Source organism: Oncorhynchus keta, chromosome 10, assembly GCF_023373465.1.
Source record: "Oncorhynchus keta strain PuntledgeMale-10-30-2019 chromosome 10, Oket_V2, whole genome shotgun sequence".
Classification (NCBI taxonomy): Eukaryota; Metazoa; Chordata; class Actinopteri; order Salmoniformes; family Salmonidae; genus Oncorhynchus; species Oncorhynchus keta.
This window is the reverse complement of record NC_068430.1, coordinates 34279436-34351524: the sequence shown is the minus strand read 5'-3', so window position 1 is coordinate 34351524 and position 72089 is coordinate 34279436. Positions and strand designations below refer to the sequence as shown.

The following is a 72089-nucleotide window of genomic DNA, read 5'->3' as shown; positions in this document are numbered from 1 at the left end:
ATAATAAATACATTTCAAATGTTATATTATGTCTATATACAGTCTTGTAACAATGTGCAAATAGTTAAAGTAAAAAGGGAAAATAAATGAACTTAAATATCGGTCATAAATCCTGATGCTGTGATTCCGCACTGTGTTATTTCATCCAATGTATATGGGAGTTTATCAAAATTGGATTTGTTTTTGAATTTTGTGGGTCTGTGTAATCTGAGGGAAATATGTGTCTCAAATATGGTCATACATTTGTCAGTAGGTTGAGAAGTGCATCTCCATTTCCACCTCATTTTGAGGGCAGTGTGCACATAGCCTGTCTTCTCTTGTGAACCAGGTCTGCCTACGGCGACCTTTCTCAGTAGCAAGGCTATGCTCACTGAGTCTATACATAGTCAAAGCTTTCCTTAATTTGGGTCAGTCACAGTGGTCAGGTATTCTGCCACTGTGTACTCTCTGATTAGGGCCAAATGGCATTCTAGTTTGCTCTGTTTTTTGTTCATTCTTTTCAATGCGTCAAGTAATTATCTTTTTGTTTTCTCATGATTTGGTTGGGTCGAATTTTGTTGCTATCCTGAGGCTCTGTGGGGTCTGTTTGTGTTTGTGAACAGAGCCCCGGGACCAGCTTGTTTAGGGAACTCTTCTCCAGGTTCATCTCTCTCTCCCTCTCTCTCTCTCTTTGTTATTCAATTCTCTTTTATCTTTTATCTCCTTCAGTCCCCGCTGTATCTTAGCCCTGCGACACCCTGTCCCTCCCATCTCCCTCTGACCAGCCCTCAACAGCTCAGCAATGGCCTGCGCCCCCCTGCCCAGCACATCTTGCAGGTACTCAACCACACTGCAGGGAAATACTACTATCCCCAAGTCCTATTTTGAGATTGACCACAAATTTCTACAGAAATATAATTGATTTACAGTACAGGAAAGTGTGAGTTATTTAACTTAGAACTCACCACCATGAGTAGGATCTCTGTCATTAACCTCCCAATGCTGCCATAAACTATTTCATCACTTCAGATCACAAACAGATCAGCAAATAGTTTAGTTTATAAATAGCTCTTTACTGTTTTATCATATAATCCCCCTGGACATTGGCCTGGGGTTGTCGTGGTTGTCAGTGCTAAAGGGAAATGACTGGGGCAGCCCTCTCATTCTTTCCTAATGGGAGATATCCTGTTGTTGTTCCCAGCCTGGGTTACAATACTAACAGCACCCTGGCAGGCTGTCACACTGATATGTGGTCAGTTCCTATAAAAACACTATAGAACCCATAAAGCAGGGGTAGGCAACTAGACTTAGCTGCAGGCCAATTCTTTGTCAGAGCAGATGGTCGGGAGGCCGGAACATACTTATAATAATGTGTTCTCTGCAAATTGATCACAACTAAGGCGGCAGGTAGCCTAGTGGTTAAGAGTGTTGTGCTATCAACGCTAAGGTCACTGGTTTGAATCCACAACTGCCAAGGCAGAAAAATCTGCTGTTCTGCCGTTGAGCATTAACCCCCAACAACAACTGCTCCATGGGTGCCCATGACGTCGATTAAGGCAGCCCCCCGCACCTCTCTGACTCAGAGGGGTTGTGTTAAATGCGGAAGAGACATTTTGGCTGAATGCATACTAGGTATTCCCTTTCCCTCCCTTCAAGCGAAAAATAGATTATATTGGAAAATAACATGATCACATATCTCTTTTTTGATGTATTTATGGGAATACATGGGAACAGATGTTTCAGTTCCTTGGGATAACTAGCCCAGTGCCCTGGCTGGTAGTTTATTCTATTTAGCCAGACTCTCCCCAGGCTGTATCACAACCGACCGTGATTGGGAGTCCCACAGGGCGGCGCACAATTGGCCCAGCGTCGTCCGAGTTTGGGTTTGGCAGGGGTAGGCCGTCATTGTAAATAAGAGTTTGTTCTTAACTGACTTGCCTTGTTAAATAAAGGTTAAAAAAAATAAATGGGGAGGAAATGGGTTTGATTACAGGACTCCTATCAGAGAGGCTTATCAAGCCTGTTTCCACACTTCATTTTAGTTCCTCCTCTGTCTCCCTTGTAGATAGACAAATAGAGAACCCTTCGGGCCTTTGAAAAAAAGTTTCATGTTGCCCTATCAGTGGGTAGATGGGGGGGTATTTGAAACTCTTCTGGTGTATTTGGAAACCTACAACTGATATAGAGGTGAGAGGACTGATATCATTCCGTATCATTTCCTGCAATAGGTTGATTTAGGGCAGAAGGCTAAGTGAGTTCAGACTGCAACCTTGTACTGCTAGAGTGCAGTAAGGTCACTCTTCCTGTCTCCACCCAGGGTTGATGTAAGGACAGGATCTTGCTTTAGAACCACTCAACATACCACCACGTTTGTCTTTCCTCTTTCCTCTCTGCAAGGCTAGGTAGGGTCTCAATAACATTTTACTGCAGTGGGCTAAATCACACAGTGTTTCTTGGTAGTCTTAAATCTACATTGAAACAAAAGTATAAACACATGGTTATGGGCTTAAAAACAAGAATACACCTGTATCATGTCAGATATAGAGTTGAAATGTTTATTTATTTTACTATAGGCAAGTCAGTTAAGAACAAATTCTTATTTTCAATGACAGCCTAGGAACAGTGGGTTAACTGCCTGTTCACAGGCAGAACGACAGATTTGTACCTTGTCAGCTCAGGGATTTGAACTTGCAACCTTTCGGTTACTAGTCCAACACTCCAACCACTAGGCTACCCTGCCGCCCCAAATGTATTCAACTTTGAGTTTGCATCCCAATATTACACTGTATATACGTCAAAGAAGAGGCAAATATAACAAAACTGTTTGACATGGAAATTAGAATCATTAAAAAAAGTGTATTAATTGTGAAATCATGAAAATGATTAATAACATTCCACCCATGAGGCCACTAGGTCATTTGACTGCAGGAAATGGTTTTAAAGGGTTTGATATAAATGTAATTGACATATTAAGCCTCTTGGCCTTAGTATGACTTCACTATGTGCATGTAACTGAACATGCTGCCTCTGTCTTATCCTGTCTTCTCAGGGGGGTACTGACAGATACCATGGACCCATGCCGGGGGAGGGAGGAGATTATGCATCAAATCACTCTGGCAACCATGATCAGCTGACAGATCTCTCTCTGCATGAGCATGAGTGCTGATGATGTGTGATGACCTTTGGCCTCACATACTGAATGAGGGGGTGTATGGTGAAGCTGCCCCTAGATGCTGATATTAGTTTAGTTTTGCATTATCCCCAGTAATGGCTAAGGTTCGGTTTGGGCGATGGGGAAGCTGATCCTAGATCTGTGCCTAGAGGAGACTTCACCCTGGAGTTAATGAGGGGCAGGCTGAGAGACCCCTGGCTAGCCTGGCTCTACTCCACGGAGGACAGGCAGGGGGCCTGGGGCGGGATCACTCCTTGTGATTACCCTAATATTGCTATATTACTATTACTATGGTATCTCTAGCTTGTAATAAGGATTATTTTGTGTGTATTTCTGTCATTATATTATATTTTCTACTATTTTGAAACCTCTACTTACTATTGTGATGTCAGAAGTGAAGCAGAATTGCAGCCCTCTATGGTGTTTCTGTGAGAGAAATGGAAAAGTAACCAGTGGTCTCTGATGTTGACAGTGTGTTTGTGTGCCCATGTTGGTATGTATGTGTGACTGGTACATTGCATCTGTGATGCGATGGTAGCTGTTCACATTGCAAATGGTTTCTACAGTACAGTACCCCTAAGTTTGTCACGAGTTTATACATGATTGAACTTCATATGGTGACATTTTTAACACAATTTGGTTTCATAAAGAAATGATAGACATTTGGGACCGCTTCTTAAGTCGCCAACTCTTTACTGTTGCTTTAATCTTAAACAGGCGAACCATATTACCATTATGCTACTGCTACGTGTGACAGCTTCTATCACTTTGTACAAGAAGGGAAGCAAAGACTAGTGGGCGATAATGGCATGTCTATTCTCTGTCTCTCTTTTTATATAGCTTACCAGTACGCTCCTATCCTGAGTTCATCCTCATCACTATGTCATGAAGCAGCCTTTGGGTCAAGAGTGTTGACATACAGCAATGACATTGTGGTCCTTGTACAGTTTTGAAATTTGATTGTGGGACGGAATTTGTCTAGGAGTTGAGCAGCTGCAGTCATGATTGTCTACTCTATGCATACCGAGCAGCACAGTAATAATTGATACGTTTTCCTTCATTTTAGCGGCTACTTTAACACCGCCATTGTTCCAACGTTATCTGAAGAAAACACACGGAAACTCACACAAAGCCCACTCATAGCTGAAGGAGAGAGAGGAAAAGGGAACAAAGTTCAAGGGGTCATACATCTGTCAATGTCATTATGAATGTAAATAATATTCTGTGGGACCATATCAATAAAAACAAAATGCAACACTGCGCTGCTGTTTGTCCCCCTGTCATTCTTGTGATCTTGGTCGTTGTCATGTTATAAGACTGTCAAAAAGGAACTGGTAGTGAGAGTTCTTATCCTGAAAAACCCGGAACATCCTTGCCCATTTCCTTCACATAGCTTACACACTAACGGTTGCCTTTGTGAAATGAATACTACCACTCGCAACAATCCCACAAAACAATACAAAAGTGAACAATAGCACCAATAAGCAAGAGTAATTTGATGTATTCCGCATCAAATGGAACAACGTTTCACACATTCGTAGGTGTTTGTTTGCGGTTCGTTTTGCCTACATGACAGTCTTTGAGTGTACTGGAAAAATACTGTAGGTATTTAGCGCCATCAAATGGTGAGTTGAGGGACAACTTTAAATGCTCAATATTGGGCCCCTGGTGGTAGATTGCATATGAGGCTACCTGAGGATAGAAGATGCTCACAAACATGTTCAGATATAGCTTTTCAGGTGGAATGCTGAGGTTTCTGGCAATGTATGTCAGATTTGGCAAGAATGGAAAAAATGTGAACGGGGGAAGGGTGGGATCATAAACTGTCACCACGGCTAAATCAAAGGACACTGGTATCAGCTGGGGGCCAATAAACAAGGAGGTTTCCTTCCTTGTTCGAGCTCTCTGTTGCTATACCTCTACCCATAGAGAGATTATTAACTGGCTAAATAGTAACTGACAACAATTGACAACATCGCAAAACAATCATTTGAACTATTGAAAAGTGTTATCTTTTTTAGTTTTATTTGAATGAAATCAAGCAGTTTTTTACTCTACCTTAGTTTTGCTTATTTGAGTCGAATCACACTACTATTTTAACTTTCTGGCAACCAAATGCCAATGAATTTACAATGTCATTTATCCTATGCATATCAAATTCATTCATAAGACGTTTTATAATTACAATAAAAATGTTTTTTAAAAATACACACTTAAAAATAAGCCAATACTTGTAACTTATCAAAAATAGAAGGCTTAATTAATAGCACAATACATTCTAGTGGTTTTTTTTGTTGGTTAGTTTTATTTGACAATTTAAGATACATGAAAAATGATATACCCGGCAACAGATACACATACCACAAACTGTCTAAAATATAAACACAATAAAGTCAAAAGACCATTGTGGTGTAATTAGTGTTTATTATTGAAAACCGTAACACTGAAAATACTCTGCTGGCAGACTGAATCAAAATAACCATAGTGAACAGCATTATTTCCATGAATCTTTGTACTCTGACTTCCTCTCTGATGTCTTTGGTCATTCTCTGAGACCACTTATCTCCATTAGGGGTCCATGAGAAAGGAATATTCAATCACCTCAGCCCTCCTGCTTTTATTGCGAGTCTCCACACAGGCAGGCAGGCAGGCAGGCATGCTGAACAGAATGGCCTCTGAAGATCACAGGCCTCCTGCTGGTGGTCCCGGGGACAATGCTGGCTACAATGACCATGACAAACACGTTGTCAAGACAATGGTTTGACAGTGTAAAAGTTTGTGTGTTTGCAAGAAGTCGTTTTTTTTTCTCAAGAGAAAGGCCATTGAATCACTGGTCTGCCCTTGACTCTCAGTCTCCACACTGGCCCTCCTGTCTTTCTGCTCTTTCTGAGGGTCTCATCACCTGGACTCCACACACACAGAGACTGGCGCTGGGGGTCTCAGAATACAGCACACTGACTGTGAGTCCCTTGGCTTACCTCTCTTGGTCTTTTCTCTACTCCTTCTTGATGTTCCTGTCTGGTCCTCTGCTACCACCCGGTCGCTGTGGAGCCTCCTGCTGGGGGCCCTGGCTATCCCTTGACTCTGGCTGTCCCCTCTTACCCTGGTGGGTCTTCTCATGTTTTGCTAGGTGGTCGCTCCGCATGAACCTCTTCCCACATGCCTGACAGCTGAAGCGCTTCTCCCCCGTGTGTGTGCGCAGATGCCTCTGCAGCTCGTCGGAGCGTGTGAAGTTCTTCCCGCAGAAGAGCCAGCTGCAGAGGAAGGGCCGCTCCCCAGCATGCCAGCGCAGGTGGGCCTTCAGGTGGGACGTCTTCTTATACACCTTGCCACACTCGGGCAGGTGGCAGATGTGGAGCCTCCTACGGCCTGGTTCTTCTGGGTTTGCTGGAGCCCCTGTACCCCCAGAAATGGACTGGCAGTTGGGGCACTTGCAGCGCCTGCAGCGACGTGTGGAGCCCAGCAAGCCCTTGGATGAGCCCTGGAGGAGGGCTGCGATCTGAGGCTGGTGCCCCAACACCAGCTGTCTGCCCAGGGCAAAGGGGTGGTGATGGTGGGGGTGGCTGTGAGGTTGGTGATGGCCATGGGGGCTGCTGGTGGTCTGCGGCAGGCTCCACCATTGCTGACCTTCCTCTGTATACCCACCAGGGTGGTAGGGGTGTCTTGTTGTGGAAACTTGGAGGAAGTTAGGAAAGTTCTGCCCAATACTATTGTTCTGGTGGTGGAAGTATGGGGTATGAGAGCTACCCTGGATCTGAGGAGCGAGAAACTTTCCTGGAGAGAGATCAAAGGCGTAGGCAGTCGGGGTGGAGGAGGGCTCAGCCGGAGGGGTGAGAGGCAGCTCATGGAGGTGGTGGTGGTGGTGGTGGGGGTGAGGGCCCAGTCCACTCTGGATGTGGCCAGGAAAAGATACTTTTGGCACTGTCACAGTTGCCACCTGTTGGACCCCAAGACTAGAGCTCTGGACCACATCCCCTCCCCACAACTGGAGCATCCCAGTCATGGAGCTCATGGTCCCCTCATAAGGATGGTGTTGCCGCTCCTGCCCCACTCCACTGCCTCCCAGATGGGCTTGGCCACAGGTGCTGGCCAGGAAGGAGGATAGGGGATGGGGCTCATTCTCAGGAGAGGAGCTGGCTATGCGGTGCTATGGAGTAGAGAAATAATGGATGTTAGACATGCTGTACACTATTGAATTTGATAATCTTGAGTAATAAACAAGATACAAAATCAATATATTATAATGATTACCGAGAAACAATAGAGCAGTGGTGACCTTTTACAGTGGACCATAACATTTCTATTTCTAAAATATATGTTATACTTTTTCTATGTATTTAATGAACTAAACTAAAGTAACAGTAAAATACTGTTAACAATTTAATAAACCGGACGAATTCCTAAAAAGATACTGGGAGAAAATTAATCAATTATTGCACGTGGCACTGAAATGTCTCTCCTATACCAAATTTGCTCCAAAAAAAATCCAAACATATTTTCCTCCTCACCTGTAAGAAAGGTTGTAGAAAGTGATCGGTCCCCGGCAAAGCGGCCATCCGTTTTTGTGTCTCCACTACGCGCATCTGCGGCCAATGTTGCTTTTTGACTGCTCGCAGCGCACGGAAACAAAATCTTATCTAGAAAACGAGATTTGGCAGTGTCTGAATTCTCATCCAGTCAGACTCCTTTACTGAAAAAAAATAATAAACCCCATAACGTGTTCTGTAAATTATCGTGAAGAAATAAAAAATACCATAGAATAAAAACAGATTGTAGAAACAATTCCAAAATTCGGGCTCCGGTGGTATCCCTTCTGCAATCTATCTCTCCCAGTAATTTTAGGTGACAAACTTTCAGCAACCTTGTCTTCACTGATTGCCTCGAACGCTATATCCTTTGAAGTGCGACGAAACCAATCGACACATTCTTGGCAGCATCTTGTTATGGAGAGATGTCCTCTGCGGGATCCCTTTCACGAGTGGGCCTACAGAAAAGTAGGAACTGTGTGTGCGTGCGTCTATGTCAGGGAGAGAGAGGGAGAGAGCGAGAGAAATTATTTTTTCTCCCCCACTATTCCTACTACAACTATTTGCACATTGTGAAAAAACACTGTAGGCTACGTAGATATGTCTTTATGTTTTTCTAACCTTTGTAGTGCAATGTTTACTGTTAAGTTTTAATATTTTTTCGTTGATGTTGTTAAATTTGTTTCTTCTAACGTTTGTTTATTGTTTATTTCACTTGCTTTAGCAATGTAGACATCTGTTCCGCATGCCAATAAAGCCCTTTTGAATTTAAATTAATATTGAATTGAGAGAGAGCCTGAGAGAGAGAGTGCGCGAGGGGGTGGGGAGGCAGGGGGTGGACAGAGACGGACAGAAACTTTTACAGTATTTATGGTTTACCTAGATAGGCTAATTTAAATGAATGGCCAAACTATCCACAATTTATATTTTTATGATAAGGCTAATACCTTCGGCCTACTACCAGAAACTAGTTTAATCAACATTGTTTCCACACCATTTCAATTACAACAAAAAGCAATGTGATGACGTTACATTTTGAACTTTTAACCTAAATCCAATGACAGCGTGAACTTTTTTTTTGTTGATTTCTCGTTGAATTCACGTTAGTTGACAACTCAACCAAACGTAAATGAAAAGTAGACATTGAACATACCCAGTGGGGTATGTCTACAAGGCAGATACTTCATGGCAAAGTGTTTGGAAGTGATTTGAGCTGGTGGTTGACGTTTTTGGGGGGGTTTCCTTCTTAATTCTGTATAATAATCCAGGATCAAAGAGCCCCAATAGCATCTGAAAATCAAGCAAACTGAAGGTTTTCCTCCCTTCTGACGTTCTCCCTCCCGTTGGTTCAAGTGAAGGCCAATATCAAATCTTATCGCAGATGCAACATTTTCTACGTGGTGACCATTTTGCTTCTTCAAAGAACTCTGCAAGAAGTGTCAAGTTACATTGGCAAAGCAACGTGCTTTAAATTTACAATAGACTTTATTTTCTTTCGATTGAGCCTATTTTCTGGCATGTGTATTCGTTTTATTTCTTTACTAGATAACTATAACACCATATTTCAGGAGCCAATAACCATTGTGTAGTTATTTGTCAATTTATTATTCCATATCTCTTTTACCCGCATTTCCATTTCAATGTGTATTCTTCGAAATCGATAGGTCAATGGACATTTCATTGTAACGGATATATTAGGTATATCTAGTTTGCTTCTTCTGTCAGTCCCAATATCTCTATGGCATCCCCACATAGGCCTATATCAAGCTCTACACTAAGGACTGTGATTTGACAAGATAGTCATAACAGATGTGAGGCACAGGCTCTCCTTGTGCCAATAAACCTAGAGAGCCATTATTAGCTGTTCAAGACACAGTAATTGGGCACAGTTAAGAGGCCATTATGTTATATATTGTGTTTTATACATCTTACAAATCCACAAGTGCCGTTCGAAACATGATTGTTTTGATCGTAAAGCGTTTTATAATATAAAAGGTAGCTAGTGGAAACCCATTCTTACGGCATATAGCGCGTCGATTCCCGCCTGCACTGATCGAGGCACGAGCGTGGCGTAGGAGTGACACCTCCATCTATGTAAGACAATGGAACAAACATTTATCACACCAGTGGATAACTCTTTTGGCAGATTTCTTCAACGTTTGTCATGAATTTTTCACATAATTGGAATATGGAAATTAAATCCAATAGAAAATGTTGTAAATTATGTCTAGAGGTTATTGTACAATAGGGTATAAGATGTTTGATTCACATATCAATCTAGGGATAAAGCCAAGCAAATAAGAACCAAGCAGAAACTTGTAGATCAATATTGAGGCAGTAGTGCTGGGTCTCATTCATACAGCCGCAGCGGTGTGTTTCATCATCGCTAGAGAGGATGTCAATTACATTGCTTCGCATTTCCTGTCCCACTGCAACCAAAGTGAATATATAAAGTGAAAAACAACAAAAATTAACAGTAAACATTACACATACAACAGTTTCAAAACAGTAAAGACATTACAAATGTCATATTATATATATATATATATATATACACATATACATTCCCACTGCCCCCCTTCCCCTCCACTCGTTTCTCTCAATCCTTCTAACTCGTTTCTCTCACTGATCCCAGATGACCGTCTTTATATATATATATATATATATACACATATACATATATATACACACATACACACACACATATATATACATACATACACACATATATATACATATATATACACATATATACATATATACATATACATATATATATATATACATACATACACATACACAATGAAGTGCTAACGACGCTTTTCTCTTTTTGCTCACACACTTTGAACTGGATATGTTTTCGAAGTGGATCTGTGTGATCTGGGGAAATATGTCTCTCTAATATGTCTCCTGATCCCAGATGTCGTGCTAACAGAACTGTCCCAATGCTCCTGTCTCACACCGTGGCGCTTTGAGCTGTTGCTCTGTGCTGCGGAGCATCATTTAAATACACCTGGATCCAGATGGAACTCTCCCTGATCTCCAGCTTCCCAAGGTTCCCAAGGCACGGGCGGGGAGAGATCCCAGGGATCATTAGAAGCAACCAGCGTAGATGTTTAATTTTTTATTTTTTTATTTAACTAGGCAAGTCAGTTAAGAACAAATTCTTATTTACAATGACGGTTTACCAAAAGGCAAAAGGCCTCCTGCGGGGCCTGGGATTAAAAAAAAAAAAAAAAAAAAAAAAAAAAATATATATATATATATATATAAATATAGGACAAAATACACATCACAACAAGAGAGACAACACTATATCATTTGATTATTTTTTTTATTTCACCTTTATTTAACCAAGTAGGCCAATTGAGAACCAGTTCTCATTTACAACTACGACCTGGCCAAGATAAAGCAAAGCAGTGCGACAAAAACAACGACACAGAGTTACACATAAACAAACGTACAGTCAATAACACAAAAGAAAATAAAAAATAGAAAAATCTATGTAGTGTGTGCAAATGTAGAAGAGTAGGGAGGTAGGCAATAAATAGGCCATAGAGGCGAAAATAATTACAATTTAGCATTAATACTGGAGTGATAGATGTGCAAATGATGAAATGCCAGTAGAGATACTGGGGCGCAAAACAGCAACAGGGTAAGTAATAATATGGGGATGAGGTAGTCTGGTGTGCTATGTACAGATTGACTGCGTACAGGTACAGTGGTCGGTAAACTGCTCTGACAGCTGATGCTTAAAGTTAGAGAGGGAGATATAAGACTCCAGCCTCAGATATGTTTTTTTTTCATGCTGGAACGCGTGCTACGGGTGTGTGTTGCTATGGTGACCAGTGAGCTGAGATAAGGCGGGGCTTTACCTAGCAAAGACTTATAGATGACCTGTGTTGAGGGCTATTTTGTAAATGACATCACGGAAGTCAAGGATCGGTAGGATAGTCAGTTTTACGAGGGTATGTTTGGCGGCATGAGTGAAGGAGGCTTTGCTGCAAAATAGGAAGCCGATTCTAGATTTCATTTTGGATTGGAGATGCTTAATGTGAGTCTGGAAGGAGAGTTTACAGTCTAACCAGACACCTAGGTATTTGTAGTTGTCCACATATTCTAGGTCAGAACCGTCCAGAATAGTGATGCTAGTCGGGCGGGAGGGTGCAGGCAGAAATCGGTTGAAGAGCATGCACTTAGTTTTACTTGCATTTAAAAGCAGTTGGAGGCCACGGAAGGAGAGTTGTATGGCGTAGAAGCTCATTTGGAGGTTTGTTAGCACAGTGTCCAAAGAAGGGCCAGAAGTATACAGAATGGTGTCGTCTGCGTAGAGGTGGATCGGAGAATCACCAGCAGCAAGAGCGACATCATTGATATATACAGAGAAGAGAGTCGGCCCGAGAATTGAACCCTCTGGCACCCCCATAGAGACTGCCAGCGGTCCGGACAACAGGCCCTCCGATTTGACACACTGAACTCTATCTGAGGAGTAGTTGGTGAACCAGGCGAGGCAGTCATTTGAGAAACCAAGGCTGTTGAGTCTGCCGATAAGATTGCGGTGATTGACAGAGTCGAAAGCCTTGGCCAGGTCGATGTATCCTGCTGCACAGTACTGTCTTTTATCGATGGCGGTTATGATATCGTTTAGGACCTTGCGCGTGGCTCAGGTACACCCATGACCAGCTCAGAAACCAGATTGCATAGTGGAGAATGTACGGTGGGATTTGAATTGTTCGGTGATCTGTTTATTAATCTGGCTTTCGAAGATTTTAGAAAGGCAGGGCAGGATGGATATAGGTCTGTAACAGTTTGGGTCTAGAGTGTCTCTCCCTTTGAAAGGGGGGATTACCGCGGCGGCTTTCCAATCTTTGGAGATCTCAGACAAAGAGAGACCTAAGGCAACAACATAGCACGGCAGCAACACATGACAACACTGCATGGTCGCAACACAACATAACTATAACATGTTAGCCACACAAAATGGTAGCAGCACAAAACAGGGTACAAACATTATTGGGCACAGACAACAGCACAAAGGGCAAGAAGGTAGAGACAACAATACATCACACAAAGCAGCCACAACTGTCAGTAAGAGTGGCCATGATTGAGTCTTTGAATGAAGAGATTGAGATAAAACTGTCCAGGTGGAGTGTGTGTTGCAGCTTGTTCCATTGGCTAGTTGCAGCAAAATAAAAAGAGGAGCGACCCAGGGATTTTAATATTTAAAAAAAAAATCTAACTATTTCACCTTGTGTGTGCTTTGGGGACCTTTAACAGAATGTGACTGGCAGAACAGGTGTTGTATGTGGAGGATGAGGGCTGCAGTAGATATCTCAGATAGGGGAGAGTGAGGTCTAAGAGGGTTTTTATAAATAATCATCAACCAGTGGGTTTTGTGACGGGTATACAGAGATTACCAGTTTTTACACAAGAGTACAGAGTGCAGTGATGTGTTCGATAATGAGCATTGATGGCAAATATGATGGCGAATGGTCAAGAACATCTAGCCGCTCGAGAGCACCCTTACCTGCCGATCTATAAATTACATCTCCGTAATCTACCATGGGTAGGATGGTCATCTGAATCAGGGTTAGTTTGGCAGCTGGGGTGAAAGAGGAGTGATTACGATAGAGGAAACCAAGTCTAGATTTAACTTTAGCCTGCAGCTTTGTTATGTGCTGAGAGAAGTGAACCATCTAGCCATACTCATAAGTACTTGTGTAAGGTGACAACCTCAAGCTCTAAACCCTCAGAGGTATTAATCACACCGGTGGTTACGTCCATCATCCATTTTATATGATATGTTACGAATTTCAGTTCATATGATATGTTACAAATTGCAATTAGTACAATATGTTAAGAATTAGCTAACTGTATGATACGTTATGACTTCCAATTGTTTGTGGCTAACGTTAGCTAGGTGGCTAATGTTAGTTAGGTGGCTATGGTTAGCTAAGATAGGGGTTAGGGTTAGCATGTTAGCTAACCCTTCCCCTAAGTAGTTACAAAGTAGCTAAAAAGTAGAAAGTAATTGCAAAGTTGCTAAAATGCAAAAGTTGTCCGTGATGAGATTCAAACATCCAACCTTTGGGTTGCTAGACACTCATGTTATACACCTGCCCATCCACCCTACCAATCACTCTACTTTCCTTAAGTAACCCTCTGTCTTATGTAACCATTCCAAATCTAAGATATATTAATTTGAGTGTCCTGGATTTACATTTACTATGTTACATCTAGTCTATGAGACCAGGCTGTTAGAACAGGCTGGGTGGAGGGGTAGCATACCACATCAACAAACAGGCTTTCATACCTCTCTCTCTGGCATTAATGAGAGAGGTTCTGATTGAAATGTTGACATTCCCTCCTTTGGCACCTCCAACGTGAACACTTGATTCATGTAGTCAGTGAATGAGTGATGAAAATATGGTTTTGTTGTTTCTTCTTCTTGATCTCAAGCTTCTGCATGTGATGGTTGAGAATGCTTGGATGGGTTTGTTTTGGAAACCCTCTGGCACTGCCCACTGTCCAGACAAAAGAGATTGGGATGTTATGCATCTCCTGAATTAGAAAACTTTATGGCCAGTTGGATTTTTTTGCTTGCTGTGAGATTATATACAAAAGACATAAGTAGACTCACTCGCAGAATTGAAAAAGTATGCATAATGAAAATCATACACATGGGCATTAGAGGAAGTTGGGAACGACAAAACAAGAACAGCTTACAGAAAGATTGCAGTCTGTCTTTAGAGTGAAATCCATCCATTCCCGAGGGAGTATTCAGAGCCTTATAATGTCATAACTGCCCAGCCTGAAGGGCCATTCTAAACCAGATCAGCCTGTAATGTTCCCAGCTGCTTTGGCCATCTGCACCATCTTTAAAGCCAGTCACTCACCAGGGCTTTTGCGGTCTGTGTCATAAAGCTGATTTCACACCCCTGGTGTTGCCTTGAATAGGCCACCATCACCATGACCACACATCCTAAACCTGACCCACCCATCCAACCACCCTCTCACTAAACTGTAGTAGACTATACCACAGAACCAAGGGAAATCAGTTGACACAATGACACATGGGTTTTGGGCTGATTTTCAGCAGTGACACAGTTGGACAGAGAATAGAGACTGTGAGACAACACCCTTGCAGTAAGTCTATTGAATAGAGGAGAATAGAGAGGTTAGATCTTTTGAAAAAACCCTGCATGCTTTCTCCAAGATTCCTTTCTGTATCCCTGTAAGATCATTAACATGTCACATACTGTAATCTTCAAGGTAACTCACGGATGCAGATTTGAGATAATTAGGCTAGGCTATATGGCCATCCTTACCTGTCAACAGTTGCATGCTGAAGAGGGCCTGGTCGGTTTTATATGATGGGCGGAAAACATTACTCTGAATTCTAGTGGAATATTAAACAGCACTACAGAGAGTGTTGCTCCGTGTGTCATCCTGATTTTGTAGAGGAATCAGATCTGTTTTGGACTTAATCAAAACAACTTAATTTAATTTAAAAGAAATGCTTTGATCAAATCATATATGTGATTTCATTAGCATCCCTATACGCCAGACCTCTCTCTCCTAAGTGCTTGTGTGATTCTTGAATAATTCATATTTTAAAGATGATTTCATATACACATTTTATATTAAGGTAATTCATGATCTGTTATATTGAAGGACAATTCCACCCATAAAACTATATTTTGGTATTTGTTTCATTAGTCCATTGTTGAAATCATCCCAAAATGTTTTGCTCATCAGCGCTCAAGTTTTCAAGACTTGTAACCTTCAAAATACAGAAATCATCCTTCTATTATGCAAAATTAAACATATGACTCAAAATGCATCATACAGGGATGATTTCTGTATTTTGACAGTTACATATCTTGAAAATTTGAGCACTGACAACTGGGACTATGTCAACAACGGACTAATGAAACAAATACGAAAATATATTTTTTGGGTGGAGTTTTCCTTTGCGGTTAATAAAATATGGAAATGTAGTATGTGCCTTTCCAAATCATGTCCAATAAATTGTAGAAACATCTCAAGGATGATCAATGGAAATAGAATGCACCTGACCTCAGGTCTCACAGCAAAAAAACTTTCTGTACTTTTTACCCCAATTTTGTGATATCCAATTGGTAGTTACAGTCATGTCCCATTGCTGCAACTCCCATACGAACTCGGGAGAGACGAAGGTTGAGAGAAAAATATCCTACAAAACACGACCCCACCAAGCCGCACTGCTTCTTGACACACTGCTCGCTTAACCCAAGCCAGCCGCACCAATGTACCAACAGCTGGCAACCTTGGTCAGCGTGCATGCACCTGTCTCGCCACAAGGAGTTGCTAGAGCACAATGGGACAAGAACATCCCAGCTGGCCAAACCATCCCCTAAACCAGACAACGCTGGGCCAATTGTGTGCCGCCCCGTGTCTCACAGTCGCAGCCGGCTGCAACACAGCCTGGGATGCCTTAGACCACTGCGCCACTCGTCTGGCCGGTATTTGTGTTTTTTATTTTAAGAAATTTACAAACATAACAACCTTTTTTCGCTTTGTCATTATGGGGTAATGTGTGTAGATTGATGAGGATTTTTTTATTTAATCCATTTTAGAATAAGGCTGAAACGTAACAAAATGTGGAAAAAGTCAAGGGGTCTGAATACTTTCCGAATGCACCGTATATCACTGAGTTGTAGAACACAAACTGCTCCATCTGTCAAATAGAAAACTTTTATGGGTATTGGAGGAGCTTGAAGTTTGTTTTGTATTTTGTTTTTTGGGGGTTGGTTACAACTTCAGAAGCCAGATCAGAGACCCCCTGATCAAAGGGGACACCCGGGTTAGTTTTGGAATACATGGGGAGTAACACTCAACTCTTTGATACGCCACATCAATATTTTACTTCACCAATCACCTGGCATGCTCCTTCTCTTCTCCCTCCTCAGGACAAGGGAGGGAGGAAGGGGAGAGACTGAGGGGAAGGAGGGTGGAGACTGAGGGAAGGAATTGAGGGTGAAATGATACGAAGCTGTTGTAAAGAACCAACATGCAAAGCCCCATAATTCTGTCCCAGGTTTGCTTAGAATATTCTCTATCTCTACTGTGCCATATTATGTATATTCTCACAGAATCCATGATTCAATGTTATCAGTAACACAAAGAAAACACATAGGCCTACAACTGTTCCATGTAAGCATATTGTTTTTGACTGACAACGCAAATAAAATAAAATGTTATTTGTCACATGCGCAACCTTACCGTGAAATGCTTACTTACTAGCCCTTAACCAACAATGCAGTTAAGAAAAGAGTTAAGAAACTATTTACTAAATAAACTAAAAAAAATAAAAAATAAAATAAAATAAAAAGTAAAACAATAAAATAACAATAATGACGCTATATACAGCGGGTACCGGTACTGAGTCAATGGGTGGGGGTACAGGTTAGTCCAGGTAATTTGTGCATGTAGGTTGGGGTAAAGTGACAATGCATAGATAATAAACAGCAAGTAGCAGCAGAGCAAAAACAAAGTCTGTGGGGGGTTGTCAATAAAAATAGTCTGGGTGGCCATTTGATTAATTGTTCAGCAATCTTGTGGCTTGGAGGTAGAAGCTGTTAAGGAGACTTTTGGACCTAGACTTGACGCTCTGATAATGTTTGCCGTGCGGTAGCAGACAGAACAGTCTATGACTTGGGTGACTGGAGTCTTTGACATTTTTTGGGGCCTTCCTCTGACACTGCCTAGGCTATAGGTCCTGGATGGCAGGAGGTTTGGCCCCAGTGATGTATTGTGCTGTACGCACTACTCTCTGTAGTGCCTTGCAGTTGCCATACCATGCAACCGGCCAGGATGCTCTCTATGGTGCCGCTGTATAACTTTGAGGATCTAGGAACCCATGCCAAATCTTTTCAGTCTTCTGAGGGGGAAAATGCATTGTCGTGCCCTCTTCACAACTTTCTTGGTGTGTTTGGACCATGATAGTTTGTTGGTGATGTGACACCAAGGAACTTGAAACTCTCGACCCGCTCCATTACAGCCCCGTCGATGTGAATGGGGGCGTGTTCAGCCCTTCTTTTCCTGTAGTCCACGATCATCTCCTTTGTCTTGCTCACATTAAGGGAGAGGTTGTAGTCCTGGCACCACACTGCCAGGTCTCTGACCTCTTCCCTATAGGTTGTCTCATCATTGTCGGTGATCAGGCCTACCACCGTTGTGTAGTCAAGAAATGTAATGATGGTGTTGGAGTCGTGTTTGGCCACGCATTCATGGGGGAACAGAAAGTACAGGAGGGGACTAAGCACGCACCCCTGAGGGGCCCCGTGTTGAGGATCAGCTTGGCAGATGTGTTGTTGCCTACCCTTACCACCTGGGGCCGGCCCGTCAGGAAGACCAGGATCCAGTTGCAGAGGGAGGGGTTTAGTCCCAGAGTCCTTAGCTTAGTGTTAAGCTTTGTGGGCACTATGGTGTTGAACGCTGAGCTGTAGTCAAGGTGGGAAAGGGCAATGAGGAGTGCGATTGGGCGTCATCAGTGGATCTGTTGGGGCGGTATGTGAATTGGAGTGGGCCTAGGGTTTCCCGGGTTGATGGTGTTGATATAAGCCATGACCATAATTTCAAAGTACTTCATTGCTACCGACATGAGTGATACGGGGTGGTAGTCATGTAGGCAGATTACCTTCGCTTTCTTGGGCACAAGGACTATGGTGGTCTGCTTGAAACATGTAGGTATTAAAGAATCGGTCAGGGAGAGGTTGAAAATGTGAATCTGAATCAAACGCGCTAAATAAATTGACATTTTAGGGATATAAAGAAGGGATTTATCGAACAAATCGACCATTCATTGTGCCACTGAGACATTTGGGATTGCAAAAGGAAGAAGATCTTCAACGGTAAGGCATTTATAATATCGTTATTTCTGACTTTTGTGTCGCACCTGCCTGGTTGAAAAATAATTTTCATGTGTTTGTATGCGGGGCGCTGTCCTCAGATAATCGTATGGTGTGCTTTCGCCGTAAAGCCTTTTTGAAATCTGACACAGAGGCAGGATTAACAAAAAGTTCAACTTTATTTTGATGTATTACACTTATATTTTCGTGAATGTTGAAAATGTATATTTCTGTAGTTTGAATTTGGCGCTCTGCAATTTCACTAGATGTTGTCAAATCTATCCCGCTAACGGGATTGGCACGTTAAGGGATCACTAAGAGGTTTTAACTGAGTAGCTCTCATGATATGTCAAGTTAAACACATTTTAGCATGAATTTTACCAGCCTACGTTACAGTGTGCCAGGACACAACAAGTTGTCATTGACATGTTGCAGTGTTGCACTACAGTAGAAAGCCTGGGGCGAATCATACAGGATGTGTGACACCCGCACTGTGAACTAAATCCTCAGAACTAAATCCTAGGCTACCTGGGGCGACAGGTAGTGTCTAGTGTTTAGAGCGTTGAATCCCCGAGCTGACAAGGTAAAAATCTGTCGTTCTACCTCTGAACAAGGCAGTTAACCCATTGTTCCAAGGTCGTCATTGTAAATAAGAATTTGTTCTTAACGGACTTGCCTAGTTAAATAAAGGTTAAATAATTAATTTTTTTAAAGTTATGAAATTAAGTTAAATGCAATATATTATATACCAGTAATTTCTATTGGATACAACATAATACAAAACACAACCAAAACAAACTGCAAATGCATCCAATAAGTTTGTAGAGTCACAAGCTCCAACAAGCATTTCTCAACGGCTGGCCATGCCTTCCGCCTGGCTACTCCAACCTCGGCCAACAGCTCCGCCCCCCACGCAGCTACTCGCCCAAGCCTCTCCAGGTTCTCCTTTACCCAAATCCAGATAGCAGATGTTCTGAAAGAGCTGCAAAACCTGGACCCGTACCAATCAGCTGGGCTTGACAATCTGGACCCTCTATTTCTGAAACTATCCGCCGCCATTGTCGCAACCCCTATTACCAGCCTGTTCAACCTCTCTTTCATATTGTCTGAGATCCCCAAGGATTGGAAAGCTGCCGCAGTCATCCCCTCTTCAAAGGGGGAGACACCCTGGACCCAAACTGTTACAGACCTATATCCATCCTGCCCTGCCTATCTAAGGTCTTCGAAAGCCAAGTCAACAAACAGGTCACTGACCATCTCGAATCCCACCGTACCTTCTCCGCTGTGCAATCTGGTTTCCGAGCCAGTCACGGGTGCACCTCAGTCACGCTCAAGGTACTAAACGATATCATAACCACCATCGATAAAAGACAGTACTGTGCAGCCGTCTTCATCGACCTTGCCAAGGCTTTCGACTCTGTCAATTACCATATTCTTATCGGCAGACTCAGTAGCCTCGGTTTTTCGGATGACTGCCTTGCCTGGTTCACCAATTACTTTGCAGACAGAGTTCAGTGTGTCAAATCGGAGGGCATGCTGTCCGGTCCTCTGACAGTCTCTATGGGGGTGCCACAGGGTTCAATTCTCGGGCCGACTCTTTTCTCTGTATATATCAATGATGTTGCTCTTGCTGCGGGCGATTCCCTGATCCTACCTCTACGCAGACGACACTATTCTATATACATCCGGCCCGTCCTTGGACACTGTGCTATCTAACCTCCAAACGAGCTTCAATGCCATACAACACTCCTTCCGTGGCCTCCAACTTCTCTTAAACGCCAGTAAAACCAAATGCATGCTTTTCAACCGTTCGCTGCCTGCACCCGCACGTCTGACCAGCATCACCACCCTGGATGGTTCCGACCTTGAATATGTGGACATCTATAAGTACCTAGGTGTCTGGCAAGACTGTAAACTCTCCTTCCAGACTCATATCAAACATCTCCAATCGACTTTTATCTCCCTCACCAACTTCAAACATCTGCTATCTGAACAGCTAACCGATCGCTGCAGCTGTACATAGTCTATCGGTAAATAGCCCACCCATTTTTACCTACCTCATCCCCATACTGTTTTTATTTATTTAATTTTCTGCTCTTTTGCACACCAATATCTCTACCTGTACATGACCATCTGATCATTTATCACTCCAGTGTTAATCTGCAAAATTGTAATTATTCGCCTACCTCCTCATGCCTTTTGCACACAATTACATTATATAGACTCCCCTTTTTTTCTACTGTGTTATTGACTTGTTAATTGTTTACTCCATGTGTAACTCTGTGTTGTCTGTTCACACTGCTATGCTTTATCTTGGCCAGGTCGCAGTTGCAAATGAGAACTTGTTCTCAACTAGCCTACCTGGTTAAATAAAGGTGAAATAAAAAATAAATAAAAAGCTTGATGTAGTATCTGTGTGCTATAGTATTATGAGACAAAATACTACACTTTTGATGACTTTATTAGGCTATAAGTGAATTTGACACCTTCACATGGTGGTGCTTTCATTTCTAAATTGCAAAACAGATATGAAAATACCCTCAAATAAAAGGTGACATTATGTACTGTCGCCTCATATGAAACATTTGATCTCAAATCCAAAATGCTGGAGTATAGAGACTTACTGAAAGTTTTTGCTTCACTGTCCAAATACACACGTATGGGAGTGTATACTGTATAGAAAAAAGACTTGATTGCCGGCTGGTGGACAATATCATACTGGAGATGATCTTGGGCCACCAAAATCTGCTGATTAGGTCAATTTCTTGACCCCCAATGTTATGGGGGCTCATTGACTATTTTAAACAAGTTATTTTGAGAAGTTCAGTTTGTAAAAACGCAGGATATAAGGTAAACTGAAGCACCATCTATACTCAATACAAATGCTTTGTTGTTCGTATGCAAAATGGTAGCAAGCCAATCCAATGATCTTTTCTCGCTAATTGTATGGCGGGGGACTGAAAAGGCAGATGTTGCATTTCAACGTGTCAGAACACATGATTGGGATGAATGCTAAGCGTGGCTTCAAAGCACGGAGACACGCTTCTAACCAAATTGGACAAATCAATCACTGTTCACCTAGGACTGTGCATGAGGATAAGATGCATCCGTATCCTTTGGGGTTTGGTGTTTCCACAGGGCATTGAAAATACATTTAATTTTCATCTATAACAACACGCAAAACCCAGTAATTACACATCAGTAATGACAAAGTGGTAAGTATAATATTTCACCTATCCACATATCAATATATTCATGTATTCCATGTGCACAAATATTTCATAGATATGTCATTCAGTCTCCTCGTCTTAGGCAGGGGCAGAAACTACACAGCCGACACGTTGTTTTTCCTTCCACAACTTGTTGTATGTGATATATAACATGAATGGCTGGCTAATGAATCAGTGGTCTAAATATTTAATGAACTTCAGAGCATCTGTACTGTACTGTCTCTTGTCCACGACAGCCACAGGAGCAACATGTTTCTCTTTTAACTGATTCCAGCTGATTTGCACACCAAGGTAGATCCAGAGGATGGCGCATCAAATCCTTCTAGATTAGAATAAACAGAATGAGAGAGAAACAGAAATCAAAAATGGAAATTAACTCTCACTTGTGTTCTCCCAGATCAAAGATGTGGAATTATTTACCTTCTTGCAGTTTGATTGATCTTCAAATGAGAAGGAAAAAGGAGAGTGGGAGACATACAAGGGAACACTACAGGTGGAAAGGCCTGTGTTATGTCTGAAGTGTGTGTATTCCTTTCCTGAAATTATTATAAGAAAATCTGGTGAATGACTTATCATTCTTGATAGTTTTCTTCTTTCTTCTGCTCAGAAGATGGTGAGAAAGTGGTAAATCCCCGTGCCATGTAGAAAACCCCGTGCCATGTCATTCATACTAACACAGGTGTACAGGATGTTGAAATGTTTATGGATGGATACATTTTTAAAGTTGATTTTCTCTAACTCAGAAGCTTCCTTTTGCTATACACCAGAACACTCTACGAAATGTTGGATGAAATCAACACAGTACCATGCATCAATGGTATCTTTTATCAGACTTTACAATCATGTTTAAAAGAAAATAGAGCTATAATGCAGCAGGTTGTTGTGATTATAGCTGTCAGATTGGAATATTCAGACCAGTGGTTCTAGGGAGAAGCAGGCAGAAAATAATTGAACCAACATCCTCAGTTGAACAATGGAAATCACTGTCCAAATCTTTTCAACTAATTTAAGTCAGAGAGTTGAATTCAATCAAACCCTACATTACGCAGTGTCTTTGTTTACGAACTACTGCCCCCACACACATGCAGAACACTTCTCATATTGAAAACTGGAAGCATCTGCTTGAGGAGACTATCTGGTATGAGTCACAGACATTACACTCATGGAAGAGGAGCGAGCTACTTCCCAAATAGGCTACTGCAATCAGAGTTCGACTGAATTGAGATCTCACTGAGTGTTAAACATCCACTTTCAGGGAAGAAAAATCTAAAGCAGACATATCACACAAAATATTATCTGTTAAAATATTCCTCTATTCAAAAGGACCAAATAAAAAGGTATCTAATGTATTTCTGGCAGTGGTAGTTCATAACAAATGACTGTCCACAGAAATGATTTTGTTTTGATTTTAAGAAACAATATTCCGATGCAAGGGGGCCATCTTGTGGTCATGGTACAAAATAGCATCATGTGATCCTACTGTCAGCATGGGCATGGCCACACCACAGCACAGATACAACCCTTGGTAGAACTGTCAAAATAAAATGTTTTGCTGCCTTGATACTTTGGTGTGACTGTGACCATTTCCTTATCATTCATATCATCACACTGTGTGTCATCCTAACATTGTCTCTCCAAACATTTCCTTCTGTGTTACACGCACAGTGTTTCTACTGTACCTTACTGAGTCTCTAAACTCAAACTGTGTCATTCTTACCATTACTCTTTCAATATGTGTTTATTTCCATATAGAATTGAGCACTTTGGTCAAACCAACCCTTCTGTTCGAGGCAGCATATACAGTGCCTTCAGAAAGTATTTAGACATTTTGTTGGGTTACAGCCTGAAGTTAAAATGGCTCACACACACACACCCAACAACGTCAAAATGCTGTTGTGTTTGTATAAATTTGTACTAACTAATTAAAAATGAAAAGATTAAATGTCTGGAGTCAATAAGTATTTAACCCCTTTGTTATAGCAAGCCTAAGTAAGTTCAGGAGTAAACATTTGCTTAACAAGTTTCATAAGTTTCATGGACTCTGTGTGCCATAACATGCTTTTTGAATGATTACCTCATCTCTGTGCCCTAAATATTTTTTTTTAAAAGACATTGAATATCCTTTTGAGCAAGGTGAAGTTAGTAATGACACTTTGGATGGTGTATCAATACAACCAGTCACTACAAAGATACAGGCGTCCTTCCTAACTCAGTTGCCAGAGAGGAAGGAAACCGCTCAGGGATTTCACCAAGAGGCCAATGGTGATTTCAAAACAGTTACTGAGTTTAATGGCGGGTGATAGGAGAAGACTGATGATGGATCAGCAACATTGTAGTTACTCCACAACACTAACCCAATTGACAGAGTGAAAAGAAGGAAGCCTGAACAGAAACATTTTTTCCAAAACATGCATCCTGTTTGCAAGAAAGCACTAAAGTAATACTGCAAAAAATGTGACAAAGGACTTTTTGTTTTTAAAACAATACAACACATTACTGAGTACCACTCTCCATATTTTCAAGCATAGTGGTGGCTGCATCATGTTATGGGTATGCTTGCAATTCTTAAGGACTGGGGAGTTTATCAGGATAAAAAAATAAACAGAATGGGGCTAAACACAGGCTAAATCCTAGAGAAAAACCTGGTTCAGTCTACTTTCCACTAGACACTGGGAGATAAATTTACCTTTCAGCAGGACAATAACCTAAAAGACAACGCCAAATCTACACTGGAGTTGCTTACTAAGAAGACAGTGAATGTGGCCAAGTTACAGTTTTCACTTAAATCTACTTGGAAATCTATGGCAAGACCTGAAAATGGTTGTCTAGCAATGATCAACAACCAATTTGACAGAGCTTGAAGTATTTTGAAAAGAATAATGGGTACATTTTGCACAGTCCAAGTGTAAAAAGCTCTTAGAGACATACCCAGAAAAACTCACAGCTGTAATTGCTGCCAAAGGTGCTTCTACAAACTACTGACTCAGGGGTGTGAATACTTATGTAAATGAGATATTTTCTGTATTTAATTTTCAATAAATTAGCAAAAATGTCAAAAAATATATTTTCACTTTGTCATTATGGGGTATTATGTGTACTGTAAATGAGTGAGAAAAAAAACATTTAAGCCATTTTGAATTCAGGCTGTAAAAAAAATGTGGAATAAGTCAAGGAGTATGAATACTTTCTGAAGGCACTGTAAAATTGCAATCAATCTCAACTCCCATTAAAAGGCATGCATGGACAGAAGCATTCCTTTTTATGATGCTTGGAGTAGAAAACAGAGTGGGATAGACCCCAGATAGACATATTGCAGCAGACCAGGAGAAATAGGGATATTGTTCCGAGGTTAGATCCCAGATCAGATGGATGAGTCTCATTCTCCTCAAGCATGGGCCAGTCAGGGGTGACAGTGACACAGAGGGTTCTGGGTAAGGGGCAGTGGTGGAAAACTTTTACTTTTGATTCTTAAAAATATTCTTAAGTATCAAAAGTAAAAGTATAAATAATTTATGTTTAGCAAACCAGATGGCACAATTTTCTTCTTTTTTTAACGGATAGCCAGAAGCACACTCCAACACTCAGACATCATTTACAAACTAAGCATTTGTGATTCGTGAGTCCGCCAGATAAGAGGCAGCAGGGATGTTCTCTTGATTAATGTGTGAATTGGACTATTTTCCTGTACTGCTAAGCATTAAAATGCAAGTACTTTTGGTTGTCAGGGAAAATGTATGGAGTAAAAAGTACATAATTATCCTTAGGAATGTAGAGAAGTAAAAGTAAAAGTTGTCAAAAATATAAACAGTAAAGTACAAATATCCCCCCAAAACTACTTAAGTAGTACTTTAAATTATTTTTACTTAAGTACTTTACACCACTGGTAAGGGGCAGGAAAACGAACCAAACAAAAATATAATTCAACCTCAAACCACCTGGAAACCCTTTGGCACAACCAACCAGGGTGAATTAACCACACATTTAGAGTCTTGAATGTGTTCATCTTCCATGTGCTGTGTCTGAGAGATTCTCACATGGTCAGAAGTGTCCACTCTACTGACTGTCAATCCCATCCTCAGTCTCCTAAGTCCCCATTTGGCTGACCCATAGAGCTCAGTCCAGCTCAAACTGTGTAGTACAACAGGAATGACAGACAACACACATCTCTGATCTCTTGGCAACAGTATGGAAACTTTTTCACCTCATTAAGTCCTGTAAGCGGCTAATGCGACTTCTTGCTCCTTTTCCTAAATATCAACCAATTGTGCCATCGATAGGAATTCAGCATCTTTTTGTTCTCGGTCTCTTTAACAAAAGGACTCAGTGGCAAGGCGTCAGATAAGATTTGAGGTACAAAACGCACATACACTGCATTCGGAAATGATTCAGACCCCTAAACCTTTTCCACATCTTGTTACGTTACAGCCTTATTCTAAAATGTATTCAATTAGTTTTCCCCCTCATCAATCTACACACAGTACCCCATAATGAGAAAGCGAAAACAGGTTCAGAAATGTTTGCAAATGTATTAAAAAATAAATAAAAACAGAAATACCTTATTTACATGAGTATTCAGACCCTTTGCTATGAGACTCAAATTGAGCTCAGGTGCATCCTGTTTCCATTTATTAAATTCAATTGATTGGACAAATTTATTTATATAGCCCTTCATACATCAGCTGATATCTCAAAGTGCTGTACAGAAACCCAGCCTAAAACCCCAAACAGCAAGCAATGCAGGTGTAGAAGCACGGTGGGATCCATCATTCTTAAATGGAAGAAGCTTCCTAGAGCTGGCCGCCTGGCCAAACTGAGCAATCAGGGGAGAAGGGTCTTGGTCAGAGAGGTGACCAAGAACCAGAGAGTCACTTTGACAGAGCTCCAGAGTTCCTCTGTGGAGATGGGAGAACCTTCTAGAAGGACAACCATCTATGTAGCACTCCACCAGTCAGGCCTTTATGGCCAAACGGAAGCCACTCTTCAGTAAAACCCACATGACAGCTCGCTTGGAGCTTTCCAAAAGCCACCTAAAGGATAAGATAAGATTCTCTGGTCTGACGAAACCAAGATTTAACTCTTTGAACTGAATGCCAAGCGTGAAGTCTGGAGGAAACCTGGCACCATTCCTACGGTGAAGGATGGTGGTGGCAGCATCATGCTGTGGGGATGTTTTTCAGCAGCAGGGACTGGGATACTAGTCAGGATCGAGGGAAAGATTAACAGAGCAAAGTACAGAGAGAGATCCTTGATGAAAACCTGCTCCAGAGCGCTCAGGACCCTAGACTGGGTCGAAGTTTCACATTCCAACAAGACAACATCCATAAGCACACTGCCAAAACAACTCAGGAGTGGCTTCAGGACAAGTCTCTGAATGTCCTTGAGTGGCCCCGCCTGAGCCCGGACTTGAACCCGATTGAAAATCTTTGGAGAGATCTGAAAATAGCTGTGCAGCGACACTCCCCATCCAGCCTGACAGAGCTTGAGAGGATCTGCAGAGAAGAATGGGAGAAACTCCCCAAATACAGGCGTGCCAAGCTTGCAACATACCCAAGAAGACTAGAGGCTGTAATTACTGCCAAAGTTGCTTCAACAAAGTACTGAGTAAAGGGTCTGAATACATATGTAAATATGATATTTCAGTTTTGTATTTTTAATACATTTGCAAACATTTCTCAAAATCTGTTTTGCTATGTCAATATTTATTTTACTAGGCAAGTCAGTTAAGAACACATTCTTACTTACAATGATGGCCTAGGAACAGTCGGTTAACTGTCTTGTTCAGAACGACAGATTTTTACCTTGTCAGCTCGGGAATTCAATCTAGCAACCTTTCGGATACTGGCCCAATGCTCTAACCACTAGGCTACCTGCCGCCCCAATATGTGTGTAGATTGATGAGGGGGGGAAAACAATTTAATACATTTTAGAATACGGCTGTAACGTAACAAAATATGGAAAATGTCAAAGGGGCGAATGCACTGTAAATGCCTTAAGATGATCTCTACCTTGAGTTTACAATCAAGAGTACACAAGTGAAGAGCAAAGTTACGAGAAATGACAGTTTTGCTCTGTTTGAATGACAATCCCTCTAGAGTGAAACAAGCAAGGCTGTTTTTAAGGGAAAGCATGTAATGTGGTTGTCTAAAATCTTATCTGATGGGACACATCGGGCGAGGGCTTCTTTGGCAACTCAGGAAGAGCAGGAATCTTGAACGAGAGGAGAAGCTACAGGTAAAAAAAAACATGACATTTAATTGTGAGTCAAACACTGGAAGTGGTTCTTAAAATAGAGGAGGCCATTTTTGGTGTGTGTGGCATCCGAGGAGGCTGGTGGGTAGCGGAACTTGGCGTAAGTCTTGTCACTCTCTGATTGGCTGGCCCAGGGAAGCTTGATCTTGGTGGCGTGATTGACGATGACATCATCACAGGATCCCACGTGAAGCGAGCCAAGGCCATCAATGAAAAACTCTGAAAAGAACCAATGGGTCAGAGCAAAAGGAAAGAGGTTTGTTTTTATGCTGAGGGCACTTCAGGTATCACACAATTTATATGAACAAATGCAACTCACCAACATGAGAAGAAGCAATTTTGTTCCCTCCTTGACCTTTTGGATAACTGTTAATGACTATTAAGACTGCAAAAATGGGTTTTGTGGTTTTGTGCCCAAGTATCCAGATGTTCTCTTCCATTTGGTTTTGAAGTACTGTTACTTATATGACCTTCTTCCAAATGTAGATGGTGCAGCTCAGGGGTTAAATTGGGAATTCAGAGGTGGAGGAGCCCTATTTGGAGGGGTTAGGATGAGGGTTGAACCAGTGTTGAACACAAGGTTAGGGTTATGTCAGGATTAGTGTTAAGGTTATGGCTAGGGTTGAACCAGGTTGTGGACATGAAGCTAGGTTTAGGGCTGGGGCTAGTACTTTTATCCTACTTTCTATCCTACTCCTCTTTGGACCAGTAAGGTGCAGGAGCCCAGCTCCAGGTAGCTCAATTTAACCACAGGTGCAGCTGATGTTATGGACAGGTACACCCTGTGTGGTGCTGTGCTTTGCGGCCATACTCACCCAGGTGGGCCACTCTGGCCAGGCGGGGGTCGAAGCCCACCTGCTGGACCTTGTCTGTGCGGGCCAGGAAGAAGTTGATGACTCCGTCAGTGACCACACAGTTTGGGAAGCCCTGTATGATGTGGTGGAAGGCCCTCCGCATGTGCAGGCAGTCGCCCTCTTCCTCCTCCCCTTGTTCAATGGAGATGGTCTGCCTGTAGGTGGCAGTGTAGCCTGTGGCCTCCCGCACTGCACCACCCACCTAAAACACACACACACAATGCATTAACTGATCCTGACACACACATACATATCAGATTTTCACAAATACTGTGTAGTGTGTACAATGAATAAACAAACATTAGGGATACTTCCAATAGTCTGAAAGTGATATTGAGTGCCTGCTGTAGTGATTTGATATACAAGGAAACCGATGGAAACCTTGGATCACTTCATTCCAAAGGACACAATAAACAAACAAAACTAAAATGAGAACCAGAAAACTGAGAAATATCTGCCTCTTATGTTTTTCTGGCTGTGCTTTTGTGGGCCGAAGAAAGAACTCATTAAAAGTATACACCAGACCAGCTGCTGACATGTGTAACCCATAGACTTCCCGCTCAAGAGCTGGAGTCCCAGTCTGTGGCACACAAGAGGTCTATTCTATTCCCCCAGCCCATAGTAAGGTATCAGAGTTGGATTCGGGCTCCAAACAAAACCCACTTCATTCAGCCTTATGTGGATGTCCGATTTTGGGGATTTTGTGTTTACTTTTTACTTTTGTTCATGCATAATATTGCTGTGGTGTGCATGTGCTACAAAGAAAGAATATGCCTGTGAAGAATAGAGGGAGATGGAGAGTGTGTTGTCAAAATTGCTTGCATCTCAAATCAAATCAAATCAAATGTTATTGGTCACATACACGTGTTTAGCAGATGTTATTGCGGGTGTAGCAAAATGCTTGTGCTTCTAGTTCCAACAGCGCAGTAATATCTAACAAGTAATATCTAACAGTTTCCCAACATATACCCAAAATACACCTAACTCTAAGTAAGGAATGGATTATGAATATATTATGGATTATGAATATATACATATATGTCAGAGCGTCATTGGACTAAGATAAAGTATTGCATAGTATAGAGTACAGTATACACATATGAGATGAGTAATGCAAGATACAGAGATTATTAAAGTGGCTAGTGTCTGGGTTTGTTTTCTTTTGTAACTGGAGAACAAGGCCGGGATTCAATCTTCTTGCTTGTAGCTTTTAAAGGAAAAGCTACTGTGTTTCGAGAGACAGGATGTGGCTAGTTAGGTCATCAACATCAGAGGGGAACGCCACTTCCTAATTTTCCTAATTTGTCATCTTCACAAGACAGCTACTATAGGAGTTTATTTCAATACTCTTTTCATGATGTACTGTAAACCCAAATCATTTTAAAACGTTAATTGAACTCATGATGTAAATTGTGTCTGTCTGAAAAACGACTGGAGTGCTGATTGTGTTCCCTCATAGTACCCAAGACGGAATGTACTGAATCGAGTAGGATCTGTTTTTGGCTCTGCAGAGTAGCTCCCAGTGAGTCCAGAGAATGCTCCTGAACTGGCCTTGACTGTTGCACAGAAAGTATTGAATTATGTCTTAGTAAAATATCTCACAGACACCACTAACTAAAAATGTTTAAAAAAAAGAGTATAACTATTTTGATCACTCATAGCCACGGGAAATAGGGATTCCAAAGGTGCCGCAGCACCCCCTGAAAAATCATAATAAAATACACATTTTTAAAAAAGTAGTTTTTCTTCCCTAGAAGTCGTACACTGGGCCTTTACTAGTACTGTATTAGCAGACTGATATAGCCTTCTGTATCATGGGATTTTCTTCCTCTCCAGTTTATGGAACATTTCACATGAAGAGTCACTTGTGGATTCAAATGTTCATTATGATACACTCACACACAGTGATTTTAACACGCAACTATATTGTGTGTGTTCATTTTATACAGTAATTATTATTCAACATGTCTTTATTTGGGATTTGAACTCACAACCTCTTGGTTAACAGTATGCCGATCATACTGTTACTGACACCGACGTGGTGGTGTCAGTAACTGATTTCACCTATATTCCTACCGTTTGGGCTATAAAGTACATCTCAGCTTTGTTAATAATATAATATAGGTTAAATCATAATATATTTATCATAGTGATTCAGGTGTAACATTAAAGCAGATTAATATGCACCACCAACATTATACAGCTACACAGAAAACCCTAAAATTGAGGAATTAAATAAATGTAATCAATGATGAGACAATAGTCAGAACTGAGAATAACTGACAGTTCGCACAAATGCATATATTTGACCATGCCCGAAAAATATGCTAATGCACCCCTCCAGTACATTACCCCCACCTATAATTTAAAGCGCAGTGATGATCGTACTTTATATTCAAAATATTAGGTAAAAAAAATGTCCCATTATACCTACAAGGTACCGAACTGTACATATGTGTACCTGTGAAGTGCACCTCTGACCTTTTTGTATCCCAGAAAACACTAGTGTACTCTAACCATAACATGTATGAACCTGCTGGCACTGCAGAAACATTGATGCACTTCCAACCAATATGTTTAATCCCCAAAAAATGAATGTATGCTCTACAATGTATGTTTAATCCCCAGAGAATCAATGTATGCTGTACAATGTATGTTTAATCCCCAGAGAATGAATGTATGCTCTACAATGTATGTTTAATCCCCAGAGAATGAATGTATGCTCTACAATGTATGTTTAATCCCCAGAGAATGAATGTATGCTCTACAATGTATGTTTAATCCCCAGAGAATGAATGTATGCTCTACAATGTATGTTTAATCCCCAGAGAATCAATGTATGCTGTACAATGTATGTTTAATCCCCAGAGAATCCATGTATGCTCTACAATGTATGTTTAATCCCCAGAGAATGAATGTATGCTCTACAATGTATGTTTAATCCCCAGAGAATGAATGTATGCTCTACAATGTATGTTTAATCCCCAAAGAATGAATGTATGCTCTACAATGTATGTTTAATCCCCAGAGAATCAATGTATGCTCTACAATGTATGTTTAATCCCCAGAGAATGAATGTATGCTCTACAATGTATGTTTAATCCCCAAAGAATGAATGTATGCTCTACAATGTAAAGTGTACTTGAGCACTGCTAGTTTTATATTACTGTTACGTTGGTTGTGATAATTGGACAATTATTTACTTGATTCTGGGAGGCTTTCAACAAAGTGCAGAAATTCATTCTTGCCAATAAGTCTGTGGCCTATAACTCTTTCATGCTGACAGATCTGGCAGTGTAGCTGCACTGTAACATGACCCTGTTGTGGTCACGGTACAAAATTATACAATACTTTACAGTAAATGAAATCAAAATACAGCAGCATACTGTAATTTTATAGAAATAACACCATGTTTTCATATACATTTACTTTGTTTTTACTGAAACTTTGGGCAAAGTGCAGTGTATTCTTAGCAATAAATATACAGTGCCTTCGGAAACTATTCAGACCCCTTGACTTTTTCCACATTTTGTTACAGCATTATTTCTAAAATTGATTAAACGGTTTTTGCCCCCCTAATCAATCTACACACAATAACCCATAATGTCAGAGCAAAAATAGATTTGTTGAAATTTTAGCAAATTTATTACAAATAAAAAAACTGAAATATCACATTCACATAAATATTCAGACTCTTCACTAAGTACTTAGTTGAAGTGCCTTTGGCGGAGATTACAGCATCGAGTCTTCTTGGGTATGACGCTTGGCACTCCTGTATTTGGGGAGTTTGGATGGGGAGCAATGCTGCACAGCTATTTTCAGGTCTCTCCAAAGAAATTTGATCGGGTTCAAGTCCTGGCTCTGACTGGGCCAACCAAGGACATTCCGAGACTTGTCCCGAAGCCACTCCTGCGTTGTCTTAGATGAGTGCTTAGGGTCGTTGTCCGGTTGGAAGGTGAACATTCACCCCAGTCTGAGGTCCTGAGCGCAGGTTTTCATCAAGGATCTCTCCTTTGCTGAGGATTTTTTATTTTATTTAATCAATTTTATAATGTGGAACAATTCAAGGGCTCTGAATACTTTCCATTATATCCACATAATTGGTGGCGCAACAGGAACTTAAGGTAGCTAGCAACCAAGAGGTTGTGAGTTCAAATCCCAAGTGTGGTTGAGTCCCAAGTAATCAACATACAGCATCATACTGTCCTTTCACATTAACACCTTCATTTAGTTGTAAAAATACAGTGTCATGGTATCACATGTTGAAATGTTGCCTCCCCATGTTGTCACATTTATTTCACACGAGATTGTGTTTTCACATGTGTTCACATGTTGTCATGTGTACAGTCGTGGCCAAAGGTTTTGAGAATGACACAAATATACATTTTCACAAAGTCTGCTGCCTCAGTTTGTATGATTGCAATTTGCATTTACTCCAGAATGTTATGAAGAGTGATCAGATGAATTGCAATTAATTGCAAAGTCCCTCTTTGCCATGCAAATTAACTGAATCCCCCAAAAACATTTCCACTGCATTCAGTCCTGCCACAAAAGGACCAGCTGACATCATGTCAGTGATTCTCTCGTTAACACAGGTGTGAGTGTTGACGAGGACAAGACTGGAGATCAATCTGTCATGCTGATTGAGTTTGAATAACAGACTGGAAGCTTCAAAAGGAGGGTGGTGCTATGAATCATTGTTCTTCCTCTGTCAACCATGGTTACCTGCAAGGAAACACGAGCCGTCATCATTGCTTTGCACAAAAAGGGCTTCACAGGCAAGGATATTGCTGCCAGTAAGATTGCACCAAAATCAACCATTTATCGGATCATCAAGAACTTCAAGGAGAGCAGTTCAATTGTTGTGAAGAAGGCTTCAGGGCGCCCAAGAAAGTCCAGGAAGCGCCAAGACCGTCTCCTAAAGTTGATTCAACTGCAAGAATGGTGCACCACCAGTACAGAGCTTGCTCAGGAATGGCAGCAGGCAGGTGTGAGTGCATCTGCACGCACAGTGAGGAGAAGACTTTTGGAGGATGGCCTGGTGTCAAGAAGGGCAGCAAAGAAGCAATTCTTTCCAGGCAAAACATCAGGGACAGACTGATATCCTGCAAAAGGTACAGGGATCGGACTGCTGAGGACTGGGGTAAAGTCATTTTCTCTAATGAATCCCCTTTCTGATTGTTTGGGGCATCCGGAAAAAAGCTTGTCCGGAGAAGACAAGGTGAGCGCTACCATCAGTCCTGTGTCATTCCAACAGTAAAGCATCCTGAGACCATTCATGTGTGCGTTTGCATCTCAGCCAAGGGAGTGGGCTCACTCACAATTTTGCCTAAGAACACAGCCATGAATAAAGAATGGTCCTAACACATCCTCCGAGAGCAACTTTCCCCAACCATCCAGGAAAAGTTTGGTGACGAACAATTTATTTTCCAGCATGATAGAGCACCTTGCCATAAGGCAAAAGTGATAACTAAGTGGCTCGGGGAACAAAACATTGATATATTTTGGGTCCATGACCAGGAATCTCCCCAGACCTGAATCCCATTGAGAACTTGTGGTCAATCCTCAAGAGGCGGGTGAACAAACAAAACCTACAAATTCTGACAAACTCCAATCATTGATTATGCAAGAATGGGCTGCCATCAGTCAGTTAATTGACAGCATGCCAGGGCGGATTGCAGAGGTCTTGAAAAAGAAGGGTCTACACTGCAAATATTGACTCTTTGCATCTTCATGTGATTGTCAATAAAAGCTTTTGACACTTATAAAATGCTTGTAATTATACTTCAGTATTCCATAGTACCAACTGACAAATATATCTAAAGACACTGAGGCAGCAGACTGTGAAAATGTATATTTGTGTCATTCCCAAAACTTTTGGCCACGACTGTTACTTCACATGTTGCTTCACATGTTGTCATGTGATCAAATTAGATCACACGAGATCATGTGTTCATGTGAAATTCTTGTGTTTTTTACAGCAGGGTCAGCAAATTATGTCACCACCAAAAAAACTCATCATAAAAGGAGGGTAGGATTGAACAGTCCCATGAATTATCAAAATCACTAGCAGCAATACAACACACCCGGGTTCAAACACTATTTGAAATGGTTTCACCTGTGCTTAATTGAGCTTACCTGTTGCAATGGAACCAATTGAAAAGTCTCAAAAGGGCAAACCCTTCTCTCTTCAGGCAGGCTAACACAAACGCTCAAAGCATTTGAAATATTTCAAATAGTATTTGAACCCAGGTCAGCAATACAGTATGGCATGGCCTGTGCCCCCTCACCAGATCCAGGGTGGTCTTCTCCAGTACGTCCACTAGTTTCTCCAGCTTGGTGTTGGCCGTGAAGATGAAGTCATCATCCACCCACAACAGATATTTAGTGGTCACCTGGGAAACAGCTAGGTTCCGTCCTGCAAACCATCCCTAGTTGTTGTGGCAGAGAACAGGATGTGGGACAGAGGAAGCCAAAGCTGCGATAAGACAACTAAGGAAATCTTAGTCAACTATTATTTAAGCAAAAAATGTTATTGCTAGACAAAAAACAATATGTGACAGGTACACTGGTTCCTATACATTAAAAAGAGGCAGCAATGTTTTAAAAAATACCTTTCCAAATGGCATGATGTAATGTTCGATGTAGGGGCCAGAGACAGTCTTGGGGTTTTCGCTGTCATCAGCTATTACTATGGTAACAGTGGGATAGTATCGTCGCACGCTGTCGATGAGATCTTGGAGCTTGTCATAGCGCAGGAAAGTTTTGGTTGCTATCGTAACAAGGGCACTGATGTTGTATTCTAGATTGGGAACAGAGAGAGACAAAGTTAGGGTCTTTGACATTACACGTTGATCTCCGATGGGATTTTGGTTATTTTTTAGTTGTGCTAAGTGTTGTGCTGTTGTGAGATGCAGGCAACAGTTGTATTTGTCCACATACCCCCTTTGGGTCCTGTGTTGTAGAGTTTTGGAGTTACACGATGACGGATCTTGATGATGAACATGGCTTGGTGTCCCTCAGTCTCAAACTGGACTGAAAGACATAGCGAGAGTATTTTCAACCTCATTACCACAAATATATTACAGACAGTATTTGGTGTAGGTCTTTGTTAATGGACACAACCCAGAAAGCAGTAGTACAGCAGAAAGTCAGGTGTGTCTGGTCTCACCTGTGTCTGCTGTACTAGGGTGGAATAGTGTGTTGGTGTAGGAGACAAACTGTAACTGCCGGTTCAGGTTGGGCAGCAGGCTGCTCATCAGGGTCATGTGCATCTCCCCGTCACCCTTGACCTTTACCCCCTCAACCTCCGCTGCCACATTAAACACTCCCAGGGTGGAGGTGAAGTTGACCTAAGAAGGAAAATAATTAAGAGGGAGACAGGGAACAAAGAAGATAAAGCAATAAGGAAATATGTCGTTTTTTACTTAACAAAGACCAGACAGATGAAATAGTACAGGAAATAATAACTCAAACCAGAAATGATCTGTCTACTTACTGTGTACAGCTCTCTGGGAAGGTCTTGTAAGGCAAGCCCTGAAAACATTTGACATATATTTACTGGCATATTTGATGAAGCTGCTGGATGTTCATCCAATCCAAATACACTGCATCAACTGTCAGCTGGACTAAACACTTTCTCTGTTGTGCAACAAAATCCTATTCTCTGTCTTCCAGAACAGCAGGTTATCAAGGTAGTAATGATGGTAATGGTAGAAATAGGAGTTGTCAGCGGTTGTAATAATAGTACATGTTAGATGGTTGGAACACCTATTGTCTGCCTCTTTAAAAGACTGAGTTTTACCTCCCTGTAAGAATACCCTGATAAAGGTCATTTGAGACCGATACGTTGGTGAATAAGATCTATTCAATTGTTGTAAGCATCGAGATTACTTGTGCTTGAGTTTTTTTTAATGATGTATTGTTGTAAGAGGACAGTCTCTCCCTGAATTTGTAGCTTCATCTAACTACACTTCACTTTCTGTGCTTCCCATATTATACCAGGTTTCCTTGACAATTAAGGTTTTAAATATCAAGGAACCTTCCCGTTTATATCAAGGTAAAACTAAACTAATCCCTGTTATAAATCAGACCTGGGATGAGTATGGTTTTGAGGGGCCGTACTTCCACCCCCTGTGTTGGGTACTGCAGAGGATTGTTGGCCTCGGCCACAATGAGCATATCTACAGGAGTCTGAGACCTGGAGGGGGACAAATACACATCAGGTGAATAATCAGTATTCACAGCTATTTCAGCTAGAATGAAGCTTCATGAACTCTATTAGGCTATTTGTTTCAAAGATGGGGTAATGTTGACATCATATCCTTCAAAAGACCTACAGCAACTTTAACCTAAGCCTAAGAATGTACAAGCTTGGAAATTAATCACATGAAAGGACAGACACAGCATCTTCCCCTAGTGTAAGGAATAACTGAGATGATATATGGGATGTCCTTTCAGTTCTGTGCTGGTATACAGTTCTGTGCTCTCACCTCATCTGGAAGCCCTGGTACTCCTTGGCCCTCCGTCTTTTCATTTCCTCCAGCTCAGAGGCATCAAAAGCAGTGTGCAGGGGGTGGGCCGACACCCGTGGGAACAGCAGCTGGGCAAAGGGCAGGTTCACGCCACCACTCTCACCCTCACACACACACCCGTTACGTGCCAACAGACTGGAGAGAGATGAAAGGGACAATAGGACTATATCAATTAAATGACAATGAAAATGACAATGAAATACAATATCGGAATTATTTCAAAGGCCTTATTTCAAACTGACCCTGCAACACTCTCCTTCAGGCGATAGGGGATGTTGGCAGATCTTTGGTCCGGTTCTGGGAGCCTCTCCTCCAGGTGCCTCTCTACTATAGGCCCTGGTCTCTGGCGGACATCCACTGTGGTGTAGGCCCTGTTGGGCCAAGAATGGAGGAGGGCAACCACCAACACCACTGATGCCACAATGGCCAACAACACTGTCTTCCTCAGGGAACGCATCCTAGAAACTGGCAAAGCACACAAGAACAAACAGGAACGTCACCACTTGGTTTGGTGGTGAAGTCCAACAGAATGTGACCATATCTGAGGTGACAAGATTAGCCTAATTGCTGGATGAATTGAATGCTGCCATGATTCGGTTATCTTCAGATACAGCAAATGGCAGCTGAGAGTATCACATGACATCTGATTTAACATTCTAAACAATTTTGTATTTGTTATACACCCATTACGTGTGGGGCGACAGGGTAGCCTAGTGGTTAGAGCGTTGGACTAGTAACCGAAAGGTTGCAAGTTTGAATCCCCGAGCTGACAAGGTACAAATCTGTCGTTCTGCCCCTGAACAGGCAGTTAACCCACTGTTCCTAGGCCGTCATTGAAAATAATAATTTGTTCTTAACTGACTTGCCTAGTAATTTTTTTTTTTAAATACAGGAAAAGAGAGAGCTGGTATCATACCCTATTGCCTGTATCCACTCAGAGAGAAGATGTCTCCTGTGGGCCATGGCATTCCCCAAAATCCCATAATGAACAGGTAAGGACTTTCCCCATCTGCAAAACAATAACAAATCAGTTATGTTTTTTTCAGCAGTATAACGGAAGTAACTTCTCAGGACATTGTATTGTAAATGGCCCAGTGAACAATATTAACATTGGTGAAAATAAAAACAATGGATTTACATGGGAGGAAACTGCAACATGTAGGTACATCAAAGGTAAGGATGTTTAGCAGATATGATGGCCTTTCATAGTGATAAGTCGCTCTGGATAAGAGCGTCTGCTAAATGACTTAAATGTAAATGTAATAAAGAGCTGTTAACACAACCGTCATCAATACCATTCAGCTAACACCGGAGAGATGCTGAGCTACATCTACAGCAGGGGAAAGATAAGGTTCTATACAAGAGAGATGCTGAGCAACATCTACAGCAGGGGGAAGATAAGGCTCTATACCGGAGAGATGCTGAGCAATATCTACAGCAGGGGGAAAGATAAGGCTCTATACCGGAGAGATGCTGAGCAACATCTACAGCAGGGGGAAAGATAAGGCTCTATACCGGAGAGATGCTGAGCAACATCTACAGCAGGGGGAAGATAAGGCTCTATACCGGAGAGATGCTGAGCAACATCTACAGCAGGGGGAAAGATAAGGCTCTATACCGGAGAGATGCTGAGCAACATCTACAGCAGGGGAAAGATAAGGTTCTATACCGGAGAGATGCTGAGCAACATCTACAGCAGGGGGAAGATAAGGCTCTATACCGGAGAGATGCTGAGCAACATCTACAGCAGGGGGAAAGATAAGGCTCTATATCGGAGAGATGCTGAGCAACATCTACAGCAGGGGAAAGATAAGGTTCTATACCGGAGAGATGCTGAGCAACATCTACAGCAGGGGGAAAAGGCTCTATACCGGAGAGATGCTGAGCAACATCTACAGCAGGGGGAAAGATAAGGCTCTACACCGGAGAGATGCTGAGCAACATCTACAGTAGGGGGAAGATAAGGCTCTACACAGGAGAGATGCTGAGCAACATCTACAGCAGGGGGAAAGATAAGGCTCTACACCGGAGAGATGCTGAGCAACATCTAAAGCAGGGGAAAAGATAAGGCTCTACACCGGAGAGATGCTGAGCAACATCTACAGCAGGGGGAAAGAAAAGACTCTACACCGGAGAGATGCTGAGCAACATCTACAGCAGGGGGAAAGAAAAGGCTCTACACTGGAGAGATGCTGAGCAACATCTACAGCAGGAGGAAAGATAAGGCTCTACACAAGAGAGATGCTGAGCAACATCTACAGCAGGGGGAAAGAAAAGGCTACACTGGAGAGATGCTGAGCAACATCTACAGCAGGGGGAAAGATAAGGCTCTACACAAGAGAGATGCTGAGCAACATCTACAGCAGGGAGAAAGAAAAGGCTACACTGGAGAGATGCTGAGCAACATCTACAGCAGGGGGAAAGATAAGGCTCTACACCGGAGAGATGCTGAGCAACATCTACAGCAGGGGGGAAGATAAGGCTCTACATAGGAGAGATGCTGAGTAACATCTACAGCAGGGGGAAGGATAAGGCTCTACACAGGAGAGATGCTGAGCAACATCTACAGCAGGGGGAAAGAAAAGGCTCTACACCGGAGAGATGCTGAACAACATCTACAGCAGGGGGAAAGATAAGGCTCTACACAGGAGAGATGCTGAGCAACATCTACAGCAGGGGGAAAGAAAAGGCTCTACACAGGAGAGATGCTGAGCAACATCTACAGCAGGGGGAAAGAAAAGGCTCTACACAGGAGAGATGCTGAGCAACATCTACAGCAGGGGGAAAGAAAAGGCTCTACACAGGACAGATGCTGAGCAACATCTACAGCAGGGGGAAAGAAAAGGCTCTACACAGGAGAGATGCTGAGCAACATCTACAGCAGGGGGAAAGAAAAGGCTCTCTACACAGGAGAGATGCTGAGCAACATCTACAGCAGGGGGAAAGATAAGGCTCTACACAGGAGAGATGCTGAGCAACATCTACAGCAGGGGGAAAGAAAAGGCTCTACACAGGAGAGATGCTGAGCAACATCTACAGCAGGGGGAAAGAAAAGGCTCTACACAGGACAGATGCTGAGCAACATCTACAGCAGGGGGAAAGAAAAGGCTCTACACAGGAGAGATGCTGAGCAACATCTACAGCAGGGGGAAAGATAAGGCTCTACACCGGAGAGATGCTGAGCAACATCTACAGCAGGGGGGAAGATAAGGCTCTACATAGGAGAGATGCTGAGTAACATCTACAGCAGGGGGAAGGATAAGGCTCTACACAGGAGAGATGCTGAGCAACATCTACAGCAGGGGGAAAGAAAAGGCTCTACACCGGAGAGATGCTGAACAACATCTACAGCAGGGGGAAAGATAAGGCTCTACACAGGAGAGATGCTGAGCAACATCTACAGCAGGGGGAAAGAAAAGGCTCTACACAGGAGAGATGCTGAGCAACATCTACAGCAGGGGGAAAGAAAAGGCTCTACACAGGACAGATGCTGAGCAACATCTACAGCAGGGGGAAAGAAAAGGCTCTACACAGGAGAGATGCTGAGCAACATCTACAGCAGGGGGAAAGATAAGGCTCTACACAGGAGAGATGCTGAGCAACATCTACAGCAGGGGGAAAGAAAAGGCTCTACACAGGAGAGATGCTGAGCAACATCTACAGCAGGGGGAAAGAAAAGGCTCTACACAGGAGAGATGCTGAGCAACATCTACAGCAGGGGGAAAGAAAAGGCTCTACACAGGAGAGATGCTGAGCAACATCTACAGCAGGGGGAAAGAAAAGGCTCTACACAGGAGAGATGCTGAGCAACATCTACAGCAGGGGGAAAGAAAAGGCTCTACACAGGAGAGATGCTGAGCAACATCTACAGCAGGGGGAAAGAAAAGGCTCTACACAGGAGAGATGCTGAGCAACATCTACAGCAGGGGGAAAGAAAAGGCTCTACACAGGAGAGATGCTGAGCAACATCTACAGCAGGGGGAAAGAAAAGGCTCTACACAGGAGAGATGCTGAGCAACATCTACAGCAGGGGGAAAGAAAAGGCTCTGTACAAGAGAGATAACACTTTCTAGGTTGGTGATAGTTTTTATGATAATTCCTAGAGTGTTCAGATAATCAAACAATTCTAATGACTCAGTTTTAAAAACAGAAATGAAAGATCACTCTGGGTCATACGTAGGTCGCTACATTACCTACTTCCTTTGAAGAATGCATCTACTGTAGCGATATCCCACTTCTGACACCAGTGCAGTGAATTCAGGGGTCGCTGCGACTGTCACTGAAGCACCGACTGATGATGAAATATACAAGCCTCATTGAATTGGCTCATATGAGGCTTGGATGTCATAATCGTCTGTCAGACTATCATGTCTCTGTGGCAGTGAATTATATTACTAAGATTTTAGTATTTTTATTCATGAGATATGAACAGTTTATTTCTAAAATGATGTAGCCACCAATTCCTCACGTTTCTTTCACCAGAAATTATTGTTCACATGTGTGTAAAATATTACTATTCTCCAAATTTTAATTTATAGATTTTAGGTGTGTATTAAAATATTATTTTTTTGCAAAATATTATATATCCATTGTTTAGCTGGAATGGAATGTTTGTATATTGTATATTCGACTGTGATATTTGGTTCTCACCTAGCCATTTTAAGATGACTCACTAACTAAGTCGCTCTGGATAAGAACGTCTACTGAATGACTAAAATGTCAAATATAAATGTTTACATATACATATATATATATATATGCATTTCAGTCCTTGACTAATAATGTTCTGTACTTTGTGTTATTTCACATTTCATGTGGACCCCAGGAAGAGTAGCTGATGATTAGGATCCTGAAAAGATAGTACTTTATCAAATAACAAAAAGCTTTTAAATCATGTTCAGAGAACATAATGTTGCTCTAATGTAGAATGTCATTCATTGAGCGTTACATACTGCTGCATTGTTTATGTGTTTGTTGGTAACCCACTCTTTAATGATATGCACACCATTACAGAGTGTGGCTTTAAGCAAGAGTACCTTGCACATCCATTCAAACAAAGGACATGCAAATAGTCCTACTTTGTGGTACCATGACTGGTCGAAATGATTTACAGAAGGGCTGTAAAGGAAGTAGCATGACCCCTTGCCATTAGGCTTAGGCTTGGTTTTTTAACAAGACATTTTTCACAAAGCAGTACCGATTAATTTGGTTGGAGTGTGTGTATAGAAGTGAGGGAGAGTGAATGTGTGTACACAGGGGGTATCGAGAGTATGTGTACACAGGGGGTAGTGAGAGTATGTGTACACAGGGGGGTAGCGAGAGTGTGTAGAGGGGGTAGGGAGAGGACATAGATCACCATCACATCCCTGCACCAAACCGCAGGTGAGGAGTTGAGAGTTTTTCTTGCTCCAAGTCTACCTCTGGGAAGAGGTGGGACAGCACCTTGAATCTTCTCTACACCACACTATTAGAAAAAAAGCTTCAAAAATAGTTATTTGGCTGTTCCCATAAGCAAACCCTTTTTGGTTCCAGGGAAAACCCTTTTTGGTTCCAGTTGGAACCCTTTTTGATTTTGGGTTCCATGTAGAACCCTTTGTGGAAAGGGTCCTACATGGAAGACAAAGGGGTTCTACCTGGAACCAAAAATGTTTCTTCAGAGGGTTCTCCTATGGGGGCAGCCGGAGAACCCTTTTGGGTTCTAGATATCTCCTTTTTTTCTAAGTGCATGATGATATGATGACATGGAACAGTCAATAATGTGGGAGCTCCATCAGCTGTCAGGTTCTTATTGTTCCTGTGGGAATGGTATGGCCGGTGGGACTGAGCAGGGATGCTCATCCTGCCTTTAGTGTGGTCAGTAGGAAGAGATCAAAATAGTGAAAAGGCCATTACATTTTAGTCATCTAGCAGATGCTCTCATCCAGAGCGACTTACAGGAGCATGTAGGGTTAAGTGCCTTGCTGAAGGGTACAGACAGATTTTTCACCTAGTCGGCTTGGGGATTCAAACCAGCGACTTTTCGGTTACTGGCCCAACGCTCTTAGGGGCAGATTCCGATCCGAGTTAAGCGTGCGTAAATGGAACGTAATTCCCTTTGTATGTCCTTTTTTCCCTATGCGTATTCTGACCTTGAACTTAAGCATGTGAAGAGCATGCTATTCACCCGCTATTCGTTTGGGTGGAGATCAAATACATATGAAGGTGTGGCGGAGGTGTGTCTACAGATAGCCGATTTCTGACCTTGACTCAATTCCCTAATAATGCCACCACCTTAACGTGCAAGGAAACTATGAATAAGGTCTAACCAACCTACCGGTTCCAGGTGGAAAAAGCATCTACTTAATTTTCCCCCCGATAGAAATAACACCATTCTCCATGCACTGCTATTTACAACTTGTTAAGAGCTATTGATCAGAGCTAGGTAAATTAGTAATCTGTTTTGATAAGGGAATTGTAAATATAAATTACACTATTTAGATCTATTTTACATTATAATTGCTGGAGACAAATGTGAATCCAGCCATATGACAGAAAACTGGAAAAGTCACCCATCAACTTTCCAACAGTAAGGTTTATGAAATGCTGTGCCATTATGCAGAATTGAACATCTATGGCCTTTTAACCTCTAAACCGGGACAGTTGTTGCTAATGTGACTGGAATGACGTTGTATACAACTGCCAACTTTACGGGACATAGACATGTATTACATGGGAAGAAAGCTTAAATTGTTGTTAATCTAACTGCAGTGTCCAATTTAACAGTAGCTATTACAATGAAAACAATATCATGCTATTGTTTGAGGAGAGTGCACAACAACAAAAAACTTTTAGGCAACTGGTTTGATACATTCACTTCTGAAGGTAAATAATATACTTACATTCAGTAATCTTGCTCTGATTTGTCATCCTGAGGGTCCCAGAGATAAAATGTAGCATTTTGTTTGATAAAATACATTTTTATGTTCAAATGTAGGAACTACGTTCTACAGTTTGACCCCACTGCTGTCACTGGCTTCCCACCCACCCCGCCATCTAGTGTAGAAGCTAAATGAGCCATCATGTATGACATTTCTAGGAGTGTGTAAACTAAAAAATAATATTACCACAGTATTTTTGTATGTTCTCTACAGTTATGTACTTGAAATGTATCAATTGACCAATTCAGCACATTTGGGCAAACTCCTGGCAGACTTGACACAAAATATTGTGCAGTAACGTAATTCTTCACTGGATCAGTCTGAACCTTTGCATACACACAGACACAAAATCTAAATGACACCTAGATTCCTATCTGAAAGTATGGCCTTTCTCTTGTATTTCAATGATGGAACAAAACATTTTTTTAAAACCATTGTTTTTTTGTTTGTATTATTTTTTACCAGATCTAATGTGTTATATTTCCACAAACTTTAAAGTGTTTCCTTTCAAATGGTATCAAGAATACACATATCCTTGCTTCAGGTCCTACGCTACAGGCAGTTAAATGACATCCAAATCTTAGGCGTAAATTGAAAAAAAGGGTACGATCCTTAAGAGAGATGTGCAGTCTTGAATATCTTAGTTATAGGCTACCACGACTTTCGCTGTCTCCTATTTCTATCATGTTAAATATTAGCCACTATCAGTATCAACCATAAGTAGGACTAAAAACCACACATATTCAACTGCCAATTTACTGTTAGTTTTCTTCCGTTAATATAGCCTACATTATTATTAAATTGAATTACATTGTTTCGTTTCCCTTAATTTGCTTCCTCTGTAAATGCTGTCACAGCCATGTGGTTGTTGCTGAGGATCATTAGTAACAATTGATAATAAAACATTTGGGGGGAGATAATTAAATAGTTCTGGAGCGGTGCGCAGACCAGGTCGTAACAGTTCGAACCCGACGCATGGCACAGTTCTGGCCGTGTCATCACACAGCTCCATGGTTAGTGCAGGCAATAAATGAGGGCGTTGCCTACTTTTCTGTGGTGGAAAAAGTACCCAATTGTCATACTTGAGTAAGAGTATAGATACCTTAATAGAAAGTTACTCAAGTAAAAGTCACCCAGTAAAATACTGGAGTAAAAGTCTAAAACTATTTGGTTCTAAATATCCTTAAGTATCCGGAGTAAATGTAATTTCTAAAATATACCTATGTATCACAAGTAAAACTAAAAGTATAAAGAATGTCAAATTCCTTCTATTAAAGCAAAGCAGGCGGCACCATTTAAAAAAAAATGTATAGTTAGCCAGGAGCACATTCAGACATCATTTACAAAAGTCACATTTGTGTTTAGTGAGTCCACCAGATCGGAGGCAGAAGGGAAGGCCATATGTTGTCTTGATAAGTGCGTGATTTGGACCATTTTCTATGTCCTCCTAAGCATTCAAAATGTAACAATTAGTTTTGGGTGTCAGGCAAAATGTATGGAGTAAAGAGGACATTATTTTCTTTAGGAATGTAGTGAAGTAAAAGTTGTAAAAAGATACCCCAAAACAACACCTAATGCAATATACAGTGCCTTGCGAAAGTATTCGGCCCCCTTGAACTTTGCAACCTTTTGCCACATTTCAGGCTTCAAACATAAAGATATAAAACTGTATTTTTTTGTGAAGAATCAACAACAAGTGGGACACAATCATGAAGTGGAACGACATTTATTGGATATTTCAAACTTTTTTAACAAATCAAAAACTGAAAAATTGGGCGTGCAAAATTATTCAGCCCCCTTAAGTTAATACTTTGTAGCGGCACCTTTGCTGCGATTACAGCTGTAAGTCGCTTGGGGTATGTCTCTATCAGTTTTGCACATTGAGAGACTGACATTTTTTCCCATTCCTCCTTGCAAAACAGCTCGAGCTCAGTGAGGTTGGATGGAGAGCATTTGTGAACAGCAGTTTTCAGTTCTTTCCACAGATTCTCGATTGGATTCAGGTCTGGACTTTGACTTGGCCATTCTAACACCTGGATATGTTTATTTTTGAACCATTCCATTGTAGATTTTGCTTTATGTTTTGGATCATTGTCTTGTTGGAAGACAAAATCTCCGTCCCAGTCTCAGGTCTTTTGCAGACTCCATCAGTTTTTCTTCCAGAATGGTCCTGTATTTGGCTCCATCCATCTTCCCATCAATTTTAACTATCTTCCCTGTCCCTGCTGAAGAAAAGCAGGCCCAAACCATGATGCTGCCACAACCATGTTTGACAGTGGGGATGGTGTGTTCAGGGTGATGAGCTGTGTTGCTTTTACGCCAAACATAACGTTTTGCATTGTTGCCAAAAAGTTCAATTTTGGTTTCATCTGACCAGAGCACCTTCTTCCACATGTTTGGTGTGTCTCCCAGGTGGCTTGTGGCAAACTTTAAAACGACACTTTTTATGGATATCTTTAAGAAATGGCTTTCTTCTTGCCACTCTTCCATAAAGGCCAGATTTGTGCAATATACGACTGATTGTTGTCCTATGGACAGAGTCTCCCACATCAGCTGTAGATCTCTGCAGTTCATCCAGAGTGATCATGGGCCTCTTGGCTGCATCTCTGATCAGTCTTCTCCTTGTATGAGCTGAAAGTTTAGAGGGACGGCCAGGTCTTGGTAGATTTGCAGTGGTCTGATACTCCTTCCATTTCAATATTATCGATTGCACAGTGCTCCTTGGGATGTTTAAAGCTTGGGAAATCTTTTTGTATCCAAATCCGGCTTTAAACTTCTTCACAACAGTATCTCGGACCTGCCTGGTGTGTTCCTTGTTCTTCATGATGCTCTCTGCGCTTTTAACGGACCTCTGAGACTATCACAGTGCAGGTGCATTTATACGGAGACTTGATTACACACAGGTGGATTGTATTTATCATCATTAGTCATTTAGGTCAACATTGGATCATTCAAAGATCCTCACTGAACTTCTGGAGAGAGTTTTCTGCACTGAAAGTAAAGGGGATGAATAATTTTGCACACCCAATTTTTCAGTTTTTGATTTGTTAAAAAAGTTTGAAATATCCAATAAATGTTGTTCCACTTCATGATTGTGTCCCACTTGTTGTTGATTCTTCACAAAAAAATACAGTTTTATATCTTTATGTTTGAAGCTTGAAATGTGGCAAAAGGTCCCAAAGTTCAAGGGGGCCGAATACTTTCGCAAGGCACTGTATTTAGGAAATGGAGTGAGACATTCAGAGGTATTGGGAGGGTTTTAGTGAGACACCGCTGTGTTCAGTCACAGGTCTAATATTGAGAGGAGAGGGAGGACTGAGGACTGTGTCCTAACCTGTCATGGAGGGGAGGGATTCTTTGTTTCAATTGTCGTAATACATTGTGCAGGGTCATTGGGATGGAATGGCAATCTGAAGAGTTTTGTAATTTAATATATAATAGATATGTTTGCTGTTTTTTCTGGAATATCTGGTTTACAATTATTTAGTTGGTAACTGGATAGTCATTTTATAGCTATCATAAGTTACTTTTCTCCCCTTAGATCCATCAAACTGGTATTCACATCACCACAGATGGATTATGGCTAATTTAGTGATCATTTCCTGTAATCTGAGGGGTTCTAATGAGCCAAATAAGCTAATGAAATGTCTTGACTTATTACATAGGAATAAAGTTGACATTGCTCTATTGGAAGAGACATCTTTTAAAGGGTGATGCCCATAGACGTCAAAACAAATACTACAAACTAGCAGCTGATTCCTGCTTCATATCTAAATCAAAAGGGGTGCTCATTCTACATAAACGCATTCTACACCTTACAATTGAAAAAAAGTGGATATGATAAACAGATTTACTTACATATGTTCCACACTGTATGGAAGGGAAATAGCATTTGTATCTATTTATGCTCCTAACTCATATGACAAATATTTTGTCCCTTCTGTAACCAGAAGCCTGCTCAATTGACCGTATTCTACGCTTATTATTGGAGCTGACATGAATGTCATTATTGATTCTAAGATAGATAGATCTGGACCTTCTCATAGCTCATCACGAGTGAATGCTTCCAATGCACTTAAACAATTTCTTAAATATATTAATCTTAATGACTGTTGGAGATTTCATAATCCCACAACTAAAGACAATATATGCTTTTCTGCTAGATTTAAGACTTATATTACAGGTAACATGGAATTCATAAAAACATTACCGGCCGTTCTATCTGAAAATAATCCATTTTTTTGTCAATTTCAAATCTTCCCAATGAAAAAGTGTGCACTGAAATTGAGGTTTAATAATACTTTACAGATATTAAGATGTCAGGAGATCAGTAAATTGTAAAATCATTGTAAAATGCTTGAAGACTGTCAAAAACAACTATTCAGACAGAGAAATTGGACTAATCCACAGATTCATGTGGTTGCCGAGGCTTCCAATCTGGATACCCTGTGTTATCATTAGATGCAGAGAAAGCCCTTCACCCCTTAGAATGGGAATATTTATGGCTTGTTCTTTAACATTTTAGTCATGGAATCCTTATTCTATCATTTGTACTGGCACTATCCAGTGCGGCTGGGTAGCCTAGTGGTTAGAGCATTGGACTAGTAACCGAAAGGTTGCAAGTTCAAATCCCCGAGCTGACAAGGTACAAAATCTATCGTTCTGCCCCTGAACAGGCAGTTAACCCACTGTTTCTAGGCTGTCATTGAAAATAAGAATTTGTTCTTAACTGACTTGCCTAGTAAAATAAAAATATTCTAATCCATTTACCATACAATGAGGTATAAAACAAGGTTGTCTTTCCTATGCTATTTGCTCTCTCTTGAACTGCTAGCACAAAGCATCAAGTCAAAATTTGTCTTCCTCACAAATCAAACAAACTTAACAAGCAATTTCTCTGCATACAGATTACATACTGCTCTGTTGCAAACCCTCCAGCCAATAATGTACATTTTCACAGCATTCAGCTCATGGCCTGATTACAAGATCAACTGGTCCAAATCAGCTATACTACCTCTTAACTCAGCTATGGGAAGTGTGCAACTACCACCCATGATCCCAGTGAAGAAACAAACCACCTACTTAGGCATTACCATATACCCCTCTATTCACACTACTTGCAGGAAGAACTACTTAGAAACTGAGCATTGACGAAGGCCGTGAGGCTAATACATAAAGCTTATTAAAGAGCAGTGTTACTATCAAGAGCAGTGTTTATTTTATTCAACTGTTACCATGCACTTGCAAAAAAAGATAGCTCAGATGTGCGAGTGCTTTTTGAATTTCAATTAGAAAAATGTATGTCCTCCCAACTATACATTTTATGAGTTCCATGTTACCATTGCCTCTTCCGATAGCGTCAAAATTAGACCAATAGCCTGTCATAAAGAAGTTAATTTGGAGAATGAGACCACAGATTAAACATGCAACACCACAGAGAACAAAAGCATTTTTGTTACATTACAGCCTTATTCTAAAATGGATTAAATAAAAAATCTTCAGCAATCAACACACAATAACCCATAATGAAAAAGCGAAACAGGTTATGACATTAAGACATTTATTTAAAACATTTGTTTTTAAATGTTAATACCATATTTACATAAGTATTCAGACGCTTTGCTATGAGACTCGAAATTGAGCTCAGGTGCATCCGGTTTCCATCAATCATCCTTGAGATGTTTCTACAACTTGATTGGAGTCCTCCTGTGGTAAATTCAATTGATTGGACATGATTTGGAAAGGCACGCAGTGCATGTCAGAGCAAAAACCAAGCCATGAGTTCGAAAAAATTGTCTGTAGATCTCCGAGACAGAATTGTGTCACGAGGCACACATCTGGGGAAGGATACCAAAACATTTCCAAGCATTGAAGGTCCCCAAGAACACAATAGCTTCCATCATTCTAAAGTTTGGAACCACCAAGACTCTTCTTAGAGCTGGCCGCCCGGCCAAACTGAGCAATCAGAGGAGAAGATGGGAACCTTCCAGAAGGACAACCATCTTTGCAGCACCTCAACAATGAGGCCTTTATGGTTGAGTGGCCTGAAGGAAGCCACTTTTCAGTAAAACACACATGACAGCCTGCTTGGAGATTGCCAAAGGGCACCTGAAGACTCTCAGACCATGAGAAACAAGATCCTCTTATCAAGGCACAAGGCGAGACCCAAATGCAGACACAGGAGGCAGATGGTTGGAGTCTTACATTGTTTATTCATCTAAAGGAGTAGGCAAGAGAATGGTTGTGGACAGGCAAAAAGGTCTAAACCAGATCAGACTACAGAGTGGCAGACAGGCTCGTGGTCAAGGCAGGCAGGATGGTCAGGCAGGCGGGTACAAAGTCCAGAAACAGGCAAGGGTCAAAACCGGGAGGACTAGTAAAAGGAGAATGCAAAAAGCAGGAGAATGGGGAAAACGCTGGTTGACTTGGAAACATACAAGACAAACAGAGAGACAGGAAACACAGGGATACATACACTGGGGAAAATAAGCGACACCTGGAGGTGGTGGAGACAATCACAAGGACAGGTGGAACAGATCAGGGCGTGACACCTCTAGTATGATAAAATAACAAGTTTCAACTATTTGGCCTGAATGCCAAGCGTGACATCTGGAGGAAACCTGGCACCATCCCTACAGTATAGGGTGACCAGACGTCCCCGTTGTCCGGGGACAGTCCCTGTTTTTGGAGCTGGAGCTGTCCCCGGAAATGTCCACATTTTTAACTGCGCGTTAAAAACAGACCGCAAAGTGAAATATTTTACTTGGCAAGAAAGACCGGTCAGCAGAGCCTTCCCGGTTGATGTCTCAATCGCGTTGTGCTTGTTTTGTCCAGCAGAGGGGGCTGCTCGCTATAGCAGCTTCATTCACTCTTCTTCTTCTACTAACTACTTGCTCGCGATAGTTTTAGATAACTGCTGTGGAAAACTTAGCCAGAAGCTGGCAAGTGTCAGGTGAATCCACAACATCACCACAAACGTCTTTTCAAGCCAGGTAAGTTACAATCGTTTGAGATACTAGCTAGTGATGTTATAATGTCACAGTTTATTTAATAGATAGATGATCTGCTCTATAAGGTTTTAAATAGGTTATGCTAGCTAACGTTAGTCTACATAGCTAAGTTAGCTGGCTAAGTTAGCTAGCTACTGTTATAGCTAGGTTAAAAAACGTTCACATGTAAACATGTAGTGGACGGGCCATTTTGAAAATATGATTGTATTAAATGAATGCACAATGAAGTCTGACAATTTTAATGCTTTGTCATTATGATAAGTAGTGTGGAAATAGAGTTAGAAATGTTCACGGATAACATTAGCAGTGTAGAGGAAGGAGTGGAGGAAGACTGGATGGGAAGAAGAGTGAAGGAGACAGAGGAGGAAAGGTAAAGATATGATTACAGAGCCAATTTATTATTCCAAACAATGTTTTTGAGATAGAATACAGAAATGAGGCAAGCAATGGGAATCTGTTAACCAAAGTATTTTATCTAATAGTATGCTATTTAGTAATACAGATAGGAGAGGAAGGAGAAGGAAAAATTAAGGGAGTAAAAAGAGTGAAGCTAGGAGGGTGTAGAAGAGTGAGGTGGAAAGGTGAAGAGAAGGAAAGGATAACGAGTGAAGAAAAGAGGAGGAAAAAGATTGGAGGAGAAGAAAAAATTAAGAAGAGTGACACAAGGAGAATGAAGAACAAACAGAGGAGATACAATGACTCTTTCCAAGAAACGGAAATGCACTTTATGAAAAACATGAAAGAATTTCCATTTGTACGCTCAGGTCAAGACGATAAAATGGTTCACTGCACCCTTTGTAATTCCTCCTTTTCAATTGGCAGCCGGAGAAGAACGGCAGTGGTAGAACATCAGCAGACGAAAAAGCATAATGCCTCTCATTGCCCATGTTGGTTTGCCCTCTGTCACCACATTCTTCAAGAAGATAGAGCCTTCCCAAGAAGAATATGGTTTAGCAGTGCAGGAGGGTGTCTATGCATACCACACTATGTGACACAATCATAGTTACAGATCTATGGACTGCACAGCACAACTGACACGGAAGCTTTATGAGCCAAAGTTTACATGTGCTAGGACAAAATGTGACACCATAGTGAGTAACGTGTTAGCAACATGGGCAACTACTTTGGTAACACAGGACCTAGACCAGGTTGAATGTGTGTCCCTGTCCATTGATGTGTCCAATCATGGACATGTAAAGCTACTGCCAATAGTAGTCAGATATGTAAGATATATGATGGCAGCACATCTGTGGAAACAAAACTGCTTGATTTTGTTGAATTGAAAGGAGAAACAGCAGAGAAAATTGCAGCTGAGGTCCTGGTGGTCATCCAAAAATGTAACCTGGAAAACATTCTCTGCCGACAACAAATACCAACTTTGGAGGACTGAATAGGCTGGGAAGGGTCAATGTCCATACCAAAGTTAAAAATGCTCTACAGCGGGAGGTGGTTGGCTTAGGTTGTCCTGTGGTTGGCTTAGGTTGTCATAACACGGCCAGAACAGCTTTGGATATGATGTTGAGTACCTGATCAAAGATATTTGGAATATGTTCATATTTTCACCCACAGAGTAGAAAGAATAAAGGGCTTTTGTGAGTTTGTTGGCCAGGAGTACCATAACATTTTAGGACACAGCAATGTTCACTGGATGTCCATGCTCCCTGCTCTAGAAAGAGTGCTGAAAATGTTCCATTGAAATCCTTTTTTATTTCTGAAGACAAATGCCCTGTTGTCCTGTGAACAATGTTCGAAGATCCACTGACTGAACTTTGGCTGGCCTTTGTCCATGGAAACTTGACCGTATTCAGTGACACGATCAAGATGCTTGGAGACCAGGACCACTGTGCTGTGGAGTCCGCTGCAATTCTGAGAAGCGTTGAGGCAAAATTGACTGCAAAATTGACTGATGACAACTTCATTACAGTTTTGGTCAGAGGACTTCTGAGAGAGCTGGAGGAAAATGGAACCAAGTCTAAAGACAGCTTTCTCAAAACATCCCAATCATTCTTCACTACGGCTATGAACTACTTGCAAGCATGGGGAAAGCACACAGATAATCCAAAAGATTTACATCGTCTCCTTTTAAAAAGGCAACTTCTGTGTGAAGGCAGCAGGCACTGTGTAACGAGGTTCCTGGCCTGCAAGAGTTCCTAAAGGAGGGATCGCTTGAAGAATGGAAAACATCTGAGACACCGCTTAGTCAGAGATGGAGCACGGTGGTTACCGACTTCAAAGAGAATGACATCCCACACACTAACCTGGCTAGATTAGGGTCTGGAAGTAATTCAACCGGTCGAGAGTGTTCTCCCAAATGAATGCTCTATGGACAGCAGCATGAAATAGGTTCACTGTTCCTACCATCAAGGCCATGCTTATTGTGAAGACAAACTTCAACCTCCCCTGCCAGGAGTTCATGGAGAAACTGGCCAAAGACAGAGCAATCCTGAAGAAAATATATTCTTCTGAGAAATATACAGATTAGGTTGGTATAAGTATATTATGTAATTACCAATCTCATCATCATCTTATTTCTTTATTATGTTGTTAAGTATTTCACATAGACTATTGTCTGTTTTTTCAATTTTGCTCATGTTCTCTTCTGCACTTATACTACCCAGACTACCAGGACCACTGAATGGCTGTTCAAATTGGACAGTTCTGTCTTGTCGGTGTGTTTCTGTAATATAGTTGTTTTCTCTAACACAGTGTGCCTGTTAGATTAAATACATGAAACTGGAATTGTCCCCCTTTTTTATTTGATAGATAATAACATTGGATATTTTAATTATATATTGACCACCGAACTGGAAATGTCCCTGGCTTTCATTTCAGAAATCTGGTCACCTTACTGCAGTAGGTCATTGTATATAAGAATGTGTTCTTAACTGACTTGCCTAGTTAACTGACACAATGGAGATATGAGAACGGCAAGACATACTCAATTGACTGTATGATTAAGCCTTAACGTAGCACAAACATGAAGAACTAACTGGAAAAATAATTGTGGTAATAGTGATTGCAGACTTCTCTAGCTATGCATTTGTTGGCATAGCAACATGAGACAAGTGAGCTAGCCAGCTACCACCAGACAAAGTTATCACACAAACGTTGTAAACGTAACTTAGTTGTAAAATACAATGAGTTTATAGAAGCTATATGAACTTTCAACAACATAGGTTATACTGAACACTACTGAAGAGATAATCAGTTAGCTAGCTAACAGTTATGATGATGACTTAGCTAGCTGCTAACGTTACTGTCCCAATCACCCAGCTAGCGCGAAAGCTAGTTCACTAGCTAGCTAGCTTGCTGGTGCTCCGTTGTCGAAGTTCATAATGATCACAAGTAATTCAATCAAATGTTCCTCAAAACTCCTTGAAGTTGTGGATAAATCCTCTTGACCAGTTGACTTATTCCCCGGTGCTTGTATGGCCCCGTTGTTGAGTATTCCTCTAAACGGGACCAGTGGCGTGGTGCTCACTGCGGTGCTCGTGGTTGTCCTCTCCCGGTGATGCCACAAACTCCTCGGCGTCTTGTGCTGTGGTGAATGACAGGCACTCTGTCCTGTTTGTGGGCCGTAGCGTTACTGGATAGACGAGGAGTGACTGGATGCCCCTAGTCTGAGTTTGTTCCGGACCTCGTTGAAGGTTTTGCGGCGTTGGGAGGTGTGCGTGCGGTAGTCAAGGAAAAAACGCAGTACCTTACCGACGTGGTGAATGTGCTCTGCTGCTCTGGCTCCTTGTGGAATGGCTTGGCAGTCGTTGTACCGGAAGACCTTGAAGATCAGCATCCTCTGTCTGTCTGAATCATTACTAGTTCCATGTCCCGAGTAGATGCGCTGGGCTCTATCTATCTCAACCTTGTTGAAATCTCATCTCGGACAACAGCATTTTAGCAACTTTGCATATACTTACTACTACTTAGCTGCTTTGCAATTATTTAGCATGTCAGCTAACCCTTCCCCAAATCCTTTAACCTAACTCATAACCCTAACCTTAACCTAACTCATAACCCTAACCTTAACCTAACTCATAACCCTAACCTTAATCCCCAACCCCTAGCCTAGCTAACGTTAGCCACAACAAATTGGAATTTGTAACATATTGTAATGACCTGACTAGATCATAAATGAACAATTGTCCTTAACTTCCAATGCTCCACCCCCAAAGGCTGCCCAACCCCCCTCCACGCCACTCCGCCAACCACCAGGATGCCCGGCATCAGAACATTCCAGGCATCCCCGTGATTGGCAGATAGCAGGTTGATTGACATGTCGGACCCCGCGAACACCGGGTACTGGTCAGTACAACACAACCACCTCCTAGCCTAACACATAACACACAGCTGTCTGTGCGGGTCGCTACAATATCATACGTTTTGCAAATTCATACCATAGTGTACGAATTGTAATTTGTGACATATTATACAAAATGGATGATGGACATACCAAAATTAATACATATACAAAATATAACATGACATTTGAAACATAATATTATTCTAATTGGAGTGTCCTAGATTTTGATTTGACAAAGTTTTTATTTTTATTTTCCAACTCTTTTTGCATATAACCTAATGCTTGTAAACCTATCCAAATCAACCCGGTTTCCATAAGGGATGGACATTTTACTCAAGACAAAGGTTTTAGTCCCCTAAAGGTTCATGCACGTCACCTGGGTTGGGTGCTAATTATTTTTGTAACTTACAGACACATCCAATTACCAATGTTTTTCACCATGACAGCAAGGAAACCCCTGAGAGCAGTGTATGTGTGTTTTGCACAATGCCTACTCAGATGTGGAGTGGTTGTTCTGCTTTGCTTAGCTGCCTAGTTCTACTGGTTATTGGGGATGGAAATTAGGTATCTAAGAAGTGTTCATCTCCATGTCTGGACTGGACTGCTGGAGTATATAGCCTAGTATTGTAGGCCTATGTGTGCTTTTAAGAGAGAGGAGAGGAAGAACAGGTGCATTTAATTTACTTAGTTTAGCTAATTATGCAAGCATGGTGATTTATAAGAACATATGCATTATTAGGGTGTGGCTATAGAGGAGACACAAACTTTCTTGCAAACAGTCTTATGTAGAGTAGGCTAATAGTAGGCCTATTGTGTAATGATGTATGATGTGTTGGCTATAGTGAAATGTAGGCCACTCACAGGCGGTTGGTGGCACCTTAATTGGGGAGCGCAGGCTCGTGGTAATGGCTGGAGCAGAATTGGTGGAATGGTATCAAATTACATCAAACTCATGATTTCCATGTATCTGATGCCATTCCATTTGCTCCGTTCCTGGCATTATTATGAGCCGTTCTCCCCTCAGCAGCCTCCTGTGCAGCCATTATCAATACAGACATGGTCTCAAATCACTGATGCAGAAGACGTGCTCTGCATATTGACTGAGAATATGATTATCAGCATGGGAATCCTCTCAATATTCCAAGGTTCTTAAAAACACGTTTACAGTTTATAGGCTAGTGCAAGAACAGGACCGCTACCTGAAAAATATTATATGGGCTATACAGAATCAAACAGTGATGAAACAAAATGTAGGAAGGTGGGTTGGCTACCTGTATCCATGCCGGTGCGATGTCTAGCACCATCTGTGTTCCTCCCTACTAAATTACGGGATGCTTATTTTACCTTCAATCATCGACAACATCTTATCCTTGCGCTCCGATATTCTTCCAACGCCGCAACCCACAGCCCAAATGAGGAAAAACACACTTATGATGTCGTTCAGATCTAATCATAATGTGGAGCAATTTCAGGCCAACGCACGTCAATGGCCAGTATTGAGATATAATATGATTTGATTCAGCCTTTCTCTCACAGGCCTCTCAGCTAACCGGGTGGTGACTACACATACTGTAGACAAATACAGGTCTGATTAGCCTGCTTGTCTATTAGGCTTTAATGGATATTTCCTCACTACAAATAAAATATTGCTGCAATTGCGCTCGTAATAGTCGCCAACGCCTCTTATGATATTAAAGCTATACTTAAGATAGATAGGATAGAGATTGTGTATAACACGCTTTATGCGTGTTTGCTTTGAAAGGTACGCATTTCATGATTGTCTCGTTAAAACATTTTAATTAAAAGGACACATTGAAAAAGACGAAATGAAACATTAATTTTACCTTAACATCTCTAGTAATCAGATTGGCCTTCTCTTGAAATAGCCATCAATATGCTCATAATGCATGCGTAAAATTTTTGTGTAAAAATCTACTTACATTCCATTTATTTGAATCCGGCAGTCACACTGTTTAATTCCAATAGATTATATACTTCGTCCCAGCAGCTGTGTACCTGCACCTCGCCTGCGTTTTTCAGACAAGACTCGTGGATTAAAAGGACGCGAGAGGGATATGCCACGAGCGCCCAATTGGAATCGCAGCAGAATGGAGGTAAAGCTTCGATCACACCGACAGTGTTTGGCATTGCAATGACATTCATTTCCAATAAAACGCTGCGTTTACCTTGCAGCATTGCGTTGCAGAGGTAGTTGCAGTTCATTGGGTGTTGTGCATGCGTTGAATTTATCTAACGTATGCGTCAAACTGTATGTGTAGACGGCTTGACAGAAATGGTAGGATAAGGTGAATATTGAACTAAAGTCGGTGTGATCGTATCTCCTCCATGGGTCCAACAACCGCATTGCAACCCATGTGTGTAGATAGATAACTACATTCAGTGTAGTTGTGTAGCAGCTCAAAATGGTATGCAGCAGCGTTAAGCCTCAATCACACCACACCATTTTCATTATGGTACACCACAAGTACATTCATTTCCAATTGAACATATGCTCAAACTGTATGCTAGACAGTTTGACAGAAATGGTAGCAGAAGATGAATGTTAAGTATATCATCTATAGAAATTAAAACAGTGTGACTGTCAGATTCAAATAAGTGTTATGTAAGCAGATTTCTACACAATTATGTTACGCATGCATTATGAGCATATTGATGGCTATTTCAAGAGAAGGCTGCATTCCATTGGAACTGAATGTACTTGTGGTGTACCACAAAAAGAATAGCTGTCGGTGTGGTGTGATCGAGCCTTAACGCCTTGATCACACCGACAGTATGATTGCATCAATGCTGCATACCATTTTGGCAGCAACGCAACAACACTGAATGCAGGTATCTATCTACACACATGTGTTGCAGATGGTTGTTGGACACATGGAGGACATAATCAGTTTCACATTATCCTCAAAGCCGTGCCACTTTGACAGTGGTTACTTTTCTTAATCTAGTTTCGGTCTGACTCAGACCTTAGCCTGCAAGCACACTTTTGCAACTGCTAGGGCTTAACCACAAATACTAAAATAGATGGCTTGTGCAACGTATAGTGGCAGAGTTTTAGACACATAAACTCAGCAAAAATAGAGTCCTCTCACTGTCAACTGTGTTTATTTTCTGCAACTTAACATGTGTAAATATTTGTATGAGACAACTGAAGACAAACTGAACAAGTTCCACAGACATGTGACTAACAGAAATGGAATAATGTCCCTGGACAAAGGGGGTGTCAAAATCAAAAGTAACAGTCAGTATCTGGTATGGCAGCCAGCTGCATTAAATACTGCAGTGCATCTCCTCCTCATGGACTGCACCAGATTTGCCAGTTCTTGCTGCCAGATGTTACCCCACTCTTCCACCAAGGCATGTGCAAGTTCCCAGACATTTCTGGGGGGGAATGGCCCTAGCCCTCAGCCTCGGATCCAACTGTTCCCTGAAGTGCTCAATGGGATTGAGATCCGGGCTCTTCGCTGGCCATGGCAGAACACTTACATTCCTGTCTTGCAGACAATCACGTACAGAACAAGCAGTATGGCTGGTAGCATTGTCGTGCTGAAGGGGGGAGGATGAGGGAGGAGGAAGTCTTCCTTGTAAGGCACAGCTTTGAGATTGCCTGCAATGACAACAATCTCAGTCCGATGATGCTGTGACACACCACCTAAAACCATGACGGACCCTCCACCTACCAATCGATCCCGCTCCAGAGTACAGGCCTTCATGTAAACGCTCATTCCTTCGACGATAAACGCAAATTCGACCATCAACCCTGGTGAGACAAAACGATGACTCGTCAGTGAAGAGCACTTTTTGCCAGTCCTGTCTGATCCAGTGACGGTGGATTTGTCCCCATAGGCAACGTTGTTGCCGGTGATGTCTGGTGAGGACCTGCCTTACAACAGGCCTACAAGCCCTCAGTCCAGCCTCTCTCAGCCTATTGTGGACAGTCTGAGCACTGATGGAGGGATTGTGCATTCCTGGTGTAACTTGAGCAGTTGTTGTTGCCAACCTGTACCTGTCCCGCAAGTGTGATGTTCGGATGTACCGATTCTGTGCAGGTGTTGTTACACATGGTCTGCCACTGCGAGGTCGATCATCTGTCCATCCTGTCTTCCTGTAGCGCTGTCTTGGACGTCTCACTGTACGGACATTGGAATTTATTGCCCTGGCCACATCTGCAGTCCTCATGCCGCCTTGCAGCATGCCTAAGGCACATTCACGCAGATGAGCAGGGACCCTGGGCATCTTTCTTTTGGTGTTTTTCAGAGTCAGTAGAAAGGCCTCTTTCGTGTCCTAAGTGCTCATAACTGTGACCTTAATTGCCAACCGTCTGTAAGCTTTTAGTGTCATAATGACCGTTCCACAGGTGCATGTTCATAATTGCTTCTATGGATCATTGAACAAGCATGTGAAACAGTGTTTAAACCCTTTACAATGAAGATCTGTGAAGTTATTTGGATTTTTACAAATTATCTTTGAAAGACAGGGTTCAAACAGTCAAAACTCTTGAATGAGACGGTGGAACTCTCCTGCCTTCTTTCAGGACTTCAACCATCCCTGGACCCACATAGACCTGCGCTTTTGGCGAGGCTGGTCCAACAGCGAGATCATGACCGCCTTCCTCAACGTTGGTCTCATTGTTAAGAGCCTACTATCTACTATATTGACTATTTATTATTGTAATTCTATCCAAAACTATGCATTTCTAAGGGAAATTATATTATAGGCTGTCACAAGTTTGTAGATGCCATGGAATAAATAATATTTATGCTACTCTGCAAAATAATTAATTAAAAACTCCAAGAAATTCTGTACTAAAGATTTTTTAAATTATGTAATTCAACACATTTTTTTACTGTATACACTACCGGTCAAAAGTTCTAGAACACCTACTCATTTGAGGGTTTTTCTTTATTTTTACTATTTTCTACAAGGCATTCATGTAGTTAGATTTTATTTGCCACGGTCACTGCTGGCATACAGTACGAGTCAAACATTTGGACACACCTACTCATTCAAGGGTTTCATTATTTGTACTATTTTCTACATTGTAGAATAATAGTGAATACATCACAACTATGAAATAACACATATGGAATTATGTAGTAACCAAAAAAGTGTAAAAGAAATCAAACTATATTTGAGATTCTTCAAATAGCCACCCTTTGCCTTGATGACAGCTGCACACTCTTGGCATTCTCTCAACCAGCTTCACCTGGAATGCTTTTCCAACAGTCTTGAAGGAGTTCCCACATATGCTGAACACTGTCTGCTTTTCCTTCACTCTGCAGGTCGACTCATCCCAAACCATCTCAATTTGGTTGTGGTTGGGGGATTGTGGAGGCCGTGTCATCTGATGCAGCACTCCATCACTCTGTGTGTGACGTCCAAACTCAGTAGCTCTACACTCACTAAGTTGACTGTGCCTTTAAACAGCTTGGAAAATTCCAGAATATGATGTCATGGCTTTAGAATCTTCTGATGGGCTAATTGACATCATTTGAGTCAATAGGGGGTGTACCTGTGGCTGTATTTCAAGGCCTACCTTCAAACTTAGTGCCTCATTGCTTGACATCATGGGAAAATCTAAAGAAATCAGCCAAGACCTAAGATTTTTTTTTTGTAGACCTCAACAAGTCTGGTTCATCCTTGGGGGCAATTTCCAAACGCCTGAAGGTACCACGTTCATCTGTACAAACAATAGCACACAAGTATAAACACCATGGGACCACGCAGCCGTCATACCGCACAGGAAGGAGACGCGTTCTGTCTCCTAGAGATGAATGTACTTTGATGCAAAACGTGCAAATCAATCCCAGAACAACAGCAAAGGACCTTGTGAAGATGCTGGAGGAAACAGGTACAAGAATATCTATATCCACATTAAAACGAGTCCTATATCGACATAACCTGAAAGGCCGCTCAGCAAGGAAGAAGCCACTGCTCCAAAACCGCCATAAAAAAAGACAAACTACGGTTTGCAACTGTATATGCCGCAACATCTCAAGACATCAGTCAGGAAGTTAAATCTTGGTCCAAATAAGTATTCCAAATGGACAATGACCCCAAGCCAATTTGTGGCAAAATGGCTTAAGGACAACAAAGTCAAGGTATTAGAGTGGTCATCACAAAGCCCTGACCTCAATCCTTCAAAAAATGTGTGGGCAGAACTGAAAAAAATGTGTGCGAGCAAGGAGGCCTACAAACCTGACTCAGTTACACCAGCTCTGTCAGGAGGAATGTTTGGTTTGACACAAGTTAAACGATTTAAAGGCAATTCTGCCAAATACTAATTGAGTGTATGTAAACTTCTGACACACTGGGAATGTGATGAAAGAAATAAAATATCAAATAAATCCCTCTACTATTATTCTGACATTTCACATTCTTAAAATAAAGTGGTGATCCTAACTAACCTAAGACAGGGAACATTTACTAGGATTAAATGTCAGGAATTGTGAAAAACTGAGTTTAAATGTATTTGGCTATGGTGTATGTAAATGTCCGACTTCAACTGTATATGTACATATTTTTATTCCATCCCTTTACTTAGATTGGTATGCATGAGGTAGTTGTTATGAAATTGCTAGATTACTTGTTAGATATTACTGCACTGTCGGAACTAGAAGCACAAGCATTTTGCTAACCTCGCATTAACATCTGCTGACCATGTATGTGACCAATAAAATTTGATTTGATGAAGCCAACCCACCTTCCTACATTTTTTCATTTGGCTGTTTGATTCTGTACAGCCCATCAACTCTTTTCAGGTAGCCATACTTTTCTTGTGTTAGCCTAGCCTGTAAATGTTTATTCAGAACCTTGAAATATGGAGAGGATCCCCATGATGCCATATTCTCAGTCGATATGCACAGCACCTCTTTTGCATCAGTGATTTGAGACCATGTTTGCCCTAACAGTGGCCTACATTTCACTATAGCCTACACATTATACAGCATTACACCACAGGCCTGCTATTAGCCTATTCAGCCCTATCTTAAGCATCTGTTCTTATAAATCACCATGCTTGAATAATTAGCTCCACTAAGTAAATAAAATCCATCTGATCTTCCTCTCCCTTAAAAGCACACAATGAAAATGGACTGCTATATACTCCAGCAGTCCAGACATGGAGATGAACACTTCTGAGATACCTAATTTCCATCCCCAATAACCAGTAGAACTAGGCAGCTAAGCAAAGCAGAACAACCACTCCACATCTGAGTAGGCATTGTGCAAAACACACACACACTGCTCTCAGGGGTTTCCTTTGCGTCATGGTGAAAGCATTGGATGTGTCTAAGTAAGCAAAATAATTAGTACCTGATCCAGGTGAGGTGCATGAACCTTGAGGGCACTGAAACCATTTACAGTCTTGAGTAGGAAGTAGGAAGCGGCGCAAGTCCTAATCCAGGCACTTGTCATCTCCCGTCTTGATTACTGCAACTCGCTGTTGGCTGGGCTCCCTGCCTGTGCCATTAAACCCCTACAACTCATCCAGAACGCCGCAGCCCGTCTGGTGTTCAACCTTCCCAAGTTCTCTCACGTCACCCCGCTCCTCCGCTCTCTCCACTGGCTTCCAGTTGAAGCTCGCATCCGCTACAAGACCATGGTGCTCGCCTACGGAGCTGTGAGGGAACGGCACCTCAGTACCTCCAGGCTCTGATCAGGCCCTACACCCAAACAAGGGCACTGCGTTCATCCACCTCTGGCCTGCTCGCCTCCCTACCACTGAGGAAGTACAGTTCCCGCTCAGCCCAGTCAAAACTGTTCGCTGCTCTGGCCCCCCAATGGTGGAACAAACTCCCTCACGACGCCAGGACAGCGGAGTCAATCACCACCTTCCGGAGACACCTGAAACCCCACCTCTTCAAGGAATACCTAGGACAGGGTAAGTAAGGGTAAGTAATCCTTCTCTCCCCCCCCCAACAAGATTTAGATGCAAGTGGCTGTTCCACTGGTTGTCATAAGGTGTATGCACCAATTTGTAAGTCGCTCTGGATAAGAGCGTCTGCTAAATGACTTAAATGTAAATGTAAATGAGTAAAAGGTACATCCCTCACCCTTATGGAAACGGAGTTGCTTTGGTTAGGCCTACAAGCATTTGGTTCTATGTAAAGAGAGTAGGTTGAACCAATTTGGAGTCAGGGGTCGACGTAACATTGTAAATGTATATCTGTGACTCTAATTAGTATGATGTGTTTCAGATGGTATGTATAATTTGTGGTTGTCCATCATCCATGGTTGTCCATCATCCACTATGACAGACAAAATAAGAAAAAAATCCAGAAAATCACATTGTAGGATTTTTAATGAATTTATTTGCAAATTATGGTGGAAAATAAGTATTTGGTCACCTACAAACAAGCAAGATTTCTGGCTCTCACAGGCCTGTAACTTCTTTAAGAGGCTCCTCTGACCTCCACTCGTTACCTGTATTAATGGCACCTGTTTGAACTTGTTATCAGTATAAAAGACACCTGTCCACAACCTCAAACAGTCACACTCCAAACCCCACTATGGCCAATATCAAAGAGCTGTCAAAGGACACCAGAAACAAAATTGTAGACCTGCACCAGGCTGGGAAGACTGAATCTGCAATAGGTAAGCAACTTGGTTTGAAGAAATCAACTGTGGGAGCAATTATTAGGAAATGAAAGACATACAAGACCACTGATAATCTCCCTCGATCTGGGGCTCCACGCAAGATCTCACCCCGTGGGGTCAAAATGATCACAAGAACGGTGAGCAAAAATCCCAGAACCACACGGGGGACCTAGTGAATGACCTGCAGAGAGTTGGGATCAAAGTAAAAAAGTCTACCATCAGTAACACACTACGCCGCCAGGGACTCAAATCCTGCAGTGCCAGACGTGTCCCCCTGCTTAAGCCAGTACATGTCCAGGCCCGTCTGAAATTTGCTAGAGAGCATTTGGATGATCCAGAAGAAGACTGGGAGAATGTTATATGGTCAGATGAAACCAAAATAGAACTTTTTGGTAAAAACTCAACTCGTCGTGTTTGGAGGACAAAGAATGCTGAGTTGCATCCAAAGAACACCATACCTACTGTGAAGCATGGGGTGGAAACATCATGCTTTGGGGTTGTTTTTCTGCAAAGGGACCAGGACGACTGAACCGTGTAAAGGAAAGAATGAATGGGGCCATGTATCGTGAGATTTTGAGTGAAAACCTCCTTCCATCAGCAAGGGCATTGAAGATGAAACGTGGTTGGGTCTTTCAGCATGACAATGATCCCAAACACACCGCTCGGGCAATGAAGGAGTGGCTTCGTCAGAAGCATTTCAAGGTCCTGGAGTGGCCTAACCCCATAGAAAATCTTTGGAGGGAGTTGAAAGTCCATGTTGCCCAGCAACAGCCCCAAAACATCACTGCTCTAGAGGAGATCTGCATGGAGGAATGGGCCAAAATACCAGCAACAGTGTGTGAAAACCTTGTGAAGACTTACAGAAAACGTTTGACCTCTGTCATTGCCAACAAAGGGTATATAACAAAGAATGGAGATAAACTTTTGTTATTGACCAAATACTTATTTTCCACCATAATTTGCAAATAAATTCATAAAAAATCCTAAAATGTAATTTTCTGGATTTTTTCCCCCTTATTTTGTCTGTCATAGTTGAAGTGTACCTATGACTAAAATTACAGGCCTCTCTCATCTTTTTAAGTGGGAGAACTTGCACAATTGGTGGCTGACTAAATACTTTTTTGCCCACTGTATATGAATTTTCAAAACGTATGACATGTTACAAATTTAAATTTGGTGTGGCAAATGTTAGCAAGGTGGCTAACATTAGCTAGGCTGGGGGTTAAAGTTAGGGTTAGGTTAAAGGGTTAGGTTAAAGGGTTAGCAAACATGGTAAGTACACTGAACAAAAATATAAATGCAACAATTTCAAAGATATGACTGAATTACAGTTCATATAAGGAAATCAGTCAATTTAAATAAATTAATTAGGCCCTAATCTATGGATTTCACATGACTGGATATATATACAGTGCTGTGAAAAAATATTTGCCCCCTTCCTGATTTCTTATTTTTTTGCACATTTGTCACACTTAAATGTTTCAGACCAAATCAATTTAAATATTACATAAAGAAACTGCATTTTGTGTTTACTTGGGTTAAGTGATTATTTGATTTATTAAGAGAAAAAAAGCGATCCGAACCGTCATGGCCCTATGTGAAAAAGTAATTGCCCCCTAAACCTAATAACTGGTAGTGCCACCCTCAGCAGCAACAACTGCAATCAAGCGTTTGCGATAACTGGCGATGAGTCTTTCACGCCGCTGTGAAGGAATTTTGGCCCACTCTTCTTTGCAGAATTGTTTTAATTCAGCCACAATGGAAGGTTTTCGAGCATGAACCGTCTTAAGGTCACACCACAGCACCTCAATCGGATTCAAGTCCGGACTTAGACTAGACTTGAATCCATATCCATATTTTTTTCACGATTTAACAAGCGGGGGGGCAATTACTTTGTCACATAGGGCCATGAAGGTTCGGAAAGCTTTTTCCCTTAATTTAAAACTGCATTTTGTGTTTACTTGGGTTATCTTTGTGTAATATTAAAATTAGTTTGATGATCTGAAAGATTTAAGTGTGACAAATGTGCAAAAAAAAAGAAATCAGGAAGGGGAAAATACTTTTTCACAGCACTGTATATCTACATATATATATATATATATATACAGTATATATCTGTTGGTCAGAGATACCTTAAAAAAAATGTGTGGCGTGGATCAGAAAACCAGTCAGTATCTGGTGTGACCACTACTTGTCTCATGCAACACATCTCCTTCTCAAAGAGTTGATCAGGCTGTTGATTGTGGCCTGTGGAATCTTGTCCCACTCCTCTTCAATGGCTGTGCAAATGTGTTGGATATTGGCGGGAACTGGAACACGCTGTCGTCACATTGATCCATAGCATCCCAAACATCCTCAATGGGTCACATGTCTGGTGAGTATGCAGGCCATGGAACTGGGACATTTTCAACTTCCAGGAACTGTGTACAGATCCTTGTGACATGGGGCTGTGCATTATCATACTAAAACATTAGGTGATGGCGGCTGATGAATGGCAAGACAATAGGCCTCAGGATCTCGTCACGGTATCTCTGAGCATTCAAATTGCCATTGATAAAATGCAATTGTGTTTGTTGTCCGTAGCATATGCCTGCCCATACCATATCCCACCGCCACCATTGGGCACTCTGTTCACAACGTTGACATCAGTAAACCCCTCGCCCACACGACGCCATTTGTCCAGTACAGTTGAAACCGGGTTTCATCCGTGAAGAGCACACTTCTGCAGCGTGCCAGTGGCCATTGAAGTTGGTACCCACTGAAGTTGCTTACTACCCTAGTGAGGGCGACGAGCACGCAGATGAGCTTCCCTGAGACGGTTTCTGAAAGTTTGTGCAGAAGTTCTTTGGTTGTGCAAACCCACAGTTTAATCAGCTGTCCGGGTGGCTGGTCTCAGACGATCCAGCAGATGAAGAAGCCGGGTGTGGACGTCCTGGGCTGGAGTGATTACACGTGGTCTGCTGTTGTGAGGCCGGTTGGACGTACTATCAAATTCTCTAAAAGTATGTTAGAGGCAGATTATGGTAGAGAAATTGACCTTCAATTCTTTGGCAACAGCTGTAGTGGACATTTCTGCAGTCAGCATGCCCAATTGCACACATCCTCAAAACTTGACATCTGTGGCATTGTGTTGTGTGTCAAAACTGCACATTTTAGAGTGGCACAAGGTGCATCTGTTTAATGCGGTTTAATCAGCTTCTTGATATGCCACACCTGCCAGGGAGATGGATTATCTTGGCAAAGGAGAATACTCACTAGCAGGGATGTAAAGAAATTTGTGCACAACATTTGAGAGAAAAAAGCTTTTTGTGCATATGGAACATTTCTGGGATCTTTTATTTCAACTCATGAAAACACTTTACATGTTGAGTTTTATATACATATATGTTTTTTTTACCTACTTGGAACTGGTAGGTTCCCTAGCAAAGTATCTAAAAAGTAGTAAGTAGTTGCTAAAATGCTGAAGTTGTCTGTGATAAGATTCGCAACCTTTGGGTTGGTAGACATTTGCATTACATGCCAACCAACCACCCTACTTTCGTTTTTATCTTAAGTAACCTTTTGTCTTATGTAACCATGCCAAAACGTGACATATCATATTAATTTGAGTGTACCCGGATTTACATTTAATATGTTATGTCTAGTGTATAAGACCAGGTTGGTTGAACTTCTGCAGGTTGCCAGGGCAGGGCATCATGTGATTTATGAGGGCTGAGTAGTTGCTTAGTGCTGACCCTCTTCTGGGGGCGGCAGGTAGCCTAGTGGTTCATGGCCCCATTACAGTTTTAAAATGTATGCCTTTTATACACCTTTCCAACATACTTCTCAGTATTTGGTATTCAGACTTACCTTATTCAGTCGCATAATTCTACCTTGGGCACTCTGAATATATTTCATTCCACCGCTGAAAACCCTCCCACTTGCTGGCCAACAGATTTTTTAGTGGAGTTTTTATTCAATAGTGTTTTGTACTTCTTAGTTTGAATTTTGTCGACAGACTAGAATAAAGCGAGAGAACGGGTTCAGATCAATTAAAGAAAGCCATCTAAAGATATGCATATTTGTCTCTGTTTCAGCACCAATTGGTAGAATTAAAAATACTCTGATCTTGTATATTATTTAGGTTTAGGAAAGTATTTATGAAGCATAAAAAAAACAGGTTTGGAGAGCCTTTACGCTCAAAAGAAAAAAAGGGTGGTTTGACTCATTCAGAAAATTGCCACATTCAGTTCCAAATACAGCGCCATGCGTCTGGTTCAAACTGTTACGGCTAGGTCTGCACTCCGCTCCACAACAATGTTTATCATCAACTGCTACTAATGATCCTCAGCAACAACCACGCTGCCATGACGGCATTTACAGATGTAGTAAATGAAACAATGTAATTAAATGGAATAACAATGTAGGCTATACCAACTGAAGGAACTAACAGTAAATTAGCAGTTGAATGTGTGGTTATTAGCCTACTGACGGTCGATACTGATAGTGGCTAATCAGGGTAGGCTGCTGAGGGGAGGACGGCTCATATTAATGGCTGGAACGGAACTGAATGGCATCAGACTGTGTTTGATGTATTTGATACTATTCTACTCATTCCGCTCCAGCCATTACCACAAGTCCGTCCTCCCTAATTAAGGTGCAACCAACCTCCTGTGTGGCTAATATTTAACATGATAGAAATAGGAGAGAGAAAGTCGGGCGAGCCTATAATTAAGACATTCGAAAGTGCCCATCCCTGCAAGTTAAAAGGCTGTACAATTTAAATTCTGCATAATGGCACAGCATTTCATTAACTTTACTGTGGGGAAGTGTATGTGTTATTATTCAGTTTGCTGCCGGACGACTGGTTTCACATTTGTCTCCGGCGATTATAAGGTCAAATATATCTAAAACAAGTGTCATTCATATTTACAATTCACTTATCCAAATGGATTACTCATTTACCTAGCTCTTATCAAGTTCTAATTTACAGTGCATGGATAATGGTGTTTTTTCTATTGGGAAAAAATTAAGTAGATGCTTTTTCCAACTTGCAACTGGTAGGTTCCCTAGACCTTATTAATGGCATTGGTGGAAAAGGACCCAGTTGTCAAACTTGAGTAAAAGTAAAGATACCGTAATAGAAAATGACAAGTCACCCAGTAAAATATTACTTGAGTAAAAGTCTAAAAGTATTTGGTTTTAAATATATTGGTTTTAAGTAAATGTAATTGAAAAAAATTACTTAAGTATTAAAAGTAAAAGCAAATTCCTTATATTAAGAAAACCAGACAGCACCATTTGTTTAAAAAAAAAAATATATATATTTTTTTACAGATAGTCAGGGGCACGCTCCAACAATTTACAAACTAATAATTTGTGTTTAGTGAGTTCACTAGATCAGAGGTAGTAGAGATGACTGGGGAGTTTCACTTGATAAGTGTGTGAATTGGACCATTTTCCTGTCCAGCATTCAAAATGTAACGAGTACTTTTGGGTGTCAGGGGAAAAAAAATACTTAAGTAGTACTTTAAAATATTTTTACTTAAGTACACCACTGATGTACACCACTGATTAATGGTTTCCTTGCGCGTTAAGATGGTGGCATTATTTAAGGAATTAAATTAAGGTCAGAATATGCTTATCTGTAGACATCTCCGCCACATCTTAATTTATTCTATCTCCACCCCAAACGCATAGCGGGTGAATAGAATGCTATTCTCATGCTTAAGTTAAAGGTCAGAGTACTGTTGGAATCGGCTAAACTTTGAACATTGAGATATTAAATAAATGATAGAGACAAAGCCTTGAATAGAAAGAGTTTGTAAAAAGCCAGAAGGCTTTGGAATATGTTTGATGGAGGAGAGGAGAGCGATGTGTTGATATAGGGAAGACAGATGGATATCTGTGGATTAGGTGAAGGAGGGTTGGAGGTCAGGAGGTGAGGGGTGAGGTCAGATCCCCTTAAGGGAGTAATAGAGTTGGTATCTGGTTACCTTCTTTCCTGTGGAGAGCCATAAAATGTAAGGATTGGAGAGAAAGGGGAGTGTATTAAGTAGGATGCATATAAACTGTGATGTCTGAAATCTTACGTTCCATTTATGCATGCTTAACTCGGGTCGGAATCGGCCCCTAAGAACATTGGGCCAGTAACCGACAGGTCACTTGTTTGAATCCCCGAGCCGACAAAGTGAAAAATCTGTCTGTACCCTTGAGCAAGACACTTAACCCTAAATACTCCTTTAAGTCACTCTGGATGAGGGCGCCTGCTAAATGACTTAAATGTAATGGCCTTTTCCCTATATTGATCTCTTCCGATTGACCACACTAAAGGCCGGTTGGGCGTCCCCGCCCAGCCCCACTGGCAATACCATTCCCTCAGGACCAGTAAGAACCTTGCAGCTGAGCGAACTCCTATGTTGTTGGCTGTTCATGTCATGATATCATCATGCACTCTTAGAAAAGAAAAAGGTGCTATCTAGAACCTAAAAGGGTTCTTTGACTGTCCCCATAAGAGAACCCTTTGAAGAAACCTTTTTGGTTCCAGGCAAAGGCGGAGGTGTTGCTAACATTTACGATGGCAAATTTCAATTTTACAAAAAAAATGACGTTTTCGACTTTTGAGTTTCTAGTCATGAAATTATGCAGCCTATTCAATCACTTTTTATAGCTACTGTTTACAGGGCTCCTGGGCCATATACAGCGTTCCTCATTGAGTTCCCTGAATTCCTATCGGTCCATGTAGTCATAGCAGATAATATTCCAATTTTTGGTGACTTTAATATTCACATGGAAAAGTCCACAGACCCACTCCAAAAGGCTTTCAGAGCCATCATCGACTCAGTGGGTTTTGTCCAACATGTCTCTGGACCTACTCACTGTCACAGTCATACTCTGGATCTAGTTTTGTCCCATGGAATAAATGTTGTGGATCCTAATGTTTTTCCTCATAATCCTAGCCTATCGGACCACCATTTTATTACGTTTGCAATTGCAACAAATAATCTGCTCAGACCCCAACCAAGGAGCATCAAAAGTTGTGCTATAAATTCACAGACAACACAAATTTTCCTTCATGCCCTTCCAGACTCATCAGAGGACAAAAATCAGTTAACCACCTAACTGAGGAACTCTATTTAACCTTGCGCAATACCCTAGATGCAGTTGCACCCCTAAAAACGAAAAACATTTCTCATAAGAAATTAGCTCCCTGGTATACAGAAACAACCAGAGCTCTGAAGCAAGCTTCCAGAAAATTGGAACGGAAATGGCGCCACACCAAACTGGAAGTCTTCCGACTAGCTTGGAAAGGCAGTACCGTGCAGTATTGAAGAGCCCTTACTGCTGCTCGATCATCCTATTTTTCCAACTTAATTGAGGAAAATAAGAACAATCCTAAATGTATTTTTGATATTGTCGCAAAGCTAACTAAAATGCAGCATTCCCCAAGTGAGCATGGCTTTCACTTCAGTAGTAATAAATTCATGAACTTCTTTGAGGAAAAGATCATGATTATTAGAAAGCAAATTACAGACTCTTTAAATCGGCATATTCCTTCAGAGCTCAGTTGTCCTGAGTCTGCTCAACTCTGCCAGGACTTAGGATCAAGAGAGACGCTTAAGTGTTTTAGAACTATATCCCTTGACACAATGATGAAAATAATCATGGCCTCTAAACCTTCAAGCTGCATACTGGACCCTATTCCAACTAAACTACTGAAAGAGCTGCTTCCTGTGCTTTGCCCTCCTATGTTGAACATAATAAACGGCTCTCTATCCACCGGATGGGTACAAACTCACTAAAAGTGACAGTAATAAAGCCTCTCTTGAAAAAG

The 72089-nt window shown here is 41.5% G+C and overlaps 3 protein-coding genes across 4 annotated transcripts in view; 1 reads left to right on the top strand and 2 right to left on the bottom strand.

The window, feature by feature from the left end:
- LOC118388171 (rho guanine nucleotide exchange factor 25-like) overlaps positions 1–4411 on the top strand; it is a 20049-nt gene extending 15638 nt beyond the window's left edge. The window contains exons 12-13 of the mRNA XM_052526917.1: positions 709–816; positions 3029–4411. Of these exons, the coding sequence (XP_052382877.1) occupies positions 709–816; positions 3029–3145 (225 nt within the window). The 3' untranslated portion in view covers positions 3146–4411. The remainder of the gene's footprint in view (positions 1–708; positions 817–3028) is intronic.
- Positions 4412–5499: 1088 nt separating this feature from the next.
- LOC118389484 (transcription factor Sp5-like) lies at positions 5500–8224 on the bottom strand. The gene is made up of 2 exons (XM_035779391.2): positions 7660–8224; positions 5500–7298 (listed from the first exon to the last, which is right to left on the bottom strand). The coding sequence occupies exons 1-2, from the start codon at positions 7732–7734 to the stop codon at positions 6147–6149; spliced, it is 1227 nt and encodes a 408-aa protein (XP_035635284.1). The 5' UTR covers positions 7735–8224; the 3' UTR covers positions 5500–6146.
- Positions 8225–22481: 14257 nt separating this feature from the next.
- LOC118388567 (beta-1,4 N-acetylgalactosaminyltransferase 1-like) lies at positions 22482–57863 on the bottom strand. Of its 2 annotated transcripts, XM_035777770.2 has the most exons (12): positions 57601–57862; positions 38353–38445; positions 37679–37901; positions 37395–37571; positions 36996–37102; positions 36401–36438; positions 36074–36254; positions 35845–35937; positions 35517–35704; positions 35193–35333; positions 28864–29104; positions 22482–28267 (listed from the first exon to the last, which is right to left on the bottom strand). In XM_035777770.2, the coding sequence occupies exons 3-12, from the start codon at positions 37891–37893 to the stop codon at positions 28050–28052; spliced, it is 1599 nt and encodes a 532-aa protein (XP_035633663.1). In that variant the 5' UTR covers positions 37894–37901; positions 38353–38445; positions 57601–57862; the 3' UTR covers positions 22482–28049. The 2 variants fall into 2 exon arrangements, with proteins under 2 accessions (XP_035633663.1, XP_035633662.1); XM_035777769.2 differs by lacking the exon at positions 38353–38445 and having other exon boundaries at positions 57601–57863.
- Between the last annotated feature and the right edge of the window lie 14226 nt (positions 57864–72089).

Bases quoted from the DNA above. Each gene is read 5' to 3' on its own strand.
- LOC118389484 (XM_035779391.2), bottom strand. From the start codon at position 7,734: ATGCGCGTAGTGGAGACACAAAAACGGATGGCCGCTTTGCCGGGGACC. The intron at 7,299-7,659 runs GTGAGGAGGAAA...TCTACTCCATAG, and splicing joins TTCTACAACCTTTCTTACAG to CACCGCATAGCCAGCTCCTC.
- LOC118388567 (XM_035777769.2), bottom strand. The intron at 37,572-37,678 runs GTCAGTTTGAAA...ATCTCTCTCCAG, and splicing joins CTGAAGGAGAGTGTTGCAGG to TCTGTTGGCACGTAACGGGT. The intron at 35,938-36,073 runs GTGAGACCAGAC...TATGTCTTTCAG, and splicing joins CCCTAGTACAGCAGACACAG to TCCAGTTTGAGACTGAGGGA.